General features: G+C 45.4%; 4 protein-coding genes across 10 annotated transcripts in view; 2 read left to right on the top strand and 2 right to left on the bottom strand.

The window, feature by feature from the left end:
• The first annotated feature begins 8,895 nt into the window (after positions 1 to 8,895).
• Positions 8,896 to 35,684, top strand: LOC146645971 (rab3 GTPase-activating protein catalytic subunit-like). Of its 5 annotated transcripts, none has more exons than XR_014908813.1 (9): positions 8,896 to 8,914; positions 9,142 to 9,260; positions 21,588 to 21,753; positions 22,744 to 22,843; positions 25,174 to 25,266; positions 25,407 to 25,579; positions 26,188 to 26,276; positions 26,420 to 26,530; positions 35,546 to 35,684. XR_014908813.1 is itself a non-coding variant. In XM_085391693.1 (8 exons), the coding sequence occupies exons 3-8, from the start codon at positions 21,598 to 21,600 to the stop codon at positions 26,436 to 26,438; spliced, it is 630 nt and encodes a 209-aa protein (XP_085247819.1). In that variant the 5' UTR covers positions 8,896 to 8,914; positions 9,142 to 9,260; positions 21,588 to 21,597; the 3' UTR covers positions 26,439 to 27,627. The 5 variants fall into 5 exon arrangements, 3 of the variants coding, with proteins under 3 accessions (XP_085247819.1, XP_085247821.1, XP_085247820.1); XR_014908814.1 differs by lacking the exon at positions 35,546 to 35,684 and adding an exon at positions 27,645 to 28,255 and having other exon boundaries at positions 26,420 to 26,507; XM_085391693.1 differs by lacking the exon at positions 35,546 to 35,684 and having other exon boundaries at positions 26,420 to 27,627.
• A 6,106-nt stretch (positions 35,685 to 41,790) lies between these two features.
• Positions 41,791 to 48,489, bottom strand: LOC146645972 (uncharacterized). Of its 2 annotated transcripts, XM_085391419.1 has the most exons (3): positions 48,359 to 48,489; positions 46,203 to 46,263; positions 41,791 to 43,862 (listed from the first exon to the last, which is right to left on the bottom strand). In XM_085391419.1, the coding sequence occupies exon 3, from the start codon at positions 43,767 to 43,769 to the stop codon at positions 41,796 to 41,798; it is 1,974 nt and encodes a 657-aa protein (XP_085247545.1). In that variant the 5' UTR covers positions 43,770 to 43,862; positions 46,203 to 46,263; positions 48,359 to 48,489; the 3' UTR covers positions 41,791 to 41,795. The 2 variants fall into 2 exon arrangements, with proteins under 2 accessions (XP_085247545.1, XP_085247544.1); XM_085391418.1 differs by lacking the exon at positions 48,359 to 48,489 and having other exon boundaries at positions 46,203 to 46,330.
• A 1,892-nt stretch (positions 48,490 to 50,381) lies between these two features.
• LOC146645973 (uncharacterized) lies at positions 50,382 to 60,286 on the top strand. Of its 2 annotated transcripts, none has more exons than XM_085391421.1 (2): positions 50,382 to 50,509; positions 52,850 to 54,925. In XM_085391421.1, exon 2 carries the CDS (start codon positions 52,943 to 52,945, stop codon positions 54,914 to 54,916), a length of 1,974 nt encoding a protein of 657 aa, XP_085247547.1. In that variant the 5' UTR covers positions 50,382 to 50,509; positions 52,850 to 52,942; the 3' UTR covers positions 54,917 to 54,925. The 2 variants fall into 2 exon arrangements, 1 of the variants encoding a protein (XP_085247547.1); XR_014908778.1 differs by lacking the exon at positions 52,850 to 54,925 and adding an exon at positions 57,410 to 60,286 and having other exon boundaries at positions 50,386 to 50,509.
• Positions 60,287 to 70,054: 9,768 nt separating this feature from the next.
• The window catches only part of LOC146645974 (uncharacterized), an 8,684-nt gene continuing 7,844 nt past the window's right edge, over positions 70,055 to 70,894 (bottom strand). The window contains exon 2 of the mRNA XM_085391198.1: positions 70,055 to 70,894. This exon is cut by the window's right edge and continues 1,247 nt beyond it. Within this exon, the coding sequence (XP_085247324.1) occupies positions 70,335 to 70,894 (560 nt within the window). The 3' untranslated portion in view covers positions 70,055 to 70,334.

Here is a 70,894-nt window from a genome sequence, read left to right on the forward strand (position 1 = left end):
GTCTTTGAGTTATGATCATAGGCTTAGGGTTAGCACCACTGTTCAAAAGTTGAATAAAGAAACGAACTAATTTTTGCCTCTTTTTTTACAGGCCATTTACTATCTGTAAATTACAACATTTAGAGGGTTCTGACATCACAGTCATCCTTCTGACATCACATCCAGTCTCTCTGTTGTGATGTCAAATATCAATGCCAGACTCGCTTCTCTGCTGTGATGTCAAATATCAATGCCAGATTCATCTCTCTGTTGTGATGTCAAATATCAATGCCAGATTGATCTCTCTGCTGTGATGTCAAATATCAATGCCAGATTCATCTCTCTGCTGTGATGTCAAATATCAATGCCAGATTCATCTCTCTGTTGTGATGTCAAATATCAATGCCAGATTCATCTCTCTGCTGTGATGTCAAATATCAATGCCAGATTCATCTCTCTGCTGTGATGTCAAATATCAATGCCAGATTCATCTCTCTGCTGTGATGTCAAATATCAATGCCAGATTCATCTCTCTGCTGTGATGTCAAATATCAATGCCAGATTCATCTCTCTGCTGTGATGTCAAATATCAATGCCAGATTCATCTCTCTGCTGTGATGTCAAATATCAATGCCAGATTCATCTCTCTGCTGTGATGTCAAATAACAATGCCAGATTCATATCTCTGCTGTGATGTCAAATATCAATGCCAGATTCATCTCTCTGCTGTGATGTCAAATATCAATGCCAGATTCATCTCTCTGCTGTGATGTCAAATATCAATGCCAGATTCATCTCTCTGCTGTGATGTCAAATATCAATGCCAGATTCATCTCTCTGCTGTGATGTCAAATATCAATGCCAGATTCATCTCTCTGCTGTGATGTCAAATAACAATGCCAGATTCATCTCTCTGCTGTGATGTCAAATATCAATGCCAGATTCATCTCTCTGCTGTGATGTCAAATATCAATGCCAGATTCATCTCTCTGCTGTGATGTCAAATAACAATGCCAGATTCATCTCTCTGCTGTGATGTCAAATATCAATGCCAGATTCATATCTCTGCTGTGATGTCAAATATCAATGCCAGATTCATCTCTCTGCTGTGATGTCAACAGAGAAGCGAATCTGGCATTGATATTTGACATCACAACAGAGAGACTGGATGTGATGTCACAAAGATGACTGTGATGTCAGAACCCTTTAAATGTTGTAATTTACAGATGGTAAATGGCCTGTATTTGTATAGCGCTTTACTAGTCCCTAAGGACACCAGATTCAGAGATATTTAATTCCAAATTATTTGACTGCATCATTGCATCTTTGAGTTATGACCCAAACTCTCTATCAACTTTATGAATAAATTCACGTCCCCCTGTGACCTCATAATTACACCACAGTTCAGATAGCATGAATGAGTCATGAGGTCACACCAACAGTGACAACATCAGCAGTGACATCACTAAAGTTGCCACATGAGTCCATAAATAGAGACATTGCCCCGCAGCAGCTCCAAAGTGAGCCAATGGAGAGAATAGCTGAGCGTCTTGACGTCCTCATAGAGCAAAATAGAATGCTCATTGCCAAGATGGACAACCTTGAAAGGAATTTGAATGATGTCCATAAGGTGAGGCATGAGGAAGGAGCACAGACCTCCGTTGCCAACGTTGTGCGCATCCTAGGCCTAGGCCTAGGCCTTGCCACAACGGGCACCATCCTCGGTGCAGTCCTCGGCAAGATGGCTCACCAACCTTAGGGCAAGTCAATAAACTAATAAATGCATCAAAAAATTGTGATATTGTAATTCATTTGTATTTGTAATAAGGTTTTTGAAGAAAGGAAGGAGAGGCACACCTGGACAGGTGTGCCTGTAAGATGTGTTGAATTATAATATCATTTTATGGAGTCGAGAACAACTACCGGTAAGTGGCTTCACCACTTCACCGTCTGAAACGGTGCTTTGTGCTTTTTTGGACACAGTTAAATTGAGTTAGGGACTTTAGGGATTAGACCGTTAACATGACCGTTAACATGTGCAACTTAGAAGTAGTCAGAGGTAACTGGATGTTCAATGGGATTAAATGCAAGGTTGATTGGATTATATCTGAAGATCATATGCTATTCGTGATAACTCTGCTAGACTCCAAATTGCGGCTCGTCCATGCGGGAGTATCCCAAAATTAAATGAAACCACTTAACACTATTTCCCTAAAATGGACTGACATGGGACACATTAAAGTTGGATCGGAACCAGCTAATCAGTCTGAAGGTAAGTGTTTTTTTCACTTATTCGAGAGAAGTCCGAAATGCGTTCTTAGTACTGTTTGTTTTGACTTTTAAGCTACCCTACCAGGATATTTTCATTCAAAGACAAAATGTCAATATCTATGAATGTGGAGACTCAAAAGACTGGTTAGGTAATAGTTGCCGATGGATTTATGAGACTTGATAGAAACTTGGACGTTTGCAACAGGTGAATCGGTGAACTACCGAGGTTGCGCCCAAATGCTTAAAGCTGTTAGCTGGTCAGTGTTTTCAGGTGTGCTTGTACTACCTGTACGGTGCGGAGTGCTGACTAAGTCATGTTAAACCCATTAAAGCGTCGAGCTCAAATATCTTTTCATTTTTGTGCACTGTTCTCTTGTTGGCACACATTTTCTGTTTATTGAAGCCTTTTGTGAATAATTTTGATCATGTAAAAACTGGGAATTGGTCCCTATTGACAATACTCTTATTTTTTGCATTGCATATGTCCTTTAGCAAAGGTAATTGGTCACTGAACTTTTTGCAACTGTGTATTTCTAAATTTTGTGGCTTCAGTGCACACAAATTTATATTGTTCAGCTTGCATGTTAAAAGCCTGCCAAGCACCCCAAGGCTGATTATGCTTGGTAAGAAGTCATTTATGACATAGAGCTGATTAGACCATATTAAAATTTCTGTTTGGCACAGGAGCTTTTCGTGGACACAGGTATCCAGTCTCTGTTTTGTTAGCTCAAATTTCTGTAATTTCCTTTATAAACCAAGGTTGTTGGACATGTGTCTCAGTGAATCCAGCAAAGTAACAATATCAAATTTCACATTACATATTACTGATCAACATAGTAGTCTAGCTACACCAACAGCAGGAATACTGAAGTCAATACTGTAAAGTTTAACAGCAGCACAAACTATAAACTCCAAAATAACCATACAGTTGATTCACCTCCGGTACTTTAACTGGGCTGACTCTTTGTTAGGTGTGTTTAATGGGCAGAATAATTCCCAATTATGTACAATTATAATATGTTAAAATGGACTTGTGTACATAAGGCCATTAATAATTAACTGTACGTAGCTATTTGCTTTATGACTATCTAGACAGTGTGAAGAAGTGAAGTATTGAAATTATTTTATGTTGCATAATGACAACATGTTGCCCCTATACATTTAAGGACAAAGTTCAATGACCGCCACCTGCTGGATGGTGAGTGCAGAGGGGCGTGTAATTGTTGAGCTGGACAAAGAGAACACCTGTGCTGATGCAATGTCAGTCTTCTTTGGTTCATTCTATGTATTGAACCTGGAATACCAGGAGTCAGCGGGTGCAAGGTTTTTTGTAAGGATAAACCCTGAAGAGGGAACAAAATGTACCTCCAAGGTTGGGACAAGCAGGAAGACTGGGACCACTGTGAAGCGAAAGGTTGTTCACATTAACCCTCATGTCACAACTTTCCTCCAGTGGCTTACTGAATTTGAGTGGAGAACTTCAAATTAGGGAAATTAGTAAATTTCTTGTATAATTTAAGTGACCAATGTGTTGTTACCCATGTCTCCACAGATGATCCATGGCCCATGCTTTCTGGACATTTACACAAGACGAGCAACAATGAAGACAAGCTCTCTCGCCATCTTGCAAGACGCTGTCTCTGTCCAATAGGTTTTTTTGAGTGCAACAGTTTTGATTTTTTTTCCTTCTTTTACCCATCCATCCATCCATCCATTCGCTTCCGCTTATCCTTTTTCAGGGTCGCGGGGGGCGCTGGAGCCTATCCCAGCTGTCATAGGGCGAAAGGCGGGGTACACCCTGGACAGGTCGCCAGTCTGTCGCAGGGCCAACACATAGGGACAGACAACCATTCACACTCACATTCACTCGCACATTCACACCTAGTGGCAATTTGGATTATCCAATTAACCTATCCCCACAAGCTGCATGTCTTTGGACGGTGGGAGGAAGCCGGAGTACCCGGAGAGAACCCACGCAAACACGGGGAGAACATGCAAACTCCACACAGAAAGACCTGATGGTGGAATTGAACTCAGGACCTTCTTGCTGTGCAGCACCAGTGCTAACCTTCTTTTACCCGTTTGTTAAAAATTATTTCAGCTACTTACACTTTAATTGTCACATGTATTGGCTCACCCTACAAATCAATGAACTCAGTCCACAAAGCAAGATCAGGGTTCAGTGCAGGTCAGTCAAGTTCCTTCACACCACACACGCTCATCCATGTCCTTGTGGACCCTGTTTTGTGCAATGATTTGGTCGTGTGAGCCAGTATTTTGGACAAAGTGTATATAAAGGCAGACGTGTGGGGCTTGATATTATATCCATTACAATTCAGTTTATTTGTATGGTGCCAACAAAATGAATGCCAAGGCACTTCACATTGTAGGTTTGAGACCCTACAAAATATAAGTAAGGAAACCCAACACTTGAGCATGTGTTGTCTGCCATGATATGGATATGACATAATATCGTTATTGTTTGTACAACTATCTGAGAAAATAATGGATTACATGGTTTAGTAAAAACAAGTGCTTCCTCAATGAAAATATGTTTTCAGTTCTTTTCAGTTTTTGATTTTGGAAATGTGTATTTCAGCAGGGAAGAATCAGAATTGAAATAAAGTGGTGCAAAGCACATGAATTATATTTTGTGTGTGTGTGTGTGTGTGTGTGTCTATCCATCCATCCAATTTTTTTGGAACCCTCCAGTCTCTTACAGTATGTTACTGTTAACTGAAATTACGGTAAATTACGACCTGTTAAAAGAGTAAATGACCGCCTGTTGGGACACGGTATCCTCTAGCAGAGATGAATATTTTTGGTACTGATGATGCGTGATAACGGTAAGTTACTGGTTAATATATTGCAGTTTATTACCTTGCAGCGGGCTTACAGTGACATACCGTGAATAAGCGGTAGTATACCAATTTCTTAATCACAGTATGATGTTACTTTGTTGACGTAATTTACGACATAACGACATAACGGTATCTCACTGACATAACTGTCGCCAGTGAGATACCGTAAAAAAGGCTACGGTGCGTTACCATAATTTGTCCAAGAGTATTATACCACACCAGCAAAAAACGGTATCATCCTGCAGAAAGGTAAGCTAGCGTAACACGGCGTCACGGTATGACGCTGGCAGCAGTGACGCCAGTATGTTACCGTAAAGTGGCGATGAAAAGTCTAACGGTGCAGATACACGGAGTAATCAGAAAAGTTTAGCATGAATCTGGACATTAGATTTAAGATTTAAGCTTATCAGATATCACTTGTTAGAAGCTCCTTACCGTTTGAAGAAATCTCTTCTCAATCTGCTGTCCTCTTCTGCTTGCATCTTTTTTTTTTCATCTAACACTGACGTTATTCCATGTTAATTATTTTTTCTCCGTGAAAAACACAGCAACTCATCTTATCCCGGGGTGCCAGGAAGTCGAGCTGCGGATCTCAGCAGAAAACTTTTCAAACTGATTGCAGGTTGATCCAGGTATACATTTGAAACAGGTTCTCCTCTGTGACGTGACAGTCGGAACGCATCTGCGTAACCATGGTTACAGGGGGACGCTTTGGAGCTCTGCTGCTCAGCAGCAAAATATTTCAGATCAATATGTAAATACTCCAACTCTAAAACCAAGTAAAATAAATATGCTGCATATGTGTATAGTGCGTTCATGTGTGTGTGTGCGCTGCGTGGTAACGTAGGCGCGTGCATGTGTGCCCCGGTCACAGCTCCTTTCAGCATGGCCGGAGGTAAGTCACTGCCACGTTGCTCTCAGCTAATTAAAGTTTGTTCAGATCCCAAGCTGCAATGTGAATACAGCCAAACCGCCGCGTTTTTGTTTGTCATTAAGAGACTCATTCGGGATAAGTTTTGTGGAGGGCGGAGTTCACTAATATACACTTATAATGAGTTTTAGCCGAGAACGCAGCTAAAATGCTAGCATGCTAAGTTAGCCTGATTGCTAGCGGCTACTCGCGGCAGTCTTTTTTTAACAGCATGCACTCTTTTTTCCTTCGTCAGGAGAGGTGTACTGGCAGTCGCGTGACACACACAGATCAGACACATATTTCTGTGTTGCAGATATGGAGATGTTCTTATGTTTTGGAGATGCAGTCTTTCAGTCATTGTTTTTATAAGTACAGTGTTGTACTGCCTGTTAGATGGCGGTTATTAATATAATTGTACTGAAGTATAATGTTTGAACTATAAGTACCAGAATATTGGGTCCTGGTTATTGAATTGTATTTATCTGACTGTTTATTTGTTTTTGAATTATTTTGTTTATTGTTCTTATAAGTTGTTTTTGATGTTTTTTCAGTGACATATTATTTATTTTGTGCTTTTTGTTTTTGAGAGCTTAAGTTAATGTTTTAAAACAATTTGTTGTATTTGATTCATTATATTATTGTAGTGTTAATGAAGCTGCAGACACAGCTGCTTTCAGCATGGCCGGAGGAGAGGTGTACTGGCAGTCGCGTGACACACACAGATCAGACACATGTTTCTGTGTTGCAGATGTGCAGTAAAGAGCCAAAGACCCAGTACTGTCTCCTGCCTCTTACTTTCACGCCAGAACACAACGCAAGAACAACAGGCGTAACACATGAACGGGTTACACATACTGAGGTGAGTTGTTGAGGATATGTCGAGCTGTCGATAAGCACGGCTGTTTTTGTGCTCTTATATACTGTTAGCCTGTTTTGCTGGCGTTAGTGAAGCTGTTTTCAACTGGATGTAACATTGTTGAACTCTGATGATTAATGAATAAACTCTCGATGTGACGACGTGAGCATGTAATTGTAACCCTGTGTTCATTTAGTCGTTTGATACCGTTTAATATCCAGTACATCTATTGGGTGTTTTATAACATGCCCTGGAATCATTTTAAGTTTTACAATGCCGGTGATTTACGACTCTTTCGCGACAGTCAACTGTGGCGTAAACTCTGGCGGGTCTCAGAGCTAGCTTATGTGAGCCAGCAGTGACATCTATACATGCAGTAGCCTTAAAATACTGATTATTTATTCTCCTGCTAGGTAAGAATTTGTGTTTTATACGTTTATTGTCACATTGTGCGCCATGTTATTGTTTCGGTGAAATGAATTTCTACAATGGCGGACTTAGACAAAATAGTGTTACTGTTAATTTGACTCTCTGCAGTGTTTAAATGCTTACATATACACACACAGTTACTGTCCCTCCACACGTAGGACTCAGTTCTGCTTCTATGCCCCATCTTTGTTTACTCTTTCCCACCCAACAAGTGCATAAATAAGATGTTAAAAACGTCATCATCATATCAAACATGATCGATTTGGGGGGAGTTTGTTTGGCACATGCTGACTGCATCTAATTATAATCAGAAGAGGAGGCGAGAGCAGAGAACGAGAGTGCAGCAGTTTGGTGAAAGGAACAGGTGAAGAAGAGGTGAGCATCCAAGAGACGAGCAAGAGGACGGTTTCAAAGCAGACATTATGGCACAATAAAAGCTGTAAGAGCAGAGATTCATTCATATCTTTACTATTTTTCTTTAGCTTTTACTCCCGCTGCTTACAATAAATCCGAGATAAAGAACAAACAAGAACAACTCACATGGCATTGATTGTTTAGTTCAGTGTCACTCTGTGATTGTTTGACATTTCATATAAATGTGACTCTAAAATATAGCCAATAATAAAAAGCTGCTGTTACTGAGTGAAACTTGAAGGATTATGATAAACTTCAGTTCTTACTGAATCTGTAACATTGCTTTTTTTAAAATTGTTAAATGACTTTTGTGTCACTGTGCACAGTGAAAAGCTCACCTGATGTAGTGGTGAGGCCATGTTCACCACTAGATGGAGACAACCTGGCACAGGTATTTTCTATACACTAAATTTCACACTGAAAAGCCTTGGTGGGAATTTTTGTTTCATAGAAAGTAAAGGAAAACATGTCTTGAGGTCTTTTTCCAGTGTTTTCAAAATTGTGTTTTTCACATACACATCAAAACTTCACACAGACAAACACACACACAAAACAACAAAATATGTCAAATTACATATTTTGTTGACTATTTTGTTGACTATGCACCCCTACCCATAATAAATGGGTAGGGGTGCATAGTCAGTAAAAGTCACCAAGGCTCTGCAGAGCTCCAAACCTGCTCTGCCACAGACAGAAGCATCAAAAATGTGCGCTGGGAGCTTCATGGCATGGATTTCTACAGCCAAGCAAATCTATATGTGTGTGGCCAAGAACCTTAGTCCATGTAGGGCATCTTAGCACAGTTTACTTGTGTCAGCTAGTGGGAGGGCAGAGAGGGCAGCCTTTACATTGTTTTATTGTAGAGTGACAGGAACTGCCTATGAGCTTCTAATCAAGCAGAAGTGTTGACGGAAAATCTATCAAAGGAAATACATTGATGAAAATCAAAGAAGAGAAATATTTATGTGATGTTCCATTTTCCTGAGAGCTGATTGGCTGTGATGACTCCTTCAAGTACTACATGCTACTTTGTCCTGCTAGTTAAGCCTGCTGTCTGTTCTCAGGCCTCCTCCTGTTTCACTGCCATATATCCACCACCAGAGGGCTCCACTGACCTGCCTGCTGACATCAGAGCACACCCCTGTGTCATGTGACCTGGCAGGAGTAGCAAAGCTGGACTCAGACCTGGCCAGGCAAGTTCAAAGGCAGCTGTGGTAGAGAGAGTATATGGGCTCAAATTGTGGTCATAAATATTTTGTACTTGTAAATCAGGATTTGTGTGTGTATGGGATCAGAACGATGCCACCTTGAAATGAAACCGAAAAAAATATTGAAACTGAAAAAAATATTGAAACAGAAATAAATGTACAGCGCGGCTGCAGTCACGGACAAACTTGCATGTGTCTGTTCGGGAATGGCAGATGCTGAGAGGTCCAGCGTTTACATTACCGGCTATTTCAAAGTGACAGCCTGAGGTGTTCTTCAGTAAATTGGACTACCAGACAGGAGGACCTGAGGCCCCACCGTATTATTTTCGGTAAGTTAAATGTGTGTGTAAGCTAATCCGTAACTTAGGTCCTTAGGTGAGCACTCGGCTGTCGGGGAAACTTGTTTTGTAAAGTTCGTTTAGCTAACCCGTGCAGGTGAATGAATTTACCCTGACTAAAGAAATCAAGAGAAACGCACCGGGCTGCTCAGTGACTAACCACGGTTACTGTACTTTCTTTATGAGTATTATACTGTAAGAGCAACAGGCTGGACTCTGCTTCTGCTCCTGTGCAGAGCTGATTATTAAATATGTGCAAACAGCAGCATGTTTTCTGTCGCTTTCCACATGTGGAACGACATTAACGCCAACTTTTAAAAACCTGGCACTTCAGTAACCCCTCATTAGTCAATAGCTACGGATTAAATAGCAAAGCCCGATACTTATGTACTGAAACCAACTACTTCCGCTTGGCAGCTTAAGTTAAAATGTTAATTTTTTCCTCTGATTATTTTTTTAGCACTGACTCTGTATATTTTTTGTTTGTTGCAAATATTCAGGTTAAAAAACTGTCCGAATTATATTTAATGAGGTATGTTCACAAAGTCACATGTGCAGTACTCTGTATAGCTTGCATCCTTTAGGACAAATAATTTGAAGCATTAATATTTCTTGTTCAATACTGAGCTGATAACACCTCCGTATTGTCATGGCCCTGGGTCATGTGACCCAGTATTCTGAGTTTCTTGGTGTTTTGTTATTCTTTTTAGTCTAGTTTCATTTCGGTTTATCTAGTTCAGGGGTGCCCAATCCCGGTCCTCGAGAGCTACCGTCCTGCAGCTTTTAGATGCATCCCTACTCCAACACAGCTGAATCAAATGGTTTGATTACCTCTTCAGCATGCCATCGTGTTTGGCAAAGGCCTGATAACAAGCCATTCATTTGATTCAGCTGTGTTGGAGTAGGGATGCATCTAAAAGCTGCAGGACGGTAGCTCTCGAGGACCGGGATTGGGCACCCCTGATCTAGTTACATTCTGCCATGTTTCATGTCCAAGTTTTCTTTGTTTGTCAAGTTCATGTCACGTCTAATCTCCATGTTTTCTGTTTTACTTTGAAAGTCTGTATTCAATGTCAGTGTATTCAGTTTCATTTCTCCTGTCCTGTCGTTAGGTTCATGTGTGTCAGCTGTGCTCCCATGTGTGGCCACTTCCCCTGATCATCCCTCATGTGTATTTAGTCTCTGTGTTTCATACAGTCTGTGTCGCGTCGTCTGTGTACTTCCCCCCGGTCAAGTTAAGTGTTTTTCAGGATTCTGTGCAGTTCATGTTTGCCATTTGGTTTATGTTGTTTTTCATGCAGCCGCACGATGAGGTTCCGTGCAGGTCATGTTCATGTCTCTTTCGTCACGCCACTTGGTTCACAGTTTCCATGCATCTGCACAGCATTCTGTTCACAGTGATCATAGTTATGCCTTTCAGTCAGGTTAGTGTTTTTCCAGTTTAGGTTTTTGGTTAGTTGCAGTCTCAGTCCCTGTTATGTTTTGTCTACTCCCTTCTGCATCAGCCCAAATAAAGGCTCGCTTTCAGTTTAAGTTTTCCTTAAAGTGTCCTTAAGTGTCCTTCCCAGCGCTCATGAGACTGCTTTGCTGCACTGTGGTATGAGGTGCTAACCTGTTGACAGTGTTAATTTTAAAATGTATTCCACCAAAGATAATAGAAGTAACATATTCTGAATACTTTACAACTACATGAATATCCTATTGCTGTGTGATTTATTACTATTACCGAAGGTTACTCTCCATACCAACACCAACTAGATGTTTAAATCTTAATATAAATGAGTAACAGTAGGTGCACATTAGGTAAGGCTGCACTTTTTGCAGTGATCTCGTAAATAAAACAGGTCCGCGGCTCCGAACCGTAGTAAAGGGACCTCTGGCTAATACGTTGGGGTCTTTTTTTTTTTTTTTTTTTCCTGGATCACCTGTTGAGAAAGAAAAAAGAAAACAAGCAGAAGAAGACTAGAGCAATAAAATAAACAACACCATGATGATCTATGGGAATATAACAGTAAATACTAAATGTTAAACATTATTGTGCAGCACGTAAGATCGACAGCGCACAGTGTGCTTTAAGGTAGGAGCCAAAAAGGAGCAGAGCAGCGGCGTTAAGGACGTCCTCGCCGTACCTGGGTCCATCAGGTCCTCCAGACGCGTGAGCAGTTTGGTGAGTTTCACCATTTGCTCCAGGAGCTGCGCCTGGATGACGGCAGATTCCAGCAATACCACCGTCTTTCACTCGCCCAGTTTGAGGACCTGCTGTCCCGCGTTGGTCCCAGCATTGCCCGCCTTGACACCAACTACAGACGCTCAATCCCACCTGCAGAGCACCTGTCCATCTCCCTGAGGTTAGTAAAAGTGTTTAATACGGTAGTCCTTTATTGATACCTGTGCTAACATGGATGTGCTATGCTATCAATGAATGCTGTCGGTGTTTACTGATAGCAAGCTGTGGTACGGAGACGACTGTTTATAATATTTCTAGTGATACTCGGGTCTCATCAAGTCCCGATTTACAGTGGGGCAAAAAAGTATTTAGTCAGCCAACGATTGTGCAAGTTCCCCCACTTAAAATGATGACAGAGGTCAGTAATTTGCACCAGAGGTACACTTCAACTGTGAGAGACAGAATGTGAAAAAAAAAATCCATGAATTCACATGGTAGGATTTGTAAAGAATTTATTCGTAAATCAGGGTGGAAAATAAGTATTTGGTCACCTCAAACATGGAAAATCTCTGGCTCTCACAGACCTGTAACGTCTTCTGTAAGACGCTTTTCTGTCCCCCACTCGTTACCTGTATGAATGGCACCTGTTTGAACTCATCATCTGTATAAAAGACACCTGTCCACAGCCTCAAACAGTCAGACTCCAAACTCCGCCATGGCCAAGACCAAAGAGCTTTCGAAGGACACCAGGAAAAGTATTGTAGACCTGCACCAGACTGGGAAGAGTGAATCTACAATAGGCAAGCAGCTTGGTGTGAAAAAATCAACTGTGGGAGCAATCATCAGAAAATGGAAGACATACAAGACCACTGATAATCTCCCTCGATCTGGGGCTCCACGCAAGATCCCATCCCGTGGGGTCAAAATGATCATGAGAACGGTGAGCAAAGATCCCAGAACCACACGGGGGGACCTGGTGAATGACCTGCAGAGAGCTGGGACCAAAGTAACAAAGGTCACCATCAGTAACACACTACAACGGCAGGGAATCAAATCCCGCAGTGCCAGACGTGTTCCGCTGCTGAAGCCAGTGCATGTCCAGGCCCGTCTGAAGTTTGCCAGAGAGCACATGGATGATACAGCAGAGGATTGGGAGAATGTCATGTGGTCAGATGAAACCAAAGTAGAACTTTTTGGTATAAACTCAACTCGTCGTGTTTGGAGGACGAAGAATACTGAGTTGCATCCCAAGAACACCATACCTACTGTGAAGCATGGGGGTGGAAACATCATGCTATGGGGCTGTTTTTCTGCCAAGGGGACAGGACCACTGATCTGTGTTAAGGACAGAATGAATGGGGCCATGTATCGTGAGATTTTGAGCCAAAACCTCCTTCCATCAGTGAGAACTTTGAAGATGAAACGAGGCTGGGTCTTCCAACATGACAATGATCCAAAACACACCGCCCGGGCAACAAAGGAGTGGCTCCGTAAGAAGCATTTGAAAGTCCTGGAGTGGCCTAGCCAGTCTCCAGACCTCAACCCCATAGAAAATCTGTGGCGGGAGTTGAAAGTCCGTGTTGCTCGGCGACAGCCCCAAAACATCACTGCTCTCGAGAAGATCTGCATGGAGGAATGGGCCAAAATACCAGCTACTGTGTGTGCAAACCTGGTAAAGACCTATAGTAAACGTTTGACCTCTGTTATTGCCAACAAAGGTTATGTTACAAAGTATTGAGTTGTATTTTTGTTATTGACCAAATACTTATTTTCCACCCTAATTTACGAATAAATTCTTTACAAATCCTACCATGTGGATTCATGGATTTTTTTTTCACATTCTGTCTCTCACAGTTGAAGTGTACCTCTGGTGCAAATTACTGACCTCTGTCATCATTTTAGGTGGGGGAACTTGCACAATCGTTGGCTGACTAAATACTTTTTTGCCCCACTGTAATTCGATTTATGCCGTTATCAGTGTTTGAATGATAGCATGGCTGTGGTGTCATATCAATGTATGCTCTCGCTGTTTGCTGATATCAAACTGTGGTATGAGGACCACTGTGGGTTAATCTTTGTAGTGATACTCACTCCTTTCTTTTTATTTAGACCTGGTTTAATTCTGGGATAGTTGAATATTTGTATATAATCCCAGCAGACTGTTTTAGATTATATCTAATATATATCATGTAATTATCCTTGTAATTACAAAAGGTTTTATGTAAGATTTATGTTTTGTAATTTAAATCTGACATCACAAAAGTATTTTGGAATTTGAATAATGTATTTTGTAACTGCAGCATTTTGTCCAGGTTCCTTGCCACCGAGGACTCCTTCAGGACCATCGCATTCAGTTTTCGAGTTGGCGTGTCCTTGGTGAGCCAGATCACCCCCCAGGTAGCGACGTCCATCTGGGACTGTCTAGTGGACGACTTCATGGCTGTGCCTTCAACTGAAGACTGGCGGTGCATTGCAGAGGGATTCCAGGAGCGCTGGAACTTCCCTCTCTCCCTCACAGTAGAGGTTGTATCTGCGCTCCATGGAGCTCCGTCCTGAAATTGCGGAGAAGTGTGTGAAGGCAACGTGTGTTCTCCACAATTTTCTGTGCTGTTTGGACAAGAGAGGGGCACCTGCTGTGAGGGGTGTGGCACCTGCTGTGAGGGGTGTGGCACCTGCTGTGAGGGGTGTGGCACCTACTGTGGTGGAGCCGTTGCAAGGCCTGGGTCGTGTAGCAGCAAACAACTCCTCCAGAGAGGCTGTCCTGGTGGGGGAGAAGTTCATGGCCCACTTCTCGGCGGAGGGAGCCGTGTCTTGGCAACCAAAGGAGTAGCCTGTTTGAAGTCTGAGTGACTTCCCCACAACGGCTCTTTTGAGAGCCACCCACAAACCTCTAAAGAGTGTTCCTGTCTTTTTTAATTTTTCTTAATAAATGGAGCTCTACTCCAAAATAAACTAACCTCTCTTTACTCTCTTAAAGACATATTTACATATAATTGTTACACAAAGTTTTGGCTGTCTCACCTTGTTTTGGTACAATCTGCCAGGTGTAACAATTTTTAATCATGTTTTTGCTGGAGAAGTGCAAGGTTTTAGTCAACACCATCAGACACAAAGAAATGTAAAAATATATATTTTAAATTAAGTTGTTTCAGCTATTTTGACTATTACCAGCTTCTCTGTTCTACTGTTTATGCACATATGTTTTCAAAGTAATTATACCACATTTAAAAGTAAGATTGTTTTGGCTTTTTATTATTAGAGTTAGGCAGCACGGTGGTTAGCACTGTTGCCGCACAGCAAGAAGGTCCTGAGTTCAATTCCAACATCAGGCTGGGGTCTTTCTGTGTGGAGTTTGCATGTTCTCCCCGTGTTTGCATGGGTTCCCTCCGGGTACTCCGGCTTCCTCCCACCGTCCAAAGACATGAAGCTTGTGGGGATAGGTTAATTGGATAATCCAAATTGCCACTAGGTGTGAATGTGCGAGTGAATGTGAGTGTGAATGGTTGTCTGTCCCTGTATGTTGGCCCTGCGACAGACTGGCGACCTGTCCAGGGTGTACCCCGCCTTTCGCCCTATGACAGCTGGGATAGGCTCCAGCGCCCCCCGCGACCCTGAAAAGGATAAGCGGAAGCGAATGGATGGATGGATGCATGGATTATTAGAGTTACAGTCATACATATTTTCAGAAGCTTGTATTTAATCTCCATAAGAAACGATCATATTTAGCAGCGTGAAAATTACATATTTATTTAGAAAATTACGTATTTTTATTGGAAGATCATGAGGGAGGAAAATATATGGTTCTTCAAAACAGAAAAATAAACAAAAAATCCATATTATGGAGTTGACAAGTGGTGACACATGAGTAGAAAACAGGATATTATTTCTTTCAAAATGACCATTAAACCTTAACAACCTTTGTAATATCACAAGACACATCATAACAATTCTGTTTTTGCACATGTCAAGTTCTACATCTTAATAGTTCACCAGCAAGTAGCTGCCTACTGCTCCTTGATTCCTAAAGTACTCTGTGGTTGTGTGTTTAGACGCTGCTGGACTTTCTCTCCTTTTGACTCTCTGTGCTTGTTTCCAAAACCTTCTCTTCTGCCTTTTTTTCTCTTCCTTTCAGATCACTGATGTTCTTTATTTTTCCCTCTTTCACTCTATTTCTCCATCTTTCCCTTTATGAGAAACTCAGGCTGGCTGTTAATTTTTTCTCTACTTATTTTTTGATCATCCCTGTTCCTTCTCTTTTGTTCCTCTACTGACAGCTTCCTCTTTGCTATTCTAGCCTGAAATGTACCATTTTGTAATTGCTATAATTTTTCTGAAGCATATGCATTTACACATATTAAGGATGAATATTCACAACACAAATATGTATTAAGCAACAGAAATGCTATCCGGTCTTTAAGTCTGATGTCATTAGCCGTTTCCAGGTCCAAACTCCGCTGCAGATCCCAAAGTCAAAGGAACTCTGCGGCATCACTGAGAGTTACAAACTGTCTAAATTCTTTCATCTTTAATAAAATGATCAGTGTGGCTGTTTTACCAGGTGTAACATCCAGGCATCCATGAAAACAGAATATATGAAATTTAACAGAGTTAGAAGTTAGCTCGCCGGTTTCCACCTTAACACCAGCTCTGCTATCACTTCCAACATAAATGAAGACAAAACTAAACAGCACTGGCGTTTGTAGGGTTACTGATGTTGGACTAGCTGGTGTATAATGATGTGCTACGTGATTGCTAGCAACACAGCTATGTTAGCGTAACATAAACACAGTGAAACTTTTTTCCACTTGATAAAAGTTAACGTGAGGGTTCCCGATGGTTAGGCTGACAGTGATCACTGACTGTTTTTAGGGGCTTGTTCAGATTAAATAGAACAAGATAAAAAAGAATAAAAACATGTTAAAACACAACAGCCTTAATAAACACAGAGTAGTTTGGACCCGAAAGCAGGGTTCATACATCATCACTTAAAAGACCAGCTCTCGGGGCAGAGATAGCTCAGTAGATAGTGTTTGCCCCATGATCGTTGGGCAGGGCTCTAGACTAACTTTTTGCCATGGGCGTACGCGTACCGGCACAAAAGTTAGGCGCACACAAGTTTTATAATAATTTATATAATATAATGTGTTTTTCTGGATACACTGTGCTTTTTCAGCATTCAAAGATTGATGACACCGTGTCAGAGCACTGGCTATGAATTTCAGAAGGATCAGGCCTTAACTTAACAGAAAAGTTAGCAATAGTTCTTTTCCTGTTACAGCTACATCCACTTCTGTCGTGCCCAGGCTGCTCACTAGGGCTGGGTATCATCACTGATTTCTATAATCCATTCGATTCCGGTTTTCAAAGTCCCGATTCGATTCAACTTAGCCTCAGACAGTCAGAAATATTATAATTCTGATCATTTATCAGTACTGACTTCATCAGAATTGTGAACATCACAGCAGATTCCTTTGTGTGAAAGTAACTGAGAATAAAACACAGAAAAACATGAAGGAGATTTTCCTGGTCTGGCTTTTTATAGCAGATAACCTTAAAAATATTCTACAATGTTCTGCATATAAAGTTTAAATTTCTTCAGTATTGAACAACAGAAAAAATAGGCTTTCTTGAAGAAAAAGACAGTAGCCGACAGCACTGTAAACAACGGTAGACTGGTGGGTAATAAGCGAATAAATAATACAGAAAACAGAGATTGGAGACGGGAAACTGTTCTTGAAGTACAGAGAGAGATAGAGAGAGAGCTAGCTGTGCATGGATGTGATTTTAATAGTCGTGGAAGCAAAACAGCAAAATTCAGCTCGGTGAATTTTGGTTGGAGAGAGACAAAACCTGCAGCTCAGAATCAGCGCAAAAAGACGTAAACACATCGCGGACCGGACGCATCAGATTCGCTAAGCTCCGACAGCGTGTCCGTCTACGGGCCGTCGGGTGAGAAAGCCGAGAAAGACAAAGTTAATTCTGATGGGTCGGGTCCGCTCTGTGTTTACGTCTTTGTGTGGAGTCCGTGTACCTGCTCTGATTTGCTGTTTGGTTGTTGTTGAACTGGTTTTGTGAGCTTTAATCTGAGAATCTGGCGTTTCTGGCAAAACACAGTTATATTTAAAAGTCGATTCAGGATTTAATGAATTGATATCGCTTTATTCAAGCTACTCACCTCCCACTTCCACCTGCACTTTCAACTGGACCACGGCCAATCAGAGAGGTCCCGCCCCTTACTATCTCTGATTGGTTTAGTCCACGATAGGGACAAAATGTGTGTCTGTTGTTGACCACAGGGAAGGTTGCAGATTTTTTTTTTTTTTTTTTTGCTACCCGAACAGTTGGTCGCACAGGTGCAACCAAATATTTTTTTTTAGTCGCACCACTGAAAAATTTGGTCGCACTCTAGAGCCCTGTTGGGGGTTCAAATCCACCAAACAGCGGCTATCCTGAGATACCCTTGAGCAAGGTACCGTCTCTACACACTGCTCCCCGGGTCATGGATTGGTAGCTGCCCACTGCTTCACTGAGTAAATGGGTTAAATGCAGAGGACTAAGCATTTTCCTACAGGATTAATAAAGTATACATTAACTATGAGATTCAAGATCAGGCAAATTCCATAATATTCGACACATCTGTAAAGCAGAAATATCAGTAAAATGCACAGGAAGTAATATGACTGAAATAGTAATAAAAATAACTTAATATAATTAGTGAATAGGACACTTTTGTGACATTTGCCAAAATCATTAGAAAAAGGGTCAACACCGTCAGGCAAAAATCCTGATGGTGCTGACAAAATACCCTACTTTCTCTCATAGCACGTTTTTCTGACAGACGCCATCTTGTTGTTCATCAGTTGCTTATGGCCTCTACTGTGGTGTTGATGCACTATGGTTGTGACACAGAGTTTTATCAGAAAGGTATGCAATAAATGAAATAAAAATTAAAAAAACTCACCAGAGCAGTGACCTCATGGCATGTGTATCAAACAGGAAGTGGTAAAGGGGTCCTCACAGTGTAAGTTACCCACAATAATTCCTTATTTTTTTGTACTTTTTAAAAAATCTGATGGTGTTGACAGAAACTTTGGACATGTTTTGTCCCTTATCTCAAGAATCACTGATATATTCTCAAAATCTTTCATAAACTGCCTGCTTTTCAGGAATGAGGTGGTAATTCGATTTTGGAGCAGTTCTTGAGCCATAACCAATGATGAGCAGCTTTCCTCACTGTCACTGGTACGGTGCTGCACTGATGCCTTCCTGAGAGCCAATGCAAGCACAAAGAGTTAAGTCAGCAGTTTTTTGATGAGCTTTCAATATTTCCTTTAACTAACGGGGAGTGAGGTCCTTTTATCTCAGGCATGTCAGGAATACTGAAACCTGGGCTGACTGACCTGACCACAGCCTCTATGACTTCAGCATCACTGTGTCCTTTACACAAGAGGCTGACTGGCCCACAGATCTTGACACCTCTCCTTACTGTCACTTCTTGAAGCCTGTTTGCTGCTGTAGGAAACACGTTTTATGGAGCTGTCAGCTGACTCGGCGATGTTCTGTTCACTCTTTGACACACCCTGCTAATTGCTTATATTAACATCTCTTGGCTGGTCTGAGAATGGGTTGGCGTTCCCCGGACAAGCTGGAGGAGGCTTCTCTGCTTGGGCTGCTGCTGTGTTACTGCTGCATTTCTGCTCATCAGACTCACCTAATGAGATGGCTGGAACTGTTTCTTTTTGGCGAGGTGTCTGATGTCAGCTGGCAGTGATGATGATGATGCCACTCGAAGCTGCTTTTTCAAGTTTGATTCAGTTAGTCTTGAGTGGAAGCGCCTCTTTGCAAGAGTCAGTTTTGAAAAGACCTGTTCAAAGTGGTACGTTGTCCCAAACAGAGATGCAAATTTCAGGGCATGTCTCGCCAGGATGGGAAAAGCCTCAGCATGAACGTACAGTTTGTGAAAGTCCAGCAGAGAGAGGCTGTTATACTTAGCTTTGAGCTCGTAGTTGTTTTGCAGCCCAATTATTTCCACTTGGAAAGTGTCTGGCACAGATGGTTGCACATTAAACGGCGTAGCAAACATCTCCAGTTCCTTTTGGATATTCTTCACATCTTGAAACCTGTCATCAAATGCCTGAATGAGTTTTGCACAACGACTGTTGTTGTGATTTGGCGCTACACAAATAAAATTGAATTGAATTTAGAATTGTCCCTATTGCCAGTCTTGGCAGCCGGGGGTCAGTCCGCCAGGGCCTCCGCTCCTGGCCGCCACCCGGCACACAATGCACCCAGCTCGCACTGGAACGTTTCGCAGCCGAGTGTGAAGCAGCGGGAATGAGGATCAGCACCTCCAAATCTGAGGCCATGGTTCTCAGCCGGAAAAGGGTGGAGTGCCCACTCCGGGTCGGGGATGAGTTCCTGCCCCAAGTGGAGGAGTTCAAGTATCTCGGGGTCTTGTTCGCGAGTGATGGGAGAAGGGAGCCGGAGATCGACAGACGGATTGGGGCTGCAGCTGCAGTAATGCGGACGCTGCACCGGTCCGTCGTGGTGAAGAGGGAGCTGAGTGTAAAAGCGAAGCTCTCCATTTACCGGTCGATCTACGTCCCTACCCTCACCTATGGCCACGAGCTGTGGGTAGTGACCGAAAGAACGAGATCGCGGATAGAAGCGGCAGAAATGAGCTTCCACCGAAGGGTGGCTGGCCTCTCCCTTAGAGATTGGAGCCTCCTGGGCGCCTCCTGGGTGAGGTGTTCCAGGCATGTCCCACCGGGAGGAGGCCCCGGGGCAGACCCAGGACACGCTGGAGAGATTATATCTCTCGGCTGGCCTGGGAACGCCTTGGTATTCCCCCGGATAAGCTGGAGGAGGTGGCTGGGGAGAGGGAGGTCTGGGCCTCTTTGCTTAGGCTGCTGCCCCCGCGACCCGGCCTCGGATAAAGTGGATGAAGATGGATGGATGAATTTAGAATTTGTTTGTTTTATTTTATTGTGAAAGAACTATAGAGGAAGCGACCACCTTTTCGCACATGCGTAGAAAAACATCCTAATTTCCTGAACCGATCAGGCAGCCAAAGGCAACAACATGGCTGCTGATAGCGATGTGAGTTTGTTTTGTAACATGTCAGTGGTCGTGTCCAAATTCATGGGCTGCATCCTCCTGAGGACCCGGCCTTCGCGGTCTATGTGGGCCGGGTCCTGAGAAGGTCGGGTAGGCCGGAAGTAAACGGCTGTTAAATTGGACGGTCTCGCCTTCGGATTAGCGTCACTGCTGTCTCGGTGGAGTTTAATAAACTCGGCCGTCTGCTCCTTGCTGTCTAAAATATAACAGGACACTGGAGTAAACTCTCGACCATCTCACACTTCTGTTTAATCAGTTTTCTGTTTGACGTTTATTCAGCTGTGTGAAAACCAAGGAGGAACCCACCTGGGGGATTAATAAAGTTTTATTTTATCTAATCTAATAACTTTAATCTCAGCCAAACCGATTTACTCACGAACAAATAAAACACTGAAAAAAGTCCAACAATAACATTTTTAGGTTGTCTAAGTGACTTATATATCACGTTTAACCTGAGTAGCGAAAGTCTGCGGTGATCTGAATATGATGTGCCGGGAGTTGTGCCGTTCTCTGCGGCTTCAGTGACCCTCGAGCTCCCGGCTAGCTATCGAGCTGGTGGGTAGCAGACGTGTAGGGACCTTGCTCAGGGGTACCTCAGCTTAGCTTTTCACTTGATTCAAACCCCCAACCTTCTGATCCCGGGGCAGCCACTCTACCTACTGACCTATCCCTCACACACGTTTACATCGTTGAACAAGTCTGTGCCACAGAGCACGCTGCATCGCTGCATCGCTGCATCGCAGCAAAGAATGGGTTCGGAGGATTTTTTTAGAAGTGATGAATTGCTGCAGCCCCAGATTACGCCAATGAACACAACATATTAAAACCAGTCTGTGTAGCACTCAGTGGTCCGTGCAGTGACAGTGCTGACATACATGCCAGTACAATGCAGTTCTGCAGCTTGTTGCTCTGTGTTTCAGTCGGACTGTTTAGTTTAGCTGGATTGTTGCTGGTTGAGAGAAACTGAAGCTGGATGTCGGGCGTGTACCAGAGATCCTGCTAGTAATGCCTTCTGCTGTTTATCTTGTGTTCAGTCAGGTGCCGATGTTTGTGCAGATCCAGCAGAAGTGGAGGCGGATGTATGCCGGAGAGTGCAAAGGACCAGGCGTGCGCACCGACTTTGAGATCGTTCACCTGCGTCGAGCGCCCGTGCAGTACAACCACCTGTCCGGCCTGCTCGACATCTTCAAATCTAAGATAGTAAGTGCTCTGGAACAAACATCTTTATATGGATCATATTTCAAGGTTGTTTGTTTGTTTTTAATAAAGAAAAATTAAAATTGTGCAGCCACAGAGCGTCATGTACCCATGTTCTACAAGTATCACCTCAGCATCCTGTTCCAGACGATTTTAGGACGATGTGAATCCTGTTAAATGCAACTAATAATCATAAAAGCATCCACGAAGTGCATGTAAATGTATTTTCTAAAACATTTATTCATCTGGTTTTTCCTGCTCATGTACAGTCTCTCCTCCTCCTCCTCCTCCTGCTGTGCTCTGACAGTCACACAAAAACTGTATTCAACTTGAAAATAACACAAACATCTTATCTTATAATAAGAATATATTCTTGTAATAGTTCGTCAAAGAGCAGGTTGATAACAGTACAGCACACTGCTTAGTTATGTGAACATTGGGAAAACAGAAGAGGAAGAAGAAGACGTCTAATTCTGTGTAAATTCGGTTTCTGGATTTTTGTGGAGTTAATTTGTGAATAAAATAAAGACTGTTAGGAAGTGGATGTCGGTTTAATGATCAGTTTGTTTGAACTTTGTTTATTCCTATTCCTGGAAACACAATGGATTCCCAGACATCACGTTGTTTAACCCTTTCATGCACAGTGGTCTGCAGCTATTCAAAGGCTGTTTTCTTGTATTTGTGTTGGTGTTGATGGTAAACTTGCACAGAAACACTACACACTGATGTCTCCATACCCTTCATAAGTCAAAACCGATGTTGTCCACCTAAGTGGACATTTAAAAAATGAAGTTCAAAAATCTTATATTCATTCCTAAAGAAGAATAAAAATCCTGATTGATGTTGTCATCATCCACACATGAGGGTTAAATGTGTTCAGTATGTTCCCAGAAACAGCCGACAATGACGAGGTGTAATCCACGCCTGTACAGAGAGATTAATGCTGCAGCTTGTTACCATAAACATGAGCTGATGTCTTCCTGTTGTCATCAGGGTTGTTCCCTGTTCCCTCTGCCTCCAGTCAACATCGCCATTCGCTTCACCTACGTGCTCCAAGACTGGCAGCAGTATTCATGGCCACAGCAGCCTCCAGGTAGGCAGTACATGTCATGTCATTAATACACAAATAGAAAAATGTAATATTATTATTAAGAAATTATTAAATTTTTTTTAAATACATGTCAGCAAGTGGCTGACATCCAGAAACCCTGCCAGTGGCTTTTAGGAGTCGTGTGTGTGATGCAGGTCATGTTGTTGTTTCCTGTGGAACGATTGTACCTGCTGGTTCCAGGTCGTTCTTCTGATAAGTCTTTTCACTCGTCTGTCTGAAATCGTGTGGGGAGCGCTTGGTCGTGGCTGGTTTATCGTAAATAAATAAAAACCCTGCAGGGGCAACGCCAGGTTTATGGCCCCAACAGTGCTCACTGGAACCTTCAGTAACTTAGAAGTTCTTCTGTAGCCGATGCCATCAGTCTTAAGTGTGCAAAGGTCTTGAGAGAGCTTGTTGGTTTTACCCATCATGAGACGCTTCTTGTGTGAAACCTGGCTAATGAGGCCATAGTTGGGACTGAACCGGCTGATATTAATTTGCACTAAGTGGCAGGATTGCTCTGTAATTACTCATAAATGTGTCTTTTTGCACCTTTCTTTCTGTCCAATACATTTCCCCCGTGTCATTCTTCATTGTTAGACGTCATGTATGGACATCTATGGTGGCGCTGGGTGATATGAGGAAAATGTAATATCACAATATTTTTTTGCTATATCACAAAACACGAAATAAATCACGATATGTTTAAGTTATTTTCAACCATATAGGATCTAAATTTGCACTTATTCAAACCGACCATTCAGGATGGTTTTCTATTGTCAACATAAAAATGATCTGAATGAACTGAAATGTTTTCTTTTAACCATCAGCTGCACACAGAGGATTTTCACAGATTACAGTATAATCACAGTAAGTCTCTTTCTGTGGTCAACACTAGACTTTAACATCAAAAGATCACAGCAACAAAAAACGACGTCAAGAAAAAAATCATGAGTCAAAATAAAACGACTGAAATGAAAAAGCTGCTCTGTTGTTCCTATAAAAATGGCAAAATAAAAAAAATGGATGACATCAAATTACAGAAACAAGTCGAGACAGTGACTATAAAACAGTTTATTTAATGTTTGCTTGGTGTGCAGGGAGACGTTGACATGCAGGGTTTAAAACATCATTTCTTTTGCAGCGAGATTCATTCTCTCACCGTCTGAAACTCCTGATGTCGCCATATTTTTACCTGTTCAGTTCAGTTCAGTTTTATTTATACAGCACCAAATCACAACAACAGTCGCCTCAAGGTGCTTTATATTGCACAGTAGATCGTACAATAATAGATACAGAGAAAAACCCAACAATCATATGACCCCCTATGAGCAAGCACTTTGGGGACAGTGGGAAGGAAAAACTCCCTTTAAACAGGAAGAAACCTCCAGCAGAACCAGGCTCAGGGAGGGGCGGAGCCATCTGCTGTGATTGGTTGGGGTGAGAGAAGGAAGACAGGATAAAGACATGCTGTGGAAGAGAGACAGAGATTAATAACAGATGTGATTCAATGCAGAGAGGTCTGTTAACACATAGTGAGTGAAGAAGAAACACTCAATGCATCATGGGAATCCCCCGGCAGCCTGCGTCTATTGCAGCATAACTAAGGGAGGATTCAGGGTCACCTGGTCCAGCCCTAACTATATGCTTTAGCAAATAGGAAAGTTTGAAGCCTAATCTTGAAAGTAGAGATAGTGTCTGTCTCCTGAATCCAAACTGGAAGCTGGTTCCACAGAAGAGGGGCCTGAAAACTGAAGGCTCTGCCTCCCATTCTACTTTTAAATACTCTAGGAACAACAAGTAGGCCTGCAGTGTGAGAGCGAAGTGCTCTAATAGGGTGATATGGTACTACAAGGTCATTAAGATAAGCACAGAGGAAACTATTTCTAAGCTAAAATTCATGCATCAAATGATACGCAGCAGATAAGACGGATGTAATCAAGCTACCGATAGAAAGAACATAGTAAAGGACAAATAAAGTGTCTTTTTTTCCTCATTGTTCTATGTGTGGGCCTCCTACTTCCTCCCACAGTCCAAAGACATGCAGTTAGTGGGGACAGGTTCATTGGGGCCCTAAATTTCCCACGGTGTGAATGTCTGTCTCTGTGTTTGCCCTGCGGCAGACTGGCGACCTGTCCAGGGTGTGCCCCGCCTCTCATGACAGCCCCAAGCACTTTACATGTGATGTAAAGTGGACTTTTCTTTTGTTGCCACGTCCATGATTTAGAAAATGTTACACAGATGTTGTCCTGCTTCGCTGTGCTGAAGCGTGTGCTTCATGAAAAGTTTGAATAAGAAAATATCAGGTCAGTAACTGTTTGTGTTCCCTGTAGGTGAGGCTGTGACAGAGCTCTTTAAACTCTGCTGTAGGACTGAGTGTACAGAGGAGATTCCTGGAAGAGGATACGCTGAAGATGAGGGCAAAGGTCAGGTTCCTGGCTTTACTTGTTGAGTGACCATACTGCATTCTGGAAACGTGCGTAGCTTACTGGGAGATCTGGGCATCTGTGCTGACCCGGGCCTCAGCAATTGAACAGAAACTCTTGGATGTGTTTGTCGTCTGTAGAAAACAGTGATATCAGCTCTGCTTTGTCCAAGCTGACCGAGCCAGCAGCAACTGTGCCCATTTCCAAACTGTCTGTCTCCAACATGGTGCACAGTGCCCGGAAGCACATTCGCCGCCATCGACGCATCGATGAGTCGCCCCTTAACACCGAGATACTCAATTCTGTCCTTCTGGTAAGAGTTAATCATGTAACCTGTTTAAAAGGCATTAACTAGTCGGAGTTGACTAATACTTGACTGAGTTTTAATGGTTTCAGCTCATTTTATGAGGAAACTGATTCTGACAGAAGAGGTGTGGATCCCGTGTTAGGAGACGGTGAGCGTGATATTCAGAGCAGCAGAGACCTCGGAGCGTGTGGTAGTTTGACTCGTACTGATGTGGCTCCTCTGCTTCTTTTCACAAACAGTTTTTCCTTCCTGGTTACTGTTGAGCCCGTCACACTCAGCAGCTCGAGCTCGAGCTAAGACAGCCTTGAATCTTAAAACTACAGCCGTAATTGCATTTATGTCTTAGAGTGCTGGCCACAGATATTGATCCCATCTGACAGCAGCTCAGTAAAGCACAAGAGCGTCATCTTAAACAGGATATCAGGCAGCGTTCTTATTTTTATTGTCTACTTCTGGTCACATCCTGCTTTTGCCACTGAGCGATCAGCATCCTGTGTTTTATCATGAAGTGATGACTACGTGAGCTGCACTTGTTTAATTCTTCTAACATCTAGAAAACAACAGAGTTTCTAAATGACAGACTTATTTATTTGTGTTTGTGTCTCTGTTTCCAGATGCTGCTGTGGAGAAGTCTGACTGTAAGAATAACACTCAGCTGTCCAACTCCAGTGGGACATCGGAGCAAGAGAAAACCTCTGATTATGTATGTTTGCCTCTTCACCACTCGCACACTCAAGGTTACACTCAGGTCAGGTCCAATATAAGTTTCAGAGTGAAGACAGGCTCAGTGCTGTCAGTACTTTGTCAGGATTTTTATTGATTTCATGGTCTTTTCCCTCGTTGTAGAACCTTTTCCACCAGCTGAAGTCGGCCCCCAGTGACAGTCTGACCTACCGTCTGGCTCTGTGTGTGTGTCTGTTCAACTATTACTACGGTGGGCTGCGGGCTGTTCTCTAAGTAAATATATTTCTAAAGGTGCTTTGATGTGAAATTATCACCAGATGTCGGTAACAACACTTCCAATCCAGACGTGCAAAGGAATCAAACCACAGATGAAGTTGTGTAATAATACAAAGTGACACAGGGACATTTATTTATTACTTTATACAAATGTTGGTGATGACAGTTCATGGCAGCGTCTGTATGGAGAAACCAGTCCCATCATTGCTCATGACTTTGACCCACTCACCACACAAACAGTCTATAAATCCCGAATGCTCCGTGGATCCTTCCCACAGATTCAGCTCAGGTGATTGGCTGGGCCGTTCCAGCAGCTTTACTTGATTTCTCTGAAACCAACCGTTTCCATTGGCTGTGTTTGTGATCATGGTCTTGCTGAAACATCCATCCTTGTTTCATCTTCATCATCCTGGTAGATGGCAGCAGATTCTAATCAACAATGTCTCCATTCATCCTTCCTGGAGTTATGTTTAATGTCTCAGTGCTGTACGCTGAATAAACAGCCCCCCCCCCCCATGATGCTCCCGCCTCCAGACTTCAGTGTTGCTGTGGTGTTTTTGGGGTGAAGCCACCCAAACATGGTGTGTTTACAGCCTTCAAAGAGTTCAGTTTTGGTCTTTTGTGACCAAACTATATTAAAGATAAAGCATATTGTTGTACCTATGCATTACACTGGAGCAGAGCTTACATACACTCAACAAAAATATAAACGCAACACCTTTGTTACTGCTCCCATTCCCCATGGGATGGACGTAGAGACCTAAAATTCATTCCAGATACACAATATAACCATCCCTCCCAAACAGTGGTCACAAATCAGTCCAAATGTGTGGTAGTGGGCACATCTGCTATATTGAGATAATCCATCCCACCTCACAGGTGTGCCACATCAGGATGCTGATCTGACATCATGAGTAGTGCACAGGTGTACCTCAGACTGCCCACAACAAAAGGCCACCCTGGAATGTGCAGTTTTGTCTCACAGCAAAATGCCACAGATGCCACAAGCAATGAGGGAGCGTGCAATTGGCATGCTGACAGCAGGAATGTCAACCAGATCTGTCGCCCGTGCATTGAATGTTCATTTCTCAACCATAAGCCGTCTCCACAGGCGTTTCAGAGAATATGGCAGCACATCCAACCGGCCTCACAACCGCAGACCTCGTGTAACCACACCAGCCCAGGACCTCCACATCCAGCAGGTTCACCTCCAAGATCGTCTGAGACCAGCCACCCAGACAGCTGCTGGAACAATTGGTTTGCACAACCAAACAATTTCTGCACAAACTGTCAGAAACCGTCTCAGGGACGCTCAACTGCATGCCCGTCGTCCTCATCGGGGTCTTGACCTGACTCCAGCTCGTCGCCGTAACAGACTTGTGTGGGCAAATGCTCACATTCGATGGCGTCTGGCACGTTGGAGAGGTGTGCGCTTCACGGATGAATCACAGCGCTTTGTGTTCTGCGTCCTGATTGGCTGCAGACTATTGTTGATCTCCTCCGTGCCGTCTCTCCTGTACAGTACAGAATCGCTTATTCATTGGTTCATTAATGATTCATTGATGTTGAATTATCTCTCAGCTGCTCTGTTCTCATGTGCTGGACCTGAAAACACGGTTTGATCTTTGGTTTCTGTAATACTGGACTTATTTGTCTACGAAGGTTTGAACTTTGAGAGCTTAAACAGGAGAGAAACGTGTGAAAATTTTCATGTCGGTCTGAGTGTATAAAGTGTGTAGTGACGGGTTTTACCTTAACACATCTATAGTAATTGTAAAAAATAAAGTTGGCTACTTCAGATTTCACCAATCGCAGGTTATTTTTAGAACGTAACTCCCGCGATAAACGAGGGAGCGCTGTATACAAATACTGAGAAGTATAAAATTTGAATCCTGTCTCTCTCTGAGGTGCGGGGGGAAAAAATATCGACAAGTCGATCAACATCATCTACAGATACATTCGACATCTCGAGAAATGTAAATCGCCACTTGATTCGTCCATTTGGTTGAAAAACCCGACCTTGAACAAGGAGCGAATATCACACCGGAAACTAAGCGCTATGCGCCGGAAGTAGCATATGCTAAGGCGCACAGGTCTAAGTTATAGGTCTAAGTTCCCCATAATGCACTGGGTGTTTCTTCTTCACTCAACATGTGTTAGTACACCTCTCTGCATTCAGTCCGTCTGCCCCTCATCTATCGATGGATGTTAGAGGCTTTGGTTCCCACTGTCGCTCACAGATGGTCACCTAATGTTTCCTGTGTAACTGCAGGGTCTTTGCCTTATAACATAGAAGCAGCTTGAGGTAACTGTTGTTGTGATGCTGTGTGTGTGTAATAAAGCTCCCTTACTGACAGTGGGTCACCACAGCTTGTAGCTCCATGTATTTGATGCGGCACGTTTGCCCTCGCTGACACAACCCTAAAGGGATTTGTGTGTATGAATAAAGTTTATTGTTCATACAGTTCATTGCTGTATGTCTGTGAAAGGCTGAATGAGGGTTGTAGCTCCCTCAGCAGCTGTGGAGCGATGGAGATGTGGTTAGTTAGACACGCTGCTTTAGTTTACACTACAAACCACACTCACCTGTTTACACTCCTTTTGTGTTACAACCACCTTGTTACACTCAAACACCAGATGATGCATCTGAGCCAACTAAGGATTCACTGAGACTGAAGAAGCTCGAGATCATAATGTGACCAAGTGGTCGGCGGGGTTATGCACAAAATAAATAAACTTGACAACGCCACCTAGGGGAATTACACCCCCAGGAAATATATTTAAGAAAAATAAATAAAAGGAATAAAAGAAGACCGCACAGATTCAAGGATGCACACTGAGGCAGGTTGGCTTCCAATATTAAAACAGTTTTATTTATAGAAATAAATAAAATATTATAAATAATATTTTATAAATAAAATATTAAAAGTCAAGATGTAGCGTCATTATTGACAGTGTCCTACAGTAAAAATAAACAATCGTGGAACTTGGACTTACCAGCAGCCGTGGAACCAAAAGAAAATCACACCAAAAGAATCACTGCAGACCACCCAGTGCTGTACAAAAGAAAGTGTGAAAACGACCCACCACCTGAGGTCCCAGGGCCACTGGCTCGTCCTCCTTCACTGAAATAAAACACAGAAAAGTATGTTAAAAGAATAAAAGGACACTGAGCGTCAGGCTCGCTACAAATCATAAAAAGACTAAAACACACTTTAATAAAAGAAATCACACACACACACACACACACACACACGGGAAAGGCTTATTCCCCACGGGTCAAACTACCACTCGTGCTGGTAATAATTATTCTCAGGCGTAGGCCGGTCTGGCTCCCCACCGGCTGAGACCGGCCACCCAGGCGATTTAGAGTCCCAGCACGACACTCGGGCAGAGAATCACTTCAGCCCGATCACAGAAGTGTGGGTACGAGCAACAGTCCAGGGTAAAATAGAACACCAGGCGAACCCAAAAAAAAAGGTAAGCCTACTTAATAAAAACAAGATAAGACAAAACAAGACAAGACAGCAGACTCCACCAAGGAGGAGTTCACAACAGCAACTGAGAAGGCAGTCCACTCTTCCAATTTAGGTTGGACAATTTACCATGGAGAGGTGAGTACAGCAGTGAACCCTGAAACAGATAAGTGTAACCTTAAACTCTTATAGCTATGAATGCTAATAAAAGTAGTTCTAACAGCTTACCCCAGGACCGGAGGCACTATACTCTCATTGGTGGAGATACCACGAACACCTCTCTCCGCAATGGCAGAATTAAACAGACTGCTGCGCTACAACAGGCCGGAAAAGGATATTAACACCAATTCCAGTATTCGGAGGGAATCCAAGGTTAAGCGAGAGCATACCTGTAGCTGTCGTATAATCGGCTCTTGCTGATCAGTCCGTCGCAGTACGCCAGCATTTACTGCTGTATCGTACCAGAAGCTCGGGAGGAATTAATCCAACAAGACATCGGCTTAGCTTTATACAGGCTAGCGCCACCCTGCAATCAATGTGCAGGTGGGTTCCCAATTAACCCGATCACCTGATACAAGGAGCGAGTGCAGTGGAAAGAGAGCGAGGGTGGTAGAGCGAGCGAGAGAGAGAGAGAATGAGAGAAGAAAAACAACGGAAGGCGAGTAGCCCATCTGGCTACAATAAGAATTTGAGGCTCAGCTGATACAGTATCATAGGAGAATCCAACCATTGTATGTCAAGAGACTATAGGCAGTGAAAGCTCCATCTGGAGGAGGAACGACGTGGTTCAGAGCGTTGCCTCCTGCAGCTGGTGACATGTTCAGATTTCAGCTCTGTCGGTTAGAAAGTCTGTTTTTGTTTTTCATCTGTGTGTTGCTCTTTCATCCTTTTCTTCTTCCTGTTTCTTGCATCAAGCTGGCTGACTTCACCACTGATGAGGTAACCATGAGCAGTAAGCCTCGTGTCGCTCACAGTTACATTTAACATAGTGCGATAAACACACTCAGTCATTATAAGGTACATCCTCTAAAGGTTCACATAACAGACAAACAGGATAATAAAAATAATCTGGTTCTTTGCAGCGTCCTCAGATGAACAACACACGACATTATTACACGTCTCAGTATTTGTTACACTGAACACAAATATAAACACAACACTTTTGTTTCCATGAGCTGAACCGGATCCTGACTGGTTTTGCGACATGTGTGTCATTGTGCTACACATGTACGGCATATTTCAGAGTGGCCTTTTATTGTGGGCAGTCTCAGACACACCTGTGCAATATCCATGCTGTCTAATCAGCACCTTGACATGCCACACCTGTGAGGTGGGATGGATTATCTCAGCTAACGAGAAGTTCTCACTAACACACATTTAGACAGATTTGTGAGCAGTGTTTGCGAGCAATGTTCCCTGTAATGTTTCACGTGTCTGAACACACAAACTCCCTGAGCGTCCCTTGGACCACTGTGAGCAACAGCAGACGTGTGCACTGTGGTCACACCAGCATCCAAGAATACTTTTACACAACAAGACTTCTTCAAAAAAGTAACTGAGTTTTGCAAACAGAGTTTTTTGCAGCTGTTTACCTAAAAATGCAGCCGAGGTGTTTTTTAAATAAACATTTCAAACTATTTGCAGAACAATCAGCTGTTCTGCATCAAATCTGATGCCACACAAATTATTTGTGCCGCTGCAAAAAATAATTTCTGTCCACTATGAGATGAAGGAGAACAACAGCCTGATACCTGCAGGCCTGACAGCAGCAGATGTGTCACTGCTGCAACACCTGTAAACCATTGTTCTGACACACACAACAAAACTATTGACTACACTACACACTAACTACACACTAACTACACTCTTAACTACACACTAACTACACTCTAACTACACAAGATTTGTGCTAAACTTGGCAATCGCATCTCAAACACGCCGTCACTCCTAAAACTTCCCCCTTCCTAAACAACTAAATGTCATGTTGCCATATCATTTTTTGATTGGTCGACATGGTGCATTTTTCCACCAATAGGAAAGGCTGGTGGGGGTTTGTTTTGGTGTTGTTTTTGCTCACAGGCTTTCGAGCGTTTTCCTTATAAAACGGCGTTTTTACCGTTTCTTCCTGCAGTAAATATAAACAACGACAGTATTCAGGAAGAAAACCAAACATTGCAGATATTTTATCATAACTCTGGTTTTACGTGGCCGATCAACACAATTCAAAAACTGGTATAAAGTCCACACTTTGTCCGTCAGTTGTTCCGTCTGTCCTGCTCACATCTCCAATGGTTGTACACGTTGTCATTAACGTGGCTTCACTCCACATCAGCCGCTTTGCTAAAACACCGGTGTCGCACATAAGGACGCTGTCATAGCCTGTCAGCCACGTTGATCAGCTGCGTATATACGAATGTGAATCGCGTGATTGGCTGGACTACGGGATAAGGTGGCCTCGTTCTGATCCCATACGGGAGCAGCCAGTCACTGACTAACACTGCAAAACAGAATCGTTAAAGTTTTCATTTTAATTTCAATTCAGGTGATTTTTCTTTTTTTTTTTTTTTTGTGCGCAACGCAGATTTTCTGTGCAGAGACCGTGCCAGCAGTGCGCAATTGTGCCAGCAGTGCGCAATTGTGCACGCGCGCAGCTTAGAGGGAACATTGCTTGCGAGTGTCGGGTCTTTTGTGTTTGTAGAAAATGTTTCATATCTTTGAGTTGAGCTCATGGAAAACAGGAGCAAAAACAAAAGTGTTGCGTTTATATTTTTGTTCAGTGTAAATGATAAAACATCAGGTTTGACCCAGAATACAGTTTGATCCACATGATGGCGCTGTGAAAAGTGCGCGCTGTACTGGTGGCACCAGTGTCCCCAGCCCACAGACCAGTGCTGCCACTAATCGAGTTTCATTAGCAGCATCTAAATGCTGTTTAAAGGTGGACTTCATCTGTCACACAGGAGCAGTTTGGCTTCGCTTTGCTTAAATAATGACCTGGTGTATTTCTGTATACACACCTGCTAAGGATCAGGTGACTCTTATAATAAAAGGTTAATACGTAAAACCTTAAAAATAAAAAGGGCTGTTTTTAGCAGTATTTAGGCTGCAGTCTGTGTATTATGTCCATGATATTCTACAGTGGGGCAAAAAAGTATTTAGTCAGCCACCGATTGTGCAAGTTCCCCCACTTAAAATGATGACAGAGGTCAGTAATTTGCACCAGAGGTACACTTCAACTGTGAGAGACAGAATGTGAAAAAGAAAATCCATGAATCCACATGGTAGGATTTGTAAAGAATTTATTGGTAAATCAGGGTGGCAAATAAGTATTTGGTCACCTCAAACATGGAAAATCTCTGGCTATCACAGACCTGTAACGTCTTCTGTAAGACGCTTTTCTGTCCCCCACTCGTTACCTGTATGAATGGCACCTGTTTGAACTCATCATCTGTATAAAAGACACCTGTCCACAGCCTCAAACAGTCAGACTCCAAACTCCGCCATGGCCAAGACCAAAGAGCTTTCGAAGGACACCAGGAAAAGTATTGTAGACCTGCACCAGACTGGGAAGAGTGAATCTACAATAGGCAAGCAGCTTGGTGTGAAAAAATCAACTGTGGGAGCAATCATCAGAAAATGGAAGACATACAAGACCACTGATAATCTCCCTCGATCTGGGGCTCCACGCAAGATCTCATCCCGTGGGGTCAAAATGATCATGAGAACGGTGAGCAAAGATCCCAGAACCACACGGGGGGACCTGGTGAATGACCTGCAGAGAGCTGGGACCAAAGTAACAAAGGTCACCATCAGTAACACACTACAACGGCAGGGAATCAAATCCCGCAGTGCCAGACGTGTACCGCTGCTGAAGCCAGTGCATGTCCAGGCCCGTCTGAAGTTTGCCAGAGAGCACATGGATGATACAGCAGAGGATTGGGAGAATGTCATGTGGTCAGATGAAACCAAAGTAGAACTTTTTGGTATAAACTCAACTCGTCGTGTTTGGAGGAAGAAGAATACTGAGTTGCATCCCAAGAACACCATACCTACTGTGAAGCATGGGGGTGGGAACATCATGCTATGGGGCTGTTTTTCTGCCAAGGGGACAGGACCACTGATCCGTGTTAAGGACAGAATGAATGGGGCCATGTATCGTGAGATTTTGAGCCAAAACCTCCTTCCATCAGTGAGAACTTTGAAGATGAAACGAGGCTGGGTCTTCCAACATGACAATGATCCAAAACACACTGCCCGGGCAACAAAGGAGTGGCTCCGTAAGAAGCATTTGAAAGTCCTGGAGTGGCCTAGCCAGTCTCCAGACCTCAACCCCATAGAAAATCTGTGGCGGGAGTTGAAAGTCCGTGTTGCTCGGCGACAGCCCCAAAACATCACTGCTCTCGAGAAGATCTGCATGGAGGAATGGGCCAAAATACCAGCTACTGTGTGTGCAAACCTGGTAAAGACCTATAGTAAACGTTTGACCTCTGTTATTGCCAACAAAGGTTATGTTACAAAGTATTGAGTTGTATTTTTGTTATTGACCAAATACTTATTTTCCACCCTAATTTACGAATAAATTCTTTACAAATCCTACCATGTGGATTCATGGATTTTTTTTTCACATTCTGTCTCTCACAGTTGAAGTGTACCTCTGGTGCAAATTACTGACCTCTGTCATCATTTTAGGTGGGGGAACTTGCACAATCGGTGGCTGACTAAATACTTTTTTGCCCCACTGTACATTACAGTAAAAACAGTAATTATATAAAGAACAGATGGATCAGGATCCTGTCTGTGTCTTTACTATGATCTCAGCTGATAATGAGGCTTGAAAGAGACATGTTTGAACTTTTGCATTGATCAGACAAATAAGCCTGCATGTTTGCATGAGCTTTAACTGTAAAACATGAAGCCTTTATTATTAAAAAAACAAAACCCTTTTAGTGTCATACAGGTAAGAAAGCAGCGAAGCGTTTTTCTCTCTAACAGATGTTTCATCTGTTTTCTCTGCCGTTGCTCTGATGGGACCTGCAGGGTGTTTTTGGTGACGTGGAGGTTTGCACAGTTGCTGCCTGTGGTGTGTGTAGAAATGTTCATGTTCTAGTCCCACTGTGAAGCACATAGACGTGTCCTGACTTCCTGTCTGTCCCACACTCTGTCTCTGTTTGTTGCTGCCAACAGTACAAGTCATCTTTGCAGATTTTACTGAATTAACAAAAACATATTTACTGAAAGACTTATTCAGTAAACATGTTTGTTACACTGAGACTGAAACAGAGATCCCTGTTTACGCTCATAGAAAACGAGCCTCTGTTTTACTTTATTGAAATCATTTCTAATCACAGACAGGATCAGCAGCGTGCAGCTGCAGTGAGGTGTTAGTAGAGGAGCTGTGTTTGTGAGCTGTAGTCTGGATCAGGTCTCTGTGGGAGACTCGGTTACAGTACTTCTGAATATCCACGTGTCCACCTCACACAGCACATTTCTTCAGAATCGGTTGCTGTTTGCTAACATTTGACCTTTGCCCTTTTAGGCTGCCCTTCTGGCGCCCGTCGATGAGGACTTGGGATCTGACAAGAAGCAAACTGGGGGAAGTAGCAGAGTACCAGACTTCCCTCCTCCAGCAGGCCGGGAGATCTTGTTGCGCACCTGTGTGCCGCGACCAGCAGCGTACTCCAAGGCGCTGCCTCAGCGGCTCTTCTGTGTCCTGATGAGGGAGGAGTTTAGGTTGACCGGAGGCTTTTCCACAGACACGTCCTCCTTTTAAGTCCTGTGAACAATTCACACCTGGGATGAAGATAAGTGAAGGACACAGGATGGAGACTTTCACATGTATGAATGTGGCCATGGAGTAAGATCATAGAAATACATTTCTTCATTTGTTTGCTTTATTTGTAAGAACGGTGCAATATTTCAGCATCTACGGCTCGCCCAAGCTTAAAAGCAGGAAGCAGTATATTACTGGCATTGATTAAGAAGCATTTATGGCTTTGTCTGGAAATATGTGAAACTAAATCCTTCTGTGTATTCATAAATCTGCAGCTTCCTGCAGCTGTGATAAAACAGTTTCACACTAAAACCTTCATTTTACCTTCAAAGCTTCTCTTGATGCCTTTTTAAGGAAATGAAATTTGTCGTTAGGATGGAGTTCCCCATCCTGCACTCACCACACGCTAACACAACCTTCTCAACTCTGATATTTAGTAGATTATATTTCAGTTGCAGGGATTGGTCCTGATGGTAAACATGAGAGTCGGTGAGGACTTCATGGGTCGTTTCAGCTGAGCTCCATCCTCCAGCATGTCCTGCTGCTGGATTAACACACAGCTGTTTGTTTGCATCCAACCAGAACCAGACCGTGCAGTTCTTATTCCTGTTCATAAGCTGATTGTTCAAACATGAAGCTCTTTGACGTTGTATAAAAACTGAAACGACACTTTACAGCTGACTGTGATGTTTTAAATGGAGCTGGTTCCTCGAGGCGCGTCCGACAGCATGAGGGGAAACTTGGTTTTGTCATATTTTCTTTGTTTTGTTAAGGGTGTATCCATCCCATGATACAGACACATACAGTTTAAACGATGTTTAATGTTAATCAAAACTTCTAAGATCCAGGTTGAATAAAACAGCATTAGGTGTGTGATTTCACTCTGCTCCACACACCTGCGTGCTCCAATCAGAGACACCAGAGGAACAGGTGATGAATGTGATGGGGAATGATAGGTTTGTAGCATAAACCTATTCGCTGGAACGTTAAGGACAATCTGCTACGCAGCAAAAAGCAAGACTCAAGGCACCAAAGTTCTCTGGTTCACTCATGCATGAGGGAGATCTGGCTGGAGCCAAGTGTCGTCCCACCACTTGACCTCCGTCAGACTCTCAGCCAGACTCCCCAGAGCACTCCTTTTATTGTGGTGACATGAATATGCATTGGGTCATTAACATATAACATCTTACATAGGTATACATGTGAACAAAGAATACTGTGTGTGTGAGGTCAAGATGTGACCCTGTGAAGACTCCCCAAAGCTGGTGCCAGGAGTCTAACAGGTCCATCTAAACAAAAGGCTCTTACACTCAAACAGATATACATGTGTTTGCTATACCATATATCAAGAAAAGATAAAACCTCTCCTAGGGGGTGTGATCTATGCCAGAACACACTCTGTAGAGGAGTGAACGCACTCCCCTCTTCATGCTACACAGAGTTGTTACAGACCTCCTAGGATGAGACATTCTTTCAATCTACAATTGATTATACACTTCTAAGCATATATGAGTAAATGTTTCTAAGCATAAATGACAATCAACAATACAAAACCTAACATTCCCCCCTTTATTGACCTTTATGCTAGAAAAGTTTCCAGTTATGAATACCTCATGTCTGACAGTTTCAATGCCAACATTGTTATACTCAGCATACGTCAAATCACCCTAAATCACTGTAAAAGTACAGAGTTTAACAAAGGTATTAGCGGATATCCCATTCCCCATTGATCTCATCTCATGGCAAACTGCATCCTACAAACAAACAAAGAAATTGTTAATTTAATAGTGAAAATAAGAAGATAACATTTTCAAAAACATCCCATCTTGGTGATGCTTCCTCCGGGTGTGCAATCACATGTCTCTCTGCAGAGTGGTTTGAGTTCTGCAGGGTGTCATAAATGTCTCTTCCAGTTGTTTCCATCACTGTCCATAGGACCAGAGTCCAAATGTATGTAGAATAGACATTCAAACATACCAGTTAGTTTTGTTGTTTGTCAACATGGGTCTCAGCTATTTCCAAAGCTGCAGACCTCATAGGAAACTGCTGTTATCACCACCATAGCTTCTGGTTCCTGTGCTTTTCACAGAATCATGATGTCATCCTTAGACTCCTTCCAACGCTGCTGAAGGTTTAAGGCAGAGCACGTCGTACACCTTAGTTGTCTTCCTCAGCGTCAACATTGAATCTTTCATTGTATTTAAAATCTTGCTGTGGGAAGTCTCCTCTTGATCTCCTGGAAGCTCAGTAGCACAGCTCTCTGTGTGATGTCTGCTGTGCTGAAGATGATCTCTGATCCTCCTGAAGTCTCTCTCCTGGCCTCAGCTCCCATCTTGTGGACGATCCTCTCAGGCACTCCTTTTCGTCATGGATAGTCCTGATTTTGGGCCTGCTGGATCTGTCTCAAAACATTCAGGGCGTCAGTCATGTTTGATGAATGTGCGTCTTCTTTATGTAAATGCAGCATGTGTTGTTGAAGAGGACACAAAGTCCCCTTTCTCTGCTAATATCATAGAGTAGTTCTTCCCTGAGAGTTGGTCCAGGAACATATATAGTGTGGGGTATGTTGCCGTGCTGGGTAGATGGGAACAGACATAATAGTCTGTATTTGCCGATTCTGCTTTTGTTCTGTCGTGGATATAACGGTACCAGGCATTATTCATCCATGGAGGGATGTGGTCTTGCATCATGTCTCTTAGGTGAGAGTTGTCATGTGTCCATCCTCTCTGCCTTCCTCCTGGTTCAGCTGATTCCGGCACCAGCTGGGGTCCTGTAAAGGTGAGCGTCGTAGTCAAGGTAACCTAGAGGGTCCACCTTCCCATGGTTGCACACAGGTGCGTCACGCCTCGCACTTGGTTGCCCTAGAGTTGATCAGAGGCTGGAGGTTGAAGTGCGAGCTTACCCTACGGGGGCTCAATCAGCACTCCCCCCTCACCACTGAAACAACCAAGTGTGAGATTTCTCTATTGTGCTGTCTTGGGGGTGCCGGGGTTTCCTGGGACCTCGACCTCTTTGCAGTGGCTCTGATAAATCCAGGAGGGTCTCTCGCTATTTTGCAGGCAGTTGAAATGGTCCTTGCTGTGGCTCCAAGGTCTGATCTCATGATGGGCCCCAACCAGCTTGACCTTTGACCTCAACCACTGCCTGGGCTGTCCGCTATGCCTGGAATGTTTCTCGCGTCTCACTGCTGCACCTGTATTTCAGAAAAACTTCTATTTGGAGAGCACGTCAACAATCATCAAACCACATTCTTTAGTTCAGTGAACTTCACTTATAGGCCATCAAAGCCTCATCTGAACATGTAAATAAACGGTTAATCACACAACTCACTGCAACAATAATAGTAAACATTGTTTAGTGTTAATTCTGGACCCCACCACTTGACGCATGGACACTCTCATGCGTCAACTCATCAAACTCAGATTCCTGTCTGAAAGAAAAAGGGTAGCCAGATCATGTCCCAGGCAACAGCAGGGCATCTCCTCCCCTGGAGCAGCACCACCCTGGACCTATAATCCTGCAATAAAAATGTTAGTGTGTTTTGCATATTAAAAGTCACAAGGGGAAATCAAATAAGGAACAATACACAAAAAGACATGAATACTAAGACTGCTGGGCCAACATGGCCCAGGATCATGACATCACCCCCCCCCCCCCCCCCCCCCCCCAAGGGCCGGCTCCCGACAGCCCAAACCCGAGAACCAAAACACAAGACAAACAGAACAACCCACCCAGGGCGGGAGGCGGGGGACCCGGACGGAGGGAACAAAACCAAACAAAGACGAGGAGCATGAACCAAAACTGAGCCCACAAAGACACAAAAACAGTTCAAAACAGGGAGGCAAATGTCCAAAGAGGTCAGAAGGTCAACCTGGGGGGCGACAGCACAAAAGTTCACAATTCAGCTGTTCCGGGGCCGGAAAAAGTGGCAGTGGCCGGCAGAACAGATCCGGAGGCCGGCCGCGTGGAAGACGGCGGCGGCTACAGAGCGGGTCCGGAGGCCGGCCGCGTGGAAGACGGCGGCGGCTACAGAGCGGGTCCGGAGGCCGGCCGCGTGGAAGACGGCGGCAGCTACAGAGCGGGTCCGGAGGCCGGCCGCGTGGAAGACGGCAGCGGCTACAGAGCGGGTCCGGAGGCCGGCCGCGTGGAAGGCAACGGCGGCAATGACGTAGAGACAGGTCAGGGGGCCGACCGTGCGGAAGGCAACGGCGGCGACTCAGGCGAAGGCGGTCTTGGGGCCGACCACGACGGCGATGATGTCTGGCTAGAGGCCCAGAAACTGGCCGACGATGCCGAGGTACCGGATGTACTTTGGACGGGGGTGTAACAACCAGGCGTGGAGGATGAAGGCTCGGAGGCCGGACCAGGCGTGGCAGAAGCAGAGGCTGCGGCTGGACCAGACGACGCAGAAGTAGATGGTGGCTGGACGGGCTCCCCGGGCCCTCCAGCTGACGTGGCTCGAGGCTGAACGGGCCCCTCGGACCCTCCAGCGGAGACAGGAGGCTGAATGGGCCCCTCGGACCCTCCAGCGGAGACAGGAGGCTGAACGGGCCCCTCGGACCCTCCAGCCGACGTGGCGTGAGGCTGAACGGGCCCCTCGGACCCTCCAGCCGACGTGGCGTGAGGCTGAACGGGCCACTCGGACCCTCCAGCGGAGACAGGAGGCTGAACGGGCCCCTCGGACCCTCCAGCCGACGTGGCGTGAGGCTGAACGGGCCACTCGGACCCTCCAGCGGAGACAGGAGGCTGAACGGGCCCCTCGGACCCTCCAGCTGACGTGGCGTGAGGCTGAACGGGCCCCTCGGACCCTCCAGCGGAGACAGGTGGCTGAACGGGCCTCTCGGACCCTCCAGCTGACGTGGCGTGAGGCTGGACGGGACCCTCGGACCCTCCAGCTGATGTGGCGTGAAGTGGTGTGCCTGCTGCAGGGTGCTGGAGTGGCACACCCAGGCATTCAGCTACAGATGCAGGATGAGCAGTTATGGAGACCCCTGGCAAAACAGAGAGCTGAGCAGGGGGCTGAGCCGTTACCCTGGCAGAAGAAAGATGCCGCTGACTCTCTGGGGAATTTAATGTAACATCACACGGTTCATTTCCCACCAGATCACCCCTGAAAACATTATTCATTTGGTCACCGTCTGGTTCAGAACCCAGAACAGACATGTCCATGGCAGTCTGGGAGAAAGTGGTGTCGCAGCCAAGTACTAGGTGTGTGTTCCTTTCAGAGGTCTGCCTGTCATTGTCCAAATTCATATTCTCGTTTTCCTTCACAAACATAAAGTCAGAGTCTTTATTCTCAGTATTTGGTTCTTTTAACTCAGAAGCAGAAAAACACAAACTCAGATTGGCTGCCTCACCCTCACCAGAATTACATTGATTAATCTTGAACACACAGGCAGCATCTACCCCATAATATTGCCCAGAGTCAGTAACAGTCTCTGCACCATCTCTAGCGGAAATCTCGCCATTCCTAGCAAGCAAGTTAACTGTTATGGACAAACCCTGTTCGAAAAGTGGACCCCCAAGGCTCTCAGCACAGTTTATTTCCTCTGTCACAGGAAGACAACGTGACGTTTCTTCAGTGTCCACCTGTGACAGGGTTTCAGTCACCAAAGGGGCTAGTTCGACCACATGAGCTGCATTTATAACTGAACCGTTCCTAGAAACATGATTAATCAGTTCACGGCTAGGTTCCTGGACATCCATTAAGTCGGCACAACTGGTCAAACAAGACACATACACGCTCATTTTGCAGTCATGTGGTGGACTTGTAACCTCATCGGTGTCTGTGCTTACACACACAGTAGTTACACTTCCTTCTGATGGGACGGCTGGCACTAGGTTAACGGCAAGAGTCTGAATAAACTCTTCTGTGATTGGTTTGACAGAGCCATTAGCTTTAGCAGTGACCACATTAGTCACAAACAAATCAAAAGTGATGCTGTCAGAGGGGATTGAAGCCTCATTATGCTCTGACTGACAGGAATCATGCGGCTCGGCCTGGTATTTCGCAGTCTCAGGCCTGCATTCCCCAGCTAGCCCCCCCACCAGAAGCTGACTTAGACAGAGACTCTGAGTCATCTATGAATGGAGGTGCCGCTAACACAGTGTCTAATAGAGCTGTGGCTGCCAGTGGTGGTGCAGACTGTGAGCTTACTATATCAGTAGTACTCCCAACCAACACCCCATCCTGAAATGATTTAGAAGAATCAAAAGAACATGGTTCCAAATTTACGCAAACTGACGGTAAAACATGACCATTAGAGACAGTATCGGAGGCCCAGATCTCAGCTTCAGCATTCCCTGCACCCTGAGGGGTGCTGGAGCTACATGGTTCAGACATGTGTGCCCCATCTTCTTCCGGGGGGCACAATTCACTCTTAGAGTTCAGAGCATAGACCACATTGCCATTACTGTTCTCTTGACCTGGAACACAAAACTCAGGTGAATTGTGCTTGTTGAGTACAGGAGTGAGAGCATCACTCAGAGGTCGCTTTGAATTGTTCTCCTCTGGTTTACACAATTCATAACAAGTAGATGAGTCACAAGATGGATGAGCTAAGGAACAGTCAAGTTGATCACCGGGTACAGACAGGGTGTCATTATTAAAGTCACACCGCTCATGACCAGAGGTTATATCACCACCCTTCACACCAAACATGAGTTCGTGATCAATACTTTCATCGTTTAGCAAGAGAATGGGTGGTGTTGAGGAGCACTGGGTCGCTATCGCTCCTCCAGCACATGTAGAAATTGTCTTTATCTCTGGAGCGTCTGCGAACCCTTCATGACAGTCACATTCCAGCAACTCAGGAAGACTTTGAGGCGAAAGATTGTCACTAACCTCTATTATTAACGGAGTCCGAGAGGAAACGAGAGTTCCACCAACCTCCAGCTGCTGCATGGTGCTGCGGCGACGTGGATGTCGCCTCTTCCTTGAGGAAACCACTGAGGCTGAAGCATTGGCTGTTGGGGAAGTGAGGGGTGGCAGACCCTGGCAGCTCCGAGGGCCCCCGAGAGCCAGGCGTGTTCCCCGAAAGATGTGCTGACAATCGGGGGTGAGCCACGGCATTCCCCGGAGCTCCTCCTCTACGTGGGTGCAAGCTGCTTGCTGCCGCTCACAGAGGCCGGCCTCCATGATTTCCGTAGTAGCTCTTTCTGAACAACTAAACACAGTTCTGTCGGCTTTGGAGCACAATTCCGCTATAGTTTCCGGCCCCGGCAAATCAATGCTCATCTCCCTCTTCTCCATAGAAGGATCGTGAGGCACAAAAACACAGTCACTCACCGGAGTTAGCGCGGTGCAACAGCGGCGCCGGCGCCGCTTCTTTCTGGTAGCTGGTGCCATGGACGCTGATGCCACCAAAGCAGAGGGTGACGTAGCGGCAATCTCATCCTCTGCCCATATCCTCGCTAAAGGCGAGGCAGGGGAAGTGAAGTCCGAGCGGGGTGGAGAGGGCGAGCGGCTGGTAGGCGATGCAACAGGTGTGAGTTCCTCCTCCAGAATGAGCCAGGGCTTCCACCGGAGCTCGTCCTCCCGATAAGCCCGTAACACCTGCTGCCGCTCTTCCTCACCAAAGTCTATGGCCTCCGTCATCTCTGTGCGCTGCGCCGTGTGGCCAGACCGCGGTGAAGACCCGGAAGCCGATGAGGCGCGAGCGGATGGTGTGACGGTGGTGAGCCTCACCGTTCCGACCCTAACTGCGTCTGGCTCGCGAAGCAGCGGGGAAACAGGACAACAGCAGGGCTCTGGCGGCGCAGCCCGCACACTGGGCAGCTGCGGCTGCGGACGGAGTTGGAGAGCGGTGACGAGAAAGTCAACGATCAGCGGGTGTAGTGCCTCCCATAACCAGGGAAATACAGACGCGCATACTCCCACTTGGCGGGCTAACTCCTCCCGTTCCTCCACTCCGGAACACTGCAGCCATTTGCTACATAGCGACTCCACCGTCTGGATGATCCCACTCTCTTGTGTCGCTGGGTCCGGCATGGTCGCGTCGTACTGTCACGGTCGCAGTGGCAGACCGTGTGGAGAGTGTGTTGAGGACCCAGGTGCGAACACAAGTGAGGATACGGGAGTGCACTTAAACAAAAGCGAGCCTTTTATTGTGGCTGATGATCACGAAAGAAACAAACAAGAATGAGGGCAGCACAAGAGCAGGAACTAAACAAACCTAAACTGGGAACAATCTATGCTATGGCTGGGGATACAAAAGACTGGGCATGGAAACACGGAGGGTGGGAACACAGACGACGCGACACAGACTACATGAAACACAGAGACTAAATACACAAGAGGGATGATCAGGGGAAGTGGCCACCCATGGGAGCACAGCTGACACAGATAAACATAACAAGACATGGCAGGAGTAAACAACACTGACGGGAGACTGTCAAAGTAAAACAGGAAGTACACAGAGGTGCAGACCGGAGGAGAGAGAGCGCACGGGCATAGTGGGCTGGGGAAACATGGAATGAAACACAAGGAGGGGACACGAGGGCTCTCAGATACATAGAGGGGCACACAGGGGATAAAAGTCACAAGGGGAAATCAAATAAGGAACAATACACAAAAAGACATGAATACTAAGACTGCTGGGCCAACATGGCCCAGGATCATGAACCCGCAGGTTCCCCTCAGGATCCTTTTCCTCCACAATTTTTAAAATAATTTTTCCTAGTATAGAGCAGTATGTCCTTGACATTATTAACAGCAGTCTGACTTCTGGTGTGGTTCCTGCAAATTTCAAAACCTGGCCTTGATCACACAGTTTTAGCTAATTATAGGCTTGTTTCCAAGCTGCCTTTACTTTCCAAGGTTTTAGAGAAATTGTTTTTAGTCAACTGAAAGATTTTCTAGATGATAATGGCATCTTTGAGGTTTTTCAGTCAGGTTTTAAAACCCTTCATAGCACAGAATCTGCATTATTAAGGGTTTGTGGGGTGGCTGTAGCTCAGGCGGTAGAGCAGGTCATCTACTGATTGGAAGGTTGGTGATTCAATTCCTGGCTTCTTCTAGTCTGCATGCCAAATATCCTTGGGCAAGATACTAACCCCAAATTGCAGCATCCCACAGGGCTCAATTTTAGGGCCACTGCTCTATTTACTGTATTTATTGCCTCTGGGTTCCATCTTTAGAAGGCATGGGATCTCATTTCATTGTTATGCCAAATTTATTTGCCACTCAAGCAGATGGATGGCATCTCCGTAAAACCTCTCATGACATTCCTAGATGACATTAAAACTTGGTTGGCTCTGAACATTTTTAAATTTTAATGACAAGAAAACAGAAGTGATGGTGTTTGGACCCAGTGGTCCCTGTGAGTCGTCCTCTGTGATTTGGGACGCCTGGAAGTCTATTTTAAACCTGTTGTTTGGTTTTACCACCATTCACCAGTGTGTGAATGGGTGGATGACTGGATGTGTAAAGCGCTTTGGGGTCCTTAGGGACTAGTAAAGTGCTATACAAATACAGGCCATTTACCATTTGCCATTTAAGTTGGACAGTTATTTTAAATTGGACGACCAAATTTGCTTTGCTTAGGCTGCTTCCCCCGCGACCCAGCCTCGGATAAAGCGGATGAAGATGGATGGATGGATGGACAACCAAATTAGAGCAGTGGTGAAGTCTAGTTTTTATTATTTAAGGCAACTGGCAGCAGTAAAATCTTTTCTTTCTAGGAAGCACTTTGAAACAGTGATCCATGCTTTTATTTCTTCCCACCTGGACGACTGTAACTCACTCTATGTGGGGGTCAGTCAGTTGTTGCTCTCGGGTCTGCAGCAGGTTCAAAATGCGGCTGCACGACTCCTAACAGGAACTTGTAAAAGAGAGCATATAAGCCCTGTCTTAGCCTCACTGCACTGGCTGCCTGTGTCTTTTAGAGTTCATTTTAAAATTCTCATGTTTGTTTTTAAATGCTTTTACAATCTTGCCCCGCCTTACCTCTCTGAGCTTCTTCATCCCCACATACCCTGTCGGTCTCTCAGGTCAGCTGACCAGCTGCTCCTGGAGGTACCGAGATCCAGGAGGAAGCTCAGAGGGGACAGGGCCTTCTCTATCGTGGTTTCAAAATTATGGAATAATTTGCCCTGCACGTTAGAGAAGCCTCTTAACTGTCCACTTTTAAATCACGTCTTAAAACCACTTTTATTCTTTGGCTTTTAAACTCAGTGAGACTTAGTTTCTCTAATGAATTATTTTACTTTGTATTTTATTTGGCTTTTATTTATATCTTATGTCATTTTGTTATTTAGTTCCAATGTACAGAACTTTGTGTCAGCTGTGATTGTTTCAAAGTGTTTTTTAAGTAAATATGATGATGATGATGTGAACATGTGTCCACAGAGGGGAAGGAGTCAAACATCATGACTGTGAGAATCATTCATGACAAACCTTCAGATAAACTCACTGAACACTTACTTTTCTTCAGTGTCGAGGGTTCTCCTCTCAGACAAGCCTGTGATGATTTTCCACCAGGTCTCTGCAGAGGACAAACACAGCAGTGACATCATCAACATGAGAGTGATGAAGAACAGCTGAGGTCAGATCCATAATCTCAGGTGGAAACACACACTTCGGCTGTGTCCCAATTCAGGGTCTGCAGCCTTAAAGGCCACATTTTAAGGCCGATTACATCAGAAACGCGACGAAGGCTGTCCCAATTCAAAGGCTGCTCGAAATGCGTCCTTCATTGCCCTGAATTTTAAGGATGGGTCTGTGTATCCTTCGTTGCCCACCATAGCCCAGACTTCATAGCGCGGCGGTGGGTGTGGATAATTTTGCCGGAAAAAAAACGTGCATGGCTGAAGCAGGGCGGCCGAAGAGTAAACTTTCAAAAGTAAGTACTGAATATTATGTCACTTATTTATGTGCAAATGTTTAATAATGAAGAACATTAAAACATTGCTGTTGGCCACATGTCGGCAAAGTTATGTGACATTAGTGATGTTTGTGGGGCAACCGTAGCTCAGGGGGTTGGGAAGCGTATCTGTAACCGGAAGGTCGCCGGTTCGATCCCCGGGCTCTCTGTCCTGGTCGTTGTGTCCTTGGGCAAGACACTTTACCCTACCGCCTACTGGTGCTGGCCAGAGGGGCCGATGGCGCGATATGGCAGCCTCGCTTCTGTCAGTCTGCCCCAGGGCAGCTGTGGCTACAACCGTAGCTGCCTCCACCAGTGTGTGAATGCGAGAGTGAATGAATAGTGGCTTTGGGTGCCTTGAAAAGCGCTATATAAATCCAATCCATTATTATTATTTGTACTAACTTGGTTTTAAAGCCTTTACTTTAAAATATACGCCGTTCAATAGTCGACCTTAATCTTACAGAGAATGTGATGATTTTGTGGATAATTAAAGTCATATATCCACAAACACATCAAGCTGAAAGTGTGGAGCCTGTGGAGACGGCTTATGGTTGAGAAATGAACATTCAATGCACGGGCGACAGATCTGGTTGACATTCCTGCTGTCAGCATGCCAATTGCACGCTCCCTCATTGCTTGTGGCATCTGTGGCATTTTGCTGTGAGACAAAACTGCACATTCCAGGGTGGCCTTTTGTTGTGGGCAGTCTGAGGTACACCTGTGCACTACTCATGATGTCAGATCAGCATCCTGATGTGGCACACCTGTGAGGTGGGATGGATTATCTCAATATAGCAGATGTGCCCACTTCCACACATTTGGACTGATTTGTGACCACTGTTTGGGAGGGATGGTTATATTGTGTATCTGGAATGAATTTTAGGTCTCTACGTCCATCCCATGGGGAATGGGAGCAGTAACAAAGGTGCTGCGTTTATATTTTTGTTGAGTGTATATTATAATAATCTGACAATAACTATAATATTGGCCAAATTATATTTACATTACCAAAGTGAAATGACTTTAGTCTCATGAACAACATTAACTAATTGTTATTTACTAGCTTAAACTGACTGTTCAGTACAGAAATGAAGCCCAACTATCATGTTTTACAGTCCCGTGGTCTCAGCCACAGATATTCAACTGATCAAAGTGATGTCATTAAAAAAATGAATGAACAAAAAATATTTTTTCTCCTTCATTTCTTTCAAACAATGCTGTATGAAACGTTTCTCGTGGTTAGTATCATGGTTGCTAGGCAACCTGAGCAGCATGATGAAGGCCAGACCGTCCCATTTCACAAGCCTCTCACTTCCGGCTTTAGCGGTCTTTGAGTACGTGGCCCTTGTGACCCGTTAGGGCTGCGTACTCTAAGGCTGCAGACCCTGAATTGGGACACAGCCGTCCTCCTTCATCTTACCCAGCATCCTTCACTCACTCACTCTGATCCGTTTTCTGTGTACCTCTCCACTTCCTGTGTTTCCTTCACAATAAATGCAGCAACCAAACAGATTCTAAAGTGTTTCTGTGAATGTCAGTGACTGATCAGAGTCTGTGAGAAGTTCGGCATAATATTAATAATAGTAATAATATCACAGGTGCGTGCAGGTTAATGTGGATGAGCAGTGTTATGACGGTGACTGTGTGTGACTGCAGTGACACTTCATTTTCTGTTTGTCTCAGCTCAGTCTACCTCACAGTCTGTCATACTGACCTTTGACCCACAGCGCCACTACTGTCACTTTAATGGGTTTTCCATCCTGGCCGTAGATGACAAACAAGTAAACACCTCCATCATCACAGCGAGGCTTCATCAGAGTCAGGGTGAAGTCTCCTTCAGTCAGCTGATCCATCTGTACACGACCTTTATAAACAGGACCAGACTCGAGCTTCCACTGACCCGTCTGATCCTTCACACACTTGCTGCATTTATTGTGAAGGAAACACAGGAAGTGGAGAGGTACACAGAAAACGGATCAGAGTGAGTGAGTGAAGGATGCTGGGTAAGATGAAGGAGGACGGCTGTGTCCCAATTCAGGGTCTGCAGCCTTAGAGTACGCAGCCCTAACGGGTCACAAGGGCCACGTACTCAAAGACCGCTAAAGCCGGAAGTGAGAGGCTTGTGAAATGGGACGGTCTGGCCTTCATCATGCTGCTCAGGTTGCCTAGCAACCATGATACTAACCACGAGAAACGTTTCATACAGCATTGTTTGAAAGAAATGAAGGAGAAAAAATATTTTTTGTTCATTCATTTTTTTAATGACATCACTTTGATCAGTTGAATATCTGTGGCTGAGACCACGGGACTGTAAAACATGATAGTTGGGCTTCATTTCTGTACTGAACAGTCAGTTTAAGCTAGTAAATAACAATTAGTTAATGTTGTTCATGAGACTAAAGTCATTTCACTTTGGTAATGTAAATATAATTTGGCCAATATTATAGTTATTGTCAGATTATTATAATATACACTCAACAAAAATATAAACGCAGCACCTTTGTTACTGCTCCCATTCCCCATGGGATGGACGTAGAGACCTAAAATTCATTCCAGATACACAATATAACCATCCCTCCCAAACAGTGGTCACAAATCAGTCCAAATGTGTGGAAGTGGGCACATCTGCTATATTGAGATAATCCATCCCACCTCACAGGTGTGCCACATCAGGATGCTGATCTGACATCATGAGTAGTGCACAGGTGTACCTCAGACTGCCCACAACAAAAGGCCACCCTGGAATGTGCAGTTTTGTCTCACAGCAAAATGCCACAGATGCCACAAGCAATGAGGGAGCGTGCAATTGGCATGCTGACAGCAGGAATGTCAACCAGATCTGTCGCCCGTGCATTGAATGTTCATTTCTCAACCATAAGCCGTCTCCACAGGCTCCACACTTTCAGCTTGATGTGTTTGTGGATATATGACTTTAATTATCCACAAAATCATCACATTCTCTGTAAGATTAAGGTCGACTATTGAACGGCGTATATTTTAAAGTAAAGGCTTTAAAACCAAGTTAGTACAAATAATAATAATGGATTGGATTTATATAGCGCTTTTCAAGGCACCCAAAGCCACTATTCATTCACTCTCGCATTCACACACTGGTGGAGGCAGCTACGGTTGTAGCCACAGCTGCCCTGGGGCAGACTGACAGAAGCGAGGCTGCCATATCGCGCCATCGGCCCCTCTGGCCAGCACCAGTAGGCGGTAGGGTAAAGTGTCTTGCCCAAGGACACAACGACCAGGACAGAGAGCCCGGGGATCGAACCGGCGACCTTCCGGTTACAGATACGCTTCCCAACCCCCTGAGCTACGGTTGCCCCACAAACATCACTAATGTCACATAACTTTGCCGACATGTGGCCAACAGCAATGTTTTAATGTTCTTCATTATTAAACATTTGCACATAAATAAGTGACATAATATTCAGTACTTACTTTTGAAAGTTTACTCTTCGGCCGCCCTGCTTCAGCCATGCACGTTTTTTTTCCGGCAAAATTATCCACACCCACCGCCGCGCTATGAAGTCTGGGCTATGGTGGGCAACGAAGGATACACAGACCCATCCTTAAAATTCAGGGCAATGAAGGACGCATTTCGAGCAGCCTTTGAATTGGGACAGCCTTCGTCGCGTTTCTGATGTAATCGGCCTTAAAATGTGGCCTTTAAGGCTGCAGACCCTGAATTGGGACACAGCCGAAGTGTGTGTTTCCACCTGAGATTATGGATCTGACCTCAGCTGTTCTTCATCACTCTCATGTTGATGATGTCACTGCTGTGTTTGTCCTCTGCAGAGACCTGGTGGAAAATCATCACAGGCTTGTCTGAGAGGAGAACCCTCGACACTGAAGAAAAGTAAGTGTTCAGTGAGTTTATCTGAAGGTTTGTCATGAATGATTCTCACAGTCATGATGTTTGACTCCTTCCCCTCTGTGGACACATGTTCACATCATCATCATCATATTTACTTAAAAAACACTTTGAAACAATCACAGCTGACACAAAGTTCTGTACATTGGAACTAAATAACAAAATGACATAAGATATAAATAAAAGCCAAATAAAATACAAAGTAAAATAATTCATTAGAGAAACTAAGTCTCACTGAGTTTAAAAGCCAAAGAATAAAAGTGGTTTTAAGACGTGATTTAAAAGTGGACAGTTAAGAGGCTTCTCTAACGTGCAGGGCAAATTATTCCATAATTTTGAAACCACGATAGAGAAGGCCCTGTCCCCTCTGAGCTTCCTCCTGGATCTCGGTACCTCCAGGAGCAGCTGGTCAGCTGACCTGAGAGACCGACAGGGTATGTGGGGATGAAGAAGCTCAGAGAGGTAAGGCGGGGCAAGATTGTAAAAGCATTTAAAAACAAACATGAGAATTTTAAAATGAACTCTAAAAGACACAGGCAGCCAGTGCAGTGAGGCTAAGACAGGGCTTATATGCTCTCTTTTACAAGTTCCTGTTAGGAGTCGTGCAGCCGCATTTTGAACCTGCTGCAGACCCGAGAGCAACAACTGACTGACCCCCACATAGAGTGAGTTACAGTCGTCCAGGCGGGAAGAAATAAAAGCATGGATCACTGTTTCAAAGTGCTTCCTAGAAAGAAAAGATTTTACTGCTGCCAGTTGCCTTAAATAATAAAAACTAGACTTCACCACTGCTCTAATTTGGTTGTCCATCCATCCATCCATCTTCATCCGCTTTATCCGAGGCTGGGTCGCGGGGGAAGCAGCCTAAGCAAAGCAAATTTGGTCGTCCAATTTAAAATAACTGTCCAACTTAAATGGCAAATGGTAAATGGCCTGTATTTGTATAGCACTTTACTAGTCCCTAAGGACCCCAAAGCGCTTTACACATCCAGTCATCCACCCATTCACACACTGGTGAATGGTGGTAAAACCAAACAACAGGTTTAAAATAGACTTCCAGGCGTCCCAAATCACAGAGGACGACTCACAGGGACCACTGGGTCCAAACACCATCACTTCTGTTTTCTTGTCATTAAAATTTAAAAATGTTCAGAGCCAACCAAGTTTTAATGTCATCTAGGAATGTCATGAGAGGTTTTACGGAGATGCCATCCATCTGCTTGAGTGGCAAATAAATTTGGCATAACAATGAAATGAGATCCCATGCCTTCTAAAGATGGAACCCAGAGGCAATAAATACAGTAAATAGAGCAGTGGCCCTAAAATTGAGCCCTGTGGGATGCTGCAATTTGGGGTTAGTATCTTGCCCAAGGATATTTGGCATGCAGACTAGAAGAAGCCAGGAATTGAATCACCAACCTTCCAATCAGTAGATGACCTGCTCTACCGCCTGAGCTACAGCCACCCCACAAACCCTTAATAATGCAGATTCTGTGCTATGAAGGGTTTTAAAACCTGACTGAAAAACCTCAAAGATGCCATTATCATCTAGAAAATCTTTCAGTTGACTAAAAACAATTTCTCTAAAACCTTGGAAAGTAAAGGCAGCTTGGAAACAAGCCTATAATTAGCTAAAACTGTGTGATCAAGGCCAGGTTTTGAAATTTGCAGGAACCACACCAGAAGTCAGACTGCTGTTAATAATGTCAAGGACATACTGCTCTATACTAGGAAAAATTATTTTAAAAATTGTGGAGGAAAAGGATCCTGAGGGGAACCTGCGGGTTCATGATCCTGGGCCATGTTGGCCCAGCAGTCTTAGTATTCATGTCTTTTTGTGTATTGTTCCTTATTTGATTTCCCCTTGTGACTTTTATCCCCTGTGTGCCCCTCTATGTATCTGAGAGCCCTCGTGTCCCCTCCTTGTGTTTCATTCCATGTTTCCCCAGCCCACTATGCCCGTGCGCTCTCTCTCCTCCGGTCTGCACCTCTGTGTACTTCCTGTTTTACTTTGACAGTCTCCCGTCAGTGTTGTTTACTCCTGCCATGTCTTGTTATGTTTATCTGTGTCAGCTGTGCTCCCATGGGTGGCCACTTCCCCTGATCATCCCTCTTGTGTATTTAGTCTCTGTGTTTCATGTAGTCTGTGTCGCGTCGTCTGTGTTCCCACCCTCCGTGTTTCCATGCCCAGTCTTTTGTATCCCCAGCCATAGCATAGATTGTTCCCAGTTTAGGTTTGTTTAGTTCCTGCTCTTGTGCTGCCCTCATTCTTGTTTGTTTCTTTCGTGATCATCAGCCACAATAAAAGGCTCGCTTTTGTTTAAGTGCACTCCCGTATCCTCACTTGTGTTCGCACCTGGGTCCTCAACACACTCTCCACACGGTCTGCCACTGCGACCGTGACAGTACGACGCGACCATGCCGGACCCAGCGACACAAGAGAGTGGGATCATCCAGACGGTGGAGTCGCTATGTAGCAAATGGCTGCAGTGTTCCGGAGTGGAGGAACGGGAGGAGTTAGCCCGCCAAGTGGGAGTATGCGCGTCTGTATTTCCCTGGTTATGGGAGGCACTACACCCGCTGATCGTTGACTTTCTCGTCACCGCTCTCCAACTCCGTCCGCAGCCGCAGCTGCCCAGTGTGCGGGCTGCGCCGCCAGAGCCCTGCTGTTGTCCTGTTTCCCCGCTGCTTCGCGAGCCAGACGCAGTTAGGGTCGGAACGGTGAGGCTCACCACCGTCACACCATCCGCTCGCGCCTCATCGGCTTCCGGGTCTTCACTGCGGTCTGGCCACACGGCGCAGCGCACAGAGATGACGGAGGCCATAGACTTTGGTGAGGAAGAGCGGCAGCAGGTGTTACGGGCTTATCGGGAGGACGAGCTCCGGTGGAAGCCCTGGCTCATTCTGGAGGAGGAACTCACACCTGTTGCATCGCCTACCAGCCGCTCGCCCTCTCCACCCCGCTCGGACTTCACTTCCCCTGCCTCGCCTTTAGCGAGGATATGGGCAGAGGATGAGATTGCCGCTACGTCACCCTCTGCTTTGGTGGCATCAGCGTCCATGGCACCAGCTACCAGAAAGAAGCGGCGCCGGCGCCGCTGTTGCACCGCGCTAACTCCGGTGAGTGACTGTGTTTTTGTGCCTCACGATCCTTCTATGGAGAAGAGGGAGATGAGCATTGATTTGCCGGGGCCGGAAACTATAGCGGAATTGTGCTCCAAAGCCGACAGAACTGTGTTTAGTTGTTCAGAAAGAGCTACTACGGAAATCATGGAGGCCGGCCTCTGTGAGCGGCAGCAAGCAGCTTGCACCCACGTAGAGGAGGAGCTCCGGGGAATGCCGTGGCTCACCCCCGATTGTCAGCACATCTTTCGGGGAACACGCCTGGCTCTCGGGGGCCCTCGGAGCTGCCAGGGTCTGCCACCCCTCACTTCCCCAACAGCCAATGCTTCAGCCTCAGTGGTTTCCTCAAGGAAGAGGCGACATCCACGTCGCCGCAGCACCATGCAGCAGCTGGAGGTTGGTGGAACTCTCGTTTCCTCTCGGACTCCGTTAATAATAGAGGTTAGTGACAATCTTTCGCCTCAAAGTCTTCCTGAGTTGCTGGAATGTGACTGTCATGAAGGGTTCGCAGACGCTCCAGAGATAAAGACAATTTCTACATGTGCTGGAGGAGCGATAGCGACCCAGTGCTCCTCAACACCACCCATTCTCTTGCTAAACGATGAAAGTATTGATCACGAACTCATGTTTGGTGTGAAGGGTGGTGATATAACCTCTGGTCATGAGCGGTGTGACTTTAATAATGACACCCTGTCTGTACCCGGTGATCAACTTGACTGTTCCTTAGCTCATCCATCTTGTGACTCATCTACTTGTTATGAATTGTGTAAACCAGAGGAGAACAATTCAAAGCGACCTCTGAGTGATGCTCTCACTCCTGTACTCAACAAGCACAATTCACCTGAGTTTTGTGTTCCAGGTCAAGAGAACAGTAATGGCAATGTGGTCTATGCTCTGAACTCTAAGAGTGAATTGTGCCCCCCGGAAGAAGATGGGGCACACATGTCTGAACCATGTAGCTCCAGCACCCCTCAGGGTGCAGGGAATGCTGAAGCTGAGATCTGGGCCTCCGATACTGTCTCTAATGGTCATGTTTTACCGTCAGTTTGCGTAAATTTGGAACCATGTTCTTTTGATTCTTCTAAATCATTTCAGGATGGGGTGTTGGTTGGGAGTACTACTGATATAGTAAGCTCACAGTCTGCACCACCACTGGCAGCCACAGCTCTATTAGACACTGTGTTAGCGGCACCTCCATTCATAGATGACTCAGAGTCTCTGTCTAAGTCAGCTTCTGGTGGGGGGGCTAGCTGGGGAATGCAGGCCTGAGACTGCGAAATACCAGGCCGAGCCGCATGATTCCTGTCAGTCAGAGCATAATGAGGCTTCAATCCCCTCTGACAGCATCACTTTTGATTTGTTTGTGACTAATGTGGTCACTGCTAAAGCTAATGGCTCTGTCAAACCAATCACAGAAGAGTTTATTCAGACTCTTGCCGTTAACCTAGTGCCAGCCGTCCCATCAGAAGGAAGTGTAACTACTGTGTGTGTAAGCACAGACACCGATGAGGTTACAAGTCCACCACATGACTGCAAAATGAGCGTGTATGTGTCTTGTTTGACCAGTTGTGCCGACTTAATGGATGTCCAGGAACCTAGCCGTGAACTGATTAATCATGTTTCTAGGAACGGTTCAGTTATAAATGCAGCTCATGTGGTCGAACTAGCCCCTTTGGTGACTGAAACCCTGTCACAGGTGGACACTGAAGAAACGTCACGTTGTCTTCCTGTGACAGAGGAAATAAACTGTGCTGAGAGCCTTGGGGGTCCACTTTTCGAACAGGGTTTGTCCATAACAGTTAACTTGCTTGCTAGGAATGGCGAGATTTCCGCTAGAGATGGTGCAGAGACTGTTACTGACTCTGGGCAATATTATGGGGTAGATGCTGCCTGTGTGTTCAAGATTAATCAATGTAATTCTGGTGAGGGTGAGGCAGCCAATCTGAGTTTGTGTTTTTCTGCTTCTGAGTTAAAAGAACCAAATACTGAGAATAAAGACTCTGACTTTATGTTTGTGAAGGAAAACGAGAATATGAATTTGGACAATGACAGGCAGACCTCTGAAAGGAACACACACCTAGTACTTGGCTGCGACACCACTTTCTCCCAGACTGCCATGGACATGTCTGTTCTGGGTTCTGAACCAGACGGTGACCAAATGAATAATGTTTTCAGGGGTGATCTGGTGGGAAATGAACCGTGTGATGTTACATTAAATTCCCCAGAGAGTCAGCGGCATCTTTCTTCTGCCAGGGTAACGGCTCAGCCCCCTGCTCAGCTCTCTGTTTTGCCAGGGGTCTCCATAACTGCTCATCCTGCATCTGTAGCTGAATGCCTGGGTGTGCCACTCCAGCACCCTGCAGCAGGCACACCACTTCACGCCACATCAGCTGGAGGGTCCGAGGGTCCCGTCCAGCCTCACGCCACGTCAGCTGGAGGGTCCGAGAGGCCCGTTCAGCCACCTGTCTCCGCTGGAGGGTCCGAGGGGCCCGTTCAGCCTCACGCCACGTCAGCTGGAGGGTCCGAGGGGCCCGTTCAGCCTCCTGTCTCCGCTGGAGGGTCCGAGTGGCCCGTTCAGCCTCACGCCACGTCGGCTGGAGGGTCCGAGGGGCCCGTTCAGCCTCCTGTCTCCGCTGGAGGGTCCGAGTGGCCCGTTCAGCCTCACGCCACGTCGGCTGGAGGGTCCGAGGGGCCCGTTCAGCCTCCTGTCTCCGCTGGAGGGTCCGAGGGGCCCATTCAGCCTCCTGTCTCCGCTGGAGGGTCCGAGGGGCCCGTTCAGCCTCGAGCCACGTCAGCTGGAGGGCCCGGGGAGCCCGTCCAGCCACCATCTACTTCTGCGTCGTCTGGTCCAGCCGCAGCCTCTGCTTCTGCCACGCCTGGTCCGGCCTCCGAGCCTTCATCCTCCACGCCTGGTTGTTACACCCCCGTCCAAAGTACATCCGGTACCTCGGCATCGTCGGCCAGTTTCTGGGCCTCTAGCCAGACGTCATCGCCGTCGTGGTCGGCCCCAAGACCGCCTTCGCCTGAGTCGCCGCCGTTGCCTTCCGCACGGTCGGCCCCCTGACCTGTCTCTACGTCATTGCCGCCGTTGCCTTCCACGCGGCCGGCCTCCGGACCCGCTCTGTAGCCGCTGCCGTCTTCCACGCGGCCGGCCTCCGGACCCGCTCTGTAGCTGCCGCCGTCTTCCACGCGGCCGGCCTCCGGACCCGCTCTGTAGCTGCCGCCGTCTTCCACGCGGCCGGCCTCCGGACCCGCTCTGTAGCTGCCGCCGTCTTCCACGCGGCCGGCCTCCGGACCCGCTCTGTAGCCGCCGCCGTCTTCCACGCGGCCGGCCTCCGGATCTGTTCTGCCGGCCACTGCCACTTTTTCCGGCCCCGGAACAGCTGAATTGTGAACTTTTGTGCTGTCGCCCCCCAGGTTGACCTTCTGACCTCTTTGGACATTTGCCTCCCTGTTTTGAACTGTTTTTGTGTCTTTGTGGGCTCAGTTTTGGTTCATGCTCCTCGTCTTTGTTTGGTTTTGTTCCCTCCGTCCGGGTCCCCCGCCTCCCGCCCTGGGTGGGTTGTTCTGTTTGTCTTGTGTTTTGGTTCTCGGGTTTGGGCTGTCGGGAGCCGGCCCTTGGGGGGGGGGGGGGGTGATGTCATGATCCTGGGCCATGTTGGCCCAGCAGTCTTAGTATTCATGTCTTTTTGTGTATTGTTCCTTATTTGATTTCCCCTTGTGACTTTTAATATGCAAAACACACTAACATTTTTATTGCAGGATTATAGGTCCAGGGTGGTGCTGCTCCAGGGGAGGAGATGCCCTGCTGTTGCCTGGGACATGATCTGGCTACCCTTTTTCTTTCAGACAGGAATCTGAGTTTGATGAGTTGACGCATGAGAGTGTCCATGCGTCAAGTGGTGGGGTCCAGAATTAACACTAAACAATGTTTACTATTATTGTTGCAGTGAGTTGTGTGATTAACCGTTTATTTACATGTTCAGATGAGGCTTTGATGGCCTATAAGTGAAGTTCACTGAACTAAAGAATGTGGTTTGATGATTGTTGACGTGCTCTCCAAATAGAAGTTTTTCTGAAATACAGGTGCAGCAGTGAGACGCGAGAAACATTCCAGGCATAGCGGACAGCCCAGGCAGTGGTTGAGGTCAAAGGTCAAGCTGGTTGGGGCCCATCATGAGATCAGACCTTGGAGCCACAGCAAGGACCATTTCAACTGCCTGCAAAATAGCGAGAGACCCTCCTGGATTTATCAGAGCCACTGCAAAGAGGTCGAGGTCCCAGGAAACCCCGGCACCCCCAAGACAGCACAATAGAGAAATCTCACACTTGGTTGTTTCAGTGGTGAGGGGGGAGTGCTGATTGAGCCCCCGTAGGGTAAGCTCGCACTTCAACCTCCAGCCTCTGATCAACTCTAGGGCAACCAAGTGCGAGGCGTGACGCACCTGTGTGCAACCATGGGAAGGTGGACCCTCTTGGTTACCTTGACTACGACGCTCACCTTTACAGGACCCCAGCTGGTGCCGGAATCAGCTGAACCAGGAGGAAGGCAGAGAGGATGGACACATGACAACTCTCACCTAAGAGACATGATGCAAGACCACATCCCTCCATGGATGAATAATGCCTGGTACCGTTATATCCACGACAGAACAAAAGCAGAATCGGCAAATACAGACTATTATGTCTGTTCCCATCTACCCAGCACGGCAACATACCCCACACTATATATGTTCCTGGACCAACTCTCAGGGAAGAACTACTCTATGATATTAGCAGAGAAAGGGGACTTTGTGTCCTCTTCAACAACACATGCTGCATTTACATAAAGAAGACGCACATTCATCAAACATGACTGACGCCCTGAATGTTTTGAGACAGATCCAGCAGGCCCAAAATCAGGACTATCCATGACGAAAAGGAGTGCCTGAGAGGATCGTCCACAAGATGGGAGCTGAGGCCAGGAGAGAGACTTCAGGAGGATCAGAGATCATCTTCAGCACAGCAGACATCACACAGAGAGCTGTGCTACTGAGCTTCCAGGAGATCAAGAGGAGACTTCCCACAGCAAGATTTTAAATACAATGAAAGATTCAATGTTGACGCTGAGGAAGACAACTAAGGTGTACGACGTGCTCTGCCTTAAACCTTCAGCAGCGTTGGAAGGAGTCTAAGGATGACATCATGATTCTGTGAAAAGCACAGGAACCAGAAGCTATGGTGGTGATAACAGCAGTTTCCTATGAGGTCTGCAGCTTTGGAAATAGCTGAGACCCATGTTGACAAACAACAAAACTAACTGGTATGTTTGAATGTCTATTCTACATACATTTGGACTCTGGTCCTATGGACAGTGATGGAAACAACTGGAAGAGACATTTATGACACCCTGCAGAACTCAAACCACTCTGCAGAGAGACATGTGATTGCACACCCGGAGGAAGCATCACCAAGATGGGATGTTTTTGAAAATGTTATCTTCTTATTTTCACTATTAAATTAACAATTTCTTTGTTTGTTTGTAGGATGCAGTTTGCCATGAGATGAGATCAATGGGGAATGGGATATCCGCTAATACCTTTGTTAAACTCTGTACTTTTACAGTGATTTAGGGTGATTTGACGTATGCTGAGTATAACAATGTTGGCATTGAAACTGTCAGACATGAGGTATTCATAACTGGAAACTTTTCTAGCATAAAGGTCAATAAAGGGGGGAATGTTAGGTTTTGTATTGTTGATTGTCATTTATGCTTAGAAACATTTACTCATATATGCTTAGAAGTGTATAATCAATTGTAGATTGAAAGAATGTCTCATCCTAGGAGGTCTGTAACAACTCTGTGTAGCATGAAGAGGGGAGTGCGTTCACTCCTCTACAGAGTGTGTTCTGGCATAGATCACACCCCCTAGGAGAGGTTTTATCTTTTCTTGATATATGGTATAGCAAACACATGTATATCTGTTTGAGTGTAAGAGCCTTTTGTTTAGATGGACCTGTTAGACTCCTGGCACCAGCTTTGGGGAGTCTTCACAGGGTCACATCTTGACCTCACACACACAGTATTCTTTGTTCACATGTATACCTATGTAAGATGTTATATGTTAATGACCCAATGCATATTCATGTCACCACAATAAAAGGAGTGCTCTGGGGAGTCTGGCTGAGAGTCTGACGGAGGTCAAGTGGTGGGACGACACTTGGCTCCAGCCAGATCTCCCTCATGCATGAGTGAACCAGAGAACTTTGGTGCCTTGAGTCTTGCTTTTTGCTGCGTAGCAGATTGTCCTTAACGTTCCAGCGAATAGGTTTATGCTACAAACCTATCATTCCCCATCACATTCATCACCTGTTCCTCTGGTGTCTCTGATTGGAGCACGCAGGTGTGTGGAGCAGAGTGAAATCACACACCTAATGCTGTTTTATTCAACCTGGATCTTAGAAGTTTTGATTAACATTAAACATCGTTTAAACTGTATGTGTCTGTATCATGGGATGGATACACCCTTAACAAAACAAAGAAAATATGACAAAACCAAGTTTCCCCTCATGCTGTCGGACGCGCCTCGAGGAACCAGCTCCATTTAAAACATCACAGTCAGCTGTAAAGTGTCGTTTCAGTTTTTATACAACGTCAAAGAGCTTCATGTTTGAACAATCAGCTTATGAACAGGAATAAGAACTGCACGGTCTGGTTCTGGTTGGATGCAAACAAACAGCTGTGTGTTAATCCAGCAGCAGGACATGCTGGAGGATGGAGCTCAGCTGAAACGACCCATGAAGTCCTCACCGACTCTCATGTTTACCATCAGGACCAATCCCTGCAACTGAAATATAATCTACTAAATATTAGAGTTGAGAAGGTTGTGTTAGCGTGTGGTGAGTGCAGGATGGGGAACTCCATCCTAACGACAAATTTCATTTCCTTAAAAAGGCATCAAGAGAAGCTTTGAAGGTAAAATGAAGGTTTTAGTGTGAAACTGTTTTATCACAGCTGCAGGAAGCTGCAGATTTATGAATACACAGAAGGATTTAGTTTCACATATTTCCAGACAAAGCCATAAATGCTTCTTAATCAATGCCAGTAATATACTGCTTCCTGCTTTTAAGCTTGGGCGAGCCGTAGATGCTGAAATATTGCACCGTTCTTACAAATAAAGCAAACAAATGAAGAAATGTATTTCTATGATCTTACTCCATGGCCACATTCATACATGTGAAAGTCTCCATCCTGTGTCCTTCACTTATCTTCATCCCAGGTGTGAATTGTTCACAGGACTTAAAAGGAGGACGTGTCTGTGGAAAAGCCTCCGGTCAACCTAAACTCCTCCCTCATCAGGACACAGAAGAGCCGCTGAGGCAGCGCCTTGGAGTACGCTGCTGGTCGCGGCACACAGGTGCGCAACAAGATCTCCCGGCCTGCTGGAGGAGGGAAGTCTGGTACTCTGCTACTTCCCCCAGTTTGCTTCTTGTCAGATCCCAAGTCCTCATCGACGGGCGCCAGAAGGGCAGCCTAAAAGGGCAAAGGTCAAATGTTAGCAAACAGCAACCGATTCTGAAGAAATGTGCTGTGTGAGGTGGACACGTGGATATTCAGAAGTACTGTAACCGAGTCTCCCACAGAGACCTGATCCAGACTACAGCTCACAAACACAGCTCCTCTACTAACACCTCACTGCAGCTGCACGCTGCTGATCCTGTCTGTGATTAGAAATGATTTCAATAAAGTAAAACAGAGGCTCGTTTTCTATGAGCGTAAACAGGGATCTCTGTTTCAGTCTCAGTGTAACAAACATGTTTACTGAATAAGTCTTTCAGTAAATATGTTTTTGTTAATTCAGTAAAATCTGCAAAGATGACTTGTACTGTTGGCAGCAACAAACAGAGACAGAGTGTGGGACAGACAGGAAGTCAGGACACGTCTATGTGCTTCACAGTGGGACTAGAACATGAACATTTCTACACACACCACAGGCAGCAACTGTGCAAACCTCCACGTCACCAAAAACACCCTGCAGGTCCCATCAGAGCAACGGCAGAGAAAACAGATGAAACATCTGTTAGAGAGAAAAACGCTTCGCTGCTTTCTTACCTGTATGACACTAAAAGGGTTTTGTTTTTTTAATAATAAAGGCTTCATGTTTTACAGTTAAAGCTCATGCAAACATGCAGGCTTATTTGTCTGATCAATGCAAAAGTTCAAACATGTCTCTTTCAAGCCTCATTATCAGCTGAGATCATAGTAAAGACACAGACAGGATCCTGATCCATCTGTTCTTTATATAATTACTGTTTTTACTGTAATGTACAGTGGGGCAAAAAAGTATTTAGTCAGCCACCGATTGTGCAAGTTCCCCCACCTAAAATGATGACAGAGGTCAGTAATTTGCACCAGAGGTACACTTCAACTGTGAGAGACAGAATGTGAAAAAAAAATCCATGAATCCACATGGTAGGATTTGTAAAGAATTTATTCGTAAATTAGGGTGGAAAATAAGTATTTGGTCAATAACAAAAATACAACTCAATACTTTGTAACATAACCTTTGTTGGCAATAACAGAGGTCAAACGTTTACTATAGGTCTTTACCAGGTTTGCACACACAGTAGCTGGTATTTTGGCCCATTCCTCCATGCAGATCTTCTCGAGAGCAGTGATGTTTTGGGGCTGTCGCCGAGCAACACGGACTTTCAACTCCCGCCACAGATTTTCTATGGGGTTGAGGTCTGGAGACTGGCTAGGCCACTCCAGGACTTTCAAATGCTTCTTACGGAGCCACTCCTTTGTTGCCCGGGCGGTGTGTTTTGGATCATTGTCATGTTGGAAGACCCAGCCTCGTTTCATCTTCAAAGTTCTCACTGATGGAAGGAGGTTTTGGCTCAAAATCTCACGATACATGGCCCCATTCATTCTGTCCTTAACACGGATCAGTGGTCCTGTCCCCTTGGCAGAAAAACAGCCCCATAGCATGATGTTCCCACCCCCATGCTTCACAGTAGGTATGGTGTTCTTGGGATGCAACTCAGTATTCTTCTTCCTCCAAACACGACGAGTTGAGTTTATACCAAAAAGTTCTACTTTGGTTTCATCTGACCACATGACATTCTCCCAATCCTCTGCTGTATCATCCATGTGCTCTCTGGCAAACTTCAGACGGGCCTGGACATGCACTGGCTTCAGCAGCGGTACACGTCTGGCACTGCGGGATTTGATTCCCTGCCGTTGTAGTGTGTTACTGATGGTGACCTTTGTTACTTTGGTCCCAGCTCTCTGCAGGTCATTCACCAGGTCCCCCCGTGTGGTTCTGGGATCTTTGCTCACCGTTCTCATGATCATTTTGACCCCACGGGATGAGATCTTGCGTGGAGCCCCAGATCGAGGGAGATTATCAGTGGTCTTGTATGTCTTCCATTTTCTGATGATTGCTCCCACAGTTGATTTTTTCACACCAAGCTGCTTGCCTATTGTAGATTCACTCTTCCCAGTCTGGTGCAGGTCTACAATACTTTTCCTGGTGTCCTTCGAAAGCTCTTTGGTCTTGGCCATGGCGGAGTTTGGAGTCTGACTGTTTGAGGCTGTGGACAGGTGTCTTTTATACAGATGATGAGTTCAAACAGGTGCCATTCATACAGGTAACGAGTGGGGGACAGAAAAGCGTCTTACAGAAGACGTTACAGGTCTGTGATAGCCAGAGATTTTCCATGTTTGAGGTGACCAAATACTTATTTGCCACCCTGATTTACCAATAAATTCTTTACAAATCCTACCATGTGGATTCATGGATTTTCTTTTTCACATTCTGTCTCTCACAGTTGAAGTGTACCTCTGGTGCAAATTACTGACCTCTGTCATCATTTTAAGTGGGGGAACTTGCACAATCGGTGGCTGACTAAATACTTTTTTGCCCCACTGTAGAATATCATGGACATAATACACAGACTGCAGCCTAAATACTGCTAAAAACAGCCCTTTTTATTTTTAAGGTTTTACGTATTAACCTTTTATTATAAGAGTCACCTGATCCTTAGCAGGTGTGTATACAGAAATACACCAGGTCATTATTTAAGCAAAGCGAAGCCAAACTGCTCCTGTGTGACAGATGAAGTCCACCTTTAAACAGCATTTAGATGCTGCTAATGAAACTCGATTAGTGGCAGCACTGGTCTGTGGGCTGGGGACACTGGTGCCACCAGTACAGCGCGCACTTTTCACAGCGCCATCATGTGGATCAAACTGTATTCTGGGTCAAACCTGATGTTTTATCATTTACACTGAACAAAAATATAAACGCAACACTTTTGTTTTTGCTCCTGTTTTCCATGAGCTCAACTCAAAGATATGAAACATTTTCTACAAACACAAAAGACCCGACACTCGCAAGCAATGTTCCCTCTAAGCTGCGCGCGTGCACAATTGCGCACTGCTGGCACAATTGCGCACTGCTGGCACGGTCTCTGCACAGAAAATCTGCGTTGCGCACAAAAAAAAAAAAAAAAAGAAAAATCACCTGAATTGAAATTAAAATGAAAACTTTAACGATTCTGTTTTGCAGTGTTAGTCAGTGACTGGCTGCTCCCGTATGGGATCAGAACGAGGCCACCTTATCCCGTAGTCCAGCCAATCACGCGATTCACATTCGTATATACGCAGCTGATCAACGTGGCTGACAGGCTATGACAGCGTCCTTATGTGCGACACCGGTGTTTTAGCAAAGCGGCTGATGTGGAGTGAAGCCACGTTAATGACAACGTGTACAACCATTGGAGATGTGAGCAGGACAGACGGAACAACTGACGGACAAAGTGTGGACTTTATACCAGTTTTTGAATTGTGTTGATCGGCCACGTAAAACCAGAGTTATGATAAAATATCTGCAATGTTTGGTTTTCTTCCTGAATACTGTCGTTGTTTATATTTACTGCAGGAAGAAACGGTAAAGACGCTGCAAAGAACCAGATTATTTTTATTATCCTGTTTGTCTGTTATGTGAACCTTTAGAGGATGTACCTTATAATGACTGAGTGTGTTTATCGCACTATGTTAAATGTAACTGTGAGCGACACGAGGCTTACTGCTCATGGTTACCTCATCAGTGGTGAAGTCAGCCAGCTTGATGCAAGAAACAGGAAGAAGAAAAGGATGAAAGAGCAACACACAGATGAAAAACAAAAACAGACTTTCTAACCGACAGAGCTGAAATCTGAACATGTCACCAGCTGCAGGAGGCAACGCTCTGAACCACGTCGTTCCTCCTCCAGATGGAGCTCTCACTGCCTATAGTCTCTTGACATACAATGGTTGGATTCTCCTATGATACTGTATCAGCTGAGCCTCAAATTCTTATTGTAGCCAGATGGGCTACTCGCCTTCCGTTGTTTTTCTTCTCTCATTCTCTCTCTCTCTCGCTCGCTCTACCACCCTCGCTCTCTTTCCACTGCACTCGCTCCTTGTATCAGGTGATCGGGTTAATTGGGAACCCACCTGCACATTGATTGCAGGGTGGCGCTAGCCTGTATAAAGCTAAGCCGATGTCTTGTTGGATTAATTCCTCCCGAGCTTCTGGTACGATACAGCAGTAAATGCTGGCGTACTGCGACGGACTGATCAGCAAGAGCCGATTATACGACAGCTACAGGTATGCTCTCGCTTAACCTTGGATTCCCTCCGAATACTGGAATTGGTGTTAATATCCTTTTCCGGCCTGTTGTAGCGCAGCAGTCTGTTTAATTCTGCCATTGCGGAGAGAGGTGTTCGTGGTATCTCCACCAATGAGAGTATAGTGCCTCCGGTCCTGGGGTAAGCTGTTAGAACTACTTTTATTAGCATTCATAGCTATAAGAGTTTAAGGTTACACTTATCTGTTTCAGGGTTCACTGCTGTACTCACCTCTCCATGGTAAATTGTCCAACCTAAATTGGAAGAGTGGACTGCCTTCTCAGTTGCTGTTGTGAACTCCTCCTTGGTGGAGTCTGCTGTCTTGTCTTGTTTTGTCTTATCTTGTTTTTATTAAGTAGGCTTACCTTTTTTTGGGTTCGCCTGGTGTTCTATTTTACCCTGGACTGTTGCTCGTACCCACACTTCTGTGATCGGGCTGAAGTGATTCTCTGCCCGAGTGTCGTGCTGGGACTCTAAATCGCCTGGGTGGCCGGTCTCAGCCGGTGGGGAGCCAGACCGGCCTACGCCTGAGAATAATTATTACCAGCACGAGTGGTAGTTTGACCCGTGGGGAATAAGCCTTTCCCGTGTGTGTGTGTGTGTGTGTGTGTGATTTCTTTTATTAAAGTTATTAAAGTGTGTTTTAGTCTTTTTATGATTTGTAGCGAGCCTGACGCTCAGTGTCCTTTTATTCTTTTAACATACTTTTCTGTGTTTTATTTCAGTGAAGGAGGACGAGCCAGTGGCCCTGGGACCTCAGGTGGTGGGTCGTTTTCACACTTTCTTTTGTACAGCACTGGGTGGTCTGCAGTGATTCTTTTGGTGTGATTTTCTTTTGGTTCCACGGCTGCTGGTAAGTCCAAGTTCCACGATTGTTTATTTTTACTGTAGGACACTGTCAATAATGACGCTACATCTTGACTTTTAATATTTTATTTATAAAATATTATTTATAATATTTTATTTATTTCTATAAATAAAACTGTTTTAATATTGGAAGCCAACCTGCCTCAGTGTGCATCCTTGAATCTGTGCGGTCTTCTTTTATTCCTTTTATTTATTTTTCTTAAATATATTTCCTGGGGGTGTAATTCCCCTAGGTGGCGTTGTCAAGTTTATTTATTTTGTGCATAACCCCGCCGACCACTTGGTCACATACTTGGCGTCACGAACAGGGTGCACGTTTGAGGTAGATGTTTGGTTTTGTAAATTGTTTTATTTTTTTGCAACGAGTCTAGTTCACCTGTTTGAAGGCTCTATTTGTTTTAGAGTGTGATTATAGACAAGACAGCAGTATCCAGGTAGAAGGAAGAGTAATAGGATTTTAGCACCTTGCTGATTTAATTTTCTCTTTTTTTTGGGTCAAAATTTATTATGGAGGAAGAATTGCAGCAACTTAGAGACTTGGTAGCGCAGTTAAGGGCAGATAATGAGCAATTGCGCCGGGATGGGGGCGCTGTGCTCGAGTCTGGTGGCGGGGCCGCGTCGTCCTCTTTCGTACCAGCTGGTTGCGTACCAAATGTTGGTAGCCAGGCCGCCGTTACAGAGCGTCTGGTGGTGGTGCCTAGGGACCGTAAATGTCCCATGTTCAATGGTAGAACAGGCATCAATATAGCTGAATGGGTCGAAGAGGTTCAAGCATGCATGCGTGCCCGGCACCTGTCTGTTGCTGATCAAGCTTTCTTTATTTTTGACCATTTAGAGGGAGAAGCAAGGGAGGAGATCAAATTTCGCCCTAATTTAGAGCGAGGGGATCCTGCTCGGGTGTTGACCATTTTAAAGGAACTGTATGGCAATGCGCAGTCCTATGTCACTCTGCAGCAGGCTTTCTTTTCGAGGAGACAACGGGAGGAAGAGACTTTGCAGGAGTTTTCCTTAGCGCTAATGGCTCTGATGGAGCAAGTAAAACAAAGTGCACCTGATGGTATGCGTAACGCAGAGGTGCTGCTCCGAGACCAATTTGTAGAACATGTTGTTGATAGTGGTCTCCGCAGAGAGCTTAAACAATACGTTCGCCGTGTGCCCACTGCCACCTTGTTAGAGGTGCGCGGGGAAGCAATTAGATGGGAAAGAGAAGGGTTTTCAGGCGGTGTTCGCGACCGTGGCTATTCTCAACCATCGGCATATGGTTTTCAGTGTGGAGTGCACACTAGCCCTAGGTTCGCTCCTGTTGGTACACCCGAGTCCGAGTGGCGTGAGCTAAAGGAACTCCTAAAGCGCCAACAAGAGCAGTTAAATCGGCTCACTGAGACAGTGGCTTCTTTACAGAACCCCCGAAGAAGTGTTCGGCCTTCACGGGCTGGCTCGGTGATTTGTCGCCGGTGTCAGCAGCCAGGACACTTTGCTAGGGAGTGCACTGGGGAGCGGGCTTCACGCCGCCCTAGAGCAGGTTCTGATTCAGGCCCTCCTTACGCCGCAGTTGGCAATCATCTTCCCGCTACCCAGTCGGAAAACTAACGCCATCTGTGCTGCAGAGTCACAGTTCAGGTGGGGAGTTCACTGGCTCACAGAAAGATAGGATTGGCAGGCTAATTTCATCGTGTCCAAAGATGGATGTGCTTATTAGTGGGGTAACTGTCCCTTGTTTGGTGGATACTGGGTCCATGGTTTCCACCATCACAGAAAGTTTCTTTTTGGCACATTTTGCCCCTTGGGGACAAGAACGCCTTCAGTCATGTCATTGGCTACAGCTTCGGGCTGCCAATGGGCTTGCCATCCCTTACATTGGCTATTTGGAGCTCAGTGTACTCCTGTGTGGCAAGGAAATGCCCTCTTGTGGAATCCTTATAGTGAAGGACCCTCCTGGGGCTACGCCCTCTGTCCCTGGCATCTTAGGAATGAACGTAATCCGCCGCTGTTATCAAGAACTGTTTGGGGCTTTCGGTGGCTCCTTGTTTAATTCTCCTTCTGTGTCACAGGCACCGAGACCAGTTTTGGAGGCCTTACATCAGTGTCACCAGTCTGCAGCCCAAGCCCCAGAGGACCCTGTTGGTACCGTTAAGGTACAGGGCCCGCGGGCCGTGCGGATACCTGGTGGTGTTATGCAGCTGGTGGCCACTACTTGTTCTCAGCAGTTGTCAGGTCAGGCTGTGCTTTTTGAACCTTCTGAGTCCGGGTTGCCAGTTGGGTTGCTGGCCTCTCCATGTTTGGTTCAGGTGGATAAGGGCGTTGCCTACATCCCAGTCACCAATGTAGGGACAGCGGAAGCTGTTCTCCACCCGCGGACCCGTTTGGGAGTGATAAGCAAAGCTACTGTTGTTAGCCTCCCTGCCGGTGTTAGCGAGGAACACTCTTTTCCCGTTACCGTTTCCTCCCATACAACCAGCAGCCCTGCTCAAGAGATGGTGGATACGATTGACCTGTCTGCTCTCGCTGAGTCAGAGCAACACGAGGTACGGTTACTTTTGCGGAAGTACCGCTCTGTTTTCTCCACTTATGAGGGAGACTTGGGCTGCACAAACCTCATTTAGCACGACATACCGCTACTCGATGACGCACCTGTCCGGCAGAGGTACAGGCGAATTCCTCCTTCTGATTATGAGGCTGTCAGGGCTCATATCAACCAGCTACTGGAGGCCCAGGTAATTAGGGAAAGTAGCAGCCCTTATGCCTCTCCCATCGTGTTGGTCCGCAAGAAGGATGGAAGCCTCCGGCTGTGCGTTGACTATCGTTTGCTGAATAGCAAAACAAGGAAGGACGCCTTCCCCTTACCTCGCATCGAGGAAAGTCTGGATGCCCTAGCTGGCGCACGCTGGTTTTCTACCATCGACCTGGCCAGCGGGTACAACCAGGTGCCAGTTTCTGAGCCGGATAAGCCCAAGACCGCTTTTTGCACGCCGTTTGGCCTGTTCGAGTGGAATCGTATGCCATTCGGGCTGTGAAATGCTCCTGGTACCTTTCAGCGCCTAATGCAGAGGATGTTCGGGGATCAGCAGTGCCAGTCATTACTGCTGTACCTAGACGACATCATTGTGTTCTCCTCGTCTGTCTCTCAGCACCTGCAACGGCTAGAGATGGTGATGGCAAGGCTGCAGCAACAGGGGCTCAAGGCTAAGTTAGAAAAGTGTGCCTTTTTCCAGCAGAAGGTTAACTACTTGGGCCATGTAATCTCCTGTGAGGGTGTCTCGAGATGTAGCCAGATGGGCTACTCGCCTTCCGTTGTTTTTCTTCTCTCATTCTCTCTCTCTCTCGCTCGCTCTACCACCCTCGCTCTCTTTCCACTGCACTCGCTCCTTGTATCAGGTGATCGGGTTAATTGGGAACCCACTGATAGGTTTGTAACATAAACCTATTCGCTGGAACGTTAAGGACAATCTGCTACGCAGCAAAAGCAAGACTCAAGGCACCAAAGTTCTCTGGTTACTCATGCATGAGGGAGACCTGGCTGGAGCCAAGCGTCGTTCCACCACTTGACCTCTGTCAGACTCTCAGCCAGGTTTCCCCACAGCACTCCTTTTATTGTGGTTACATGAATATGCATAGGGTCATTAACATATAACATCTTACATAGGTATACATGTGAACAAAGAATACTGTGTGTGTGTGTGTGTGTGTGTGTGTGTGTGTGTGTGTGTGTGTGTGTGTGTGTGTGTGTGTCAAAGGTCATATAACAACATGAAAGCACGAAGGCAATCATCCTTGGTCAGGAAGAGGGTAGACTAGACCCCCCCGGTAAGGAAGTCCAGCAGTTCATCTAAACAGAAAAGCACTTAGACTAAAACAAATGTAGCTACGTTAATCCTACCATAAAACAAGATGCGACCTCTTCCCATGCCCCCAAGATGCAGGTGTGCATTCCAGTGTGGAATACACACCAAGCCTCTGTAGCCTGTTAAAGATCACACAACTTATCACTACACAATTGATTATACACCTCTAAGCATATATGATTAAATGTTTCCTAATACAAATGACAATAATAAAATCTAAACCCAACATCACCACCCTGTATTGTCATTTTTTAAGGCTATACGGCATATATATATCTTCAGCTCTACACCACTTGTCAACATTTTCAGTGCAGGCTTCATTTCATACACACATATTAGCCTTAGCATCCATGTCACTCTGCTGCAACAGTATGTAATTGGTAAAGGTGTTAGCAATCATTTTATTCACCATCGATCTTACACATGGCAAAATGCAACCTGTAAACAAGCAAAGCAATGCCAATAATGTAAGAATGGGAGTCAAAAACCGTAGGAACATATTCCACCATGGTCCAGATGTCAACCAGGCTATCCAGCCTTGTGACGCGTCTCCTCCTGATGTGTGGTCTGCCACATATTTCTGCAGAGCAGTTAAGTTCTGCAGTGCCTCATAGATGTCTCCTCCAGTCGTATATCCATCCGGAATAAACGTACAACACGTCTCTCCAATCAGCCTACACACTCCTCCTTGTGATGCTGTTATCAAGTCTAGGGTCAGCCTGTTTTGCAGTACCATCGTTCTGATGGCCTGTTGCTCCTCCGCTAAGGCTGTTCCCAGAGTCTTAGTGAGATTAATGTGTCGCAGTAAGGCATATCGGTTGATCTCCACATGATCCCGCACCTCTGCAACTCCGATGTTTGGGATCAAACTTTGGAAGAACT

Source organism: Rhamphochromis longiceps, linkage group LG19, assembly GCF_057381845.1.
Source record: "Rhamphochromis longiceps isolate RC_006_pf linkage group LG19, R_longiceps_female_GT1.1, whole genome shotgun sequence".
Lineage (NCBI taxonomy): Eukaryota > Metazoa > Chordata > Actinopteri > Cichliformes > Cichlidae > Rhamphochromis > Rhamphochromis longiceps.

What these genes read in the sequence shown, in the direction of transcription:
- LOC146645971 (XM_085391693.1), top strand. Translation starts at nt 21,598, where the DNA reads ATGTTTGTGCAGATCCAGCAGAAGTGGAGGCGGATGTATGCCGGAGAG. An exon ending in ACATCTTCAAATCTAAGATA is followed by an intron (nt 21,754 to 22,743) that starts GTAAGTGCTCTG and finishes TGTTGTCATCAG; the next exon opens with GGTTGTTCCCTGTTCCCTCT. An exon ending in TACTCAATTCTGTCCTTCTG is followed by an intron (nt 25,580 to 26,187) that starts GTAAGAGTTAAT and finishes CTCTGTTTCCAG; the next exon opens with ATGCTGCTGTGGAGAAGTCT.
- LOC146645972 (XM_085391419.1), bottom strand. Translation starts at nt 43,769, where the DNA reads ATGCCGGACCCAGCGACACAAGAGAGTGGGATCATCCAGACGGTGGAG.
- LOC146645973 (XM_085391421.1), top strand. Translation starts at nt 52,943, where the DNA reads ATGCCGGACCCAGCGACACAAGAGAGTGGGATCATCCAGACGGTGGAG.